General features: G+C 39.5%; 1 protein-coding gene across 1 annotated transcript; it reads right to left on the bottom strand.

Annotated features, from left to right (window-relative positions):
• Window positions 1-23,633: 23,633 nt before the first annotated feature.
• On the bottom strand, window positions 23,634-68,562 carry GRXCR1 (glutaredoxin and cysteine rich domain containing 1). Its single transcript, XM_075150548.1, has 5 exons — window positions 68,167-68,562; window positions 65,536-65,538; window positions 36,210-36,449; window positions 28,551-28,616; window positions 23,634-23,813 (listed from the first exon to the last, which is right to left on the bottom strand). The coding sequence occupies exons 1-5, from the start codon at window positions 68,560-68,562 to the stop codon at window positions 23,634-23,636; spliced, it is 885 nt and encodes a 294-aa protein (XP_075006649.1).
• Window positions 68,563-72,089: the final 3,527 nt, after the last annotated feature.

Below are 72,089 nucleotides of genomic sequence, written 5' to 3'. Positions count from 1 at the left end.
TGAAATGTTTGTTATTCTGTGAAGACAAAGTCTAGAAGAAACTTTTTACAGATATTGACTTCACCATCTCTGGGAATACGTGTATACTTGTCACACCCCGGCTGTTAATCTGGTGGAAAATCTAGGGCATTCAATTACACAGTTACTTAGCATATTTTACTTAGCCATTGCTCTAATTCTAATACCAAGGAAGCTGCATCTGACGTTGTAGTGAAGCTTCTCAGTAACTTCTGGGTGTTTCCTTTCATTAATATCTCCTATTTAAGGTAGAACATGATTCCACACAGCAGGAGAGACAGCCTCTCCTGAAAACACAATACAGGTCCCTCGGGCTGCACTGGAGGGAAGGGGACAGAAAGAAAAAGGAAATGAAAAGGACAAAAAAAGAAGTATCAACCAGACATCAAAAAAGAATATAGTATAGTAAGTGCTTTAAATATTCCTTCTACAACTACAGTTTTTAAGGTTCACATAGGAAGTCCAAAGTCTGCCCCATCTTTCATGACTGCAAAGGTGACAACAATCCCACAGCATTACCAAAGGGACTGATTTCACCCCAGAAATGGGTTCTGCACTTTCAGGTGTTGCAAAAGGACAATGAACTTACCCTGCCATAATCCACAGACTGCAGAGGCTGTATTCAACCCACAGACCAACACAACAGCAAGCTGAGAGATGAGAAAGCAGCTTTATTCTTGTACCACTTACGGGAAGATAGACGTGGGTTTAGCAGCTCTCAGCAACACAGCCCTTCTCCTGGGGGAATGACCTTTCTTTGCCAGACTGTGAGTAGGTACCTAATGAGTTAAATCAGCTTTTAGGCTTGGCAGTATCCCAGCTGGGAAGTAACGGGCTGCAGCTGAAAACCTTTTTTTGGGATACACATTCAAAAGAGGAAAAAAAAACAAAAAGAAAAAAAAAAAGGGTGGGGAGGGAGAGGGATTAGAGCATTAGGTAGGCTCTGTTAAGACAGAGGAGTGATTTATTTTGCTTTTGCTTCTGCTTGTTTTCAATAGTGTTCAAGCTATATGTAGGTTACCAGGCTGTAACTGGTTTGTTTTGTCTGCTTATTTAAGTAGAACAAGCTTTTAGTCAGGTAAAAATAAACCTGTCCAAGTAGTGTGGTCTAGTTGTTCATTTTGTAGTTTACCTTGAGCTTTCTTTTATGCTTCTCTATTGTGCACGTTTATATCCGAGGCCTTGCCAGGCATTTGTGTGGCCTTTATACTCTTGAAGATTTTTTGTAGAACTTCTGCAGTAATAATCTAAAGATACAGCTTTTTAAAGAAGGACAGGCAAACTCCAATCAGTCTGTCTCCCAAAACTGATGAAAATTGTGACTTAGACAAAAAAGTGAGAATTCTGCAGAAAAAAATATTATTACCTTTTTCCTAGAATGTTGTTAAAAAGCCATAAAAAATGGGCCTGTTTTGAGAATTACATTTCCAAGACAGAGGAAATTCTTATTTAGAAGACTACTTGGATCAACACTGAGGTCAAGGCAGCAGTTCGGATGGGGTGGGAAAGCAGTACCTGGCAAATGCATGTGGAAGGGGGAAATAAACATGGAATCAATATAGCTTATGAGCAATCAATTTGCTGTGAATAAATAAACAAAGCTAAAGATCTCAATGAAAAAAATCTATCTTTATCCCAAAGAGAACTAAGGTTTATAAAAAGGAGTTTAAAATTATGCTAAGAACTAAAAAAAATGCTGGAAACATAAGAAAAAGACAGCACAGCCAGGTGCAGTCAGGACGTGGGAAGTGCAAACATGTTCACGAGTAATCTGGTTTTGTTTCTTTAATGTTTTCATTTTTTTCCTGTGATAGTATTTTGTGCTTCTCCTCCAAGCATCACAGAGTGCTTTTGACAATTAACAATCGGAGAAAGTGTTAAAAATATTTATCCATAGTGAATAGAATAGATAAGGAAAACTATGGGGAGCACAGGGACAATGACAGAAGAGCTGAACAGATTAGCAGGATGAGTGAACTACATCAGTATTTGAGTGATCGTTCAAATAAAACATCTATGGAAGGTTTTAATGCTAGAAACCAAGTGCAGGCTTCAAAGGAATAAAAGACTTAGTATCATATTCCTAATAAAAAAACAATTCCACATAAGCTCCCATATGATGCAGCAGTAAAAAGGGCTGGCAGTCACGTGATACTTAAATTAGTAATAGGTGTATAAGAAAAGAAATCAATTTATTTTTAGCTATGCCAAGACTGACACTAATATTATGAAACTGTGTACAGTTTAAGTGTCTGCATAGTAAAAAGGTAGCTAGGAAATCTCTAGATGAAAGCCACATGAACAATTAAAGGCTGGAGAAATTGCCTTGCAGTGAAAGTTTGAGAACCCAACCTGTTCAGCCCAAAAACAGGTGGTTTGATTACTGCTTGCAAGTGCCTTCACAGCAATAAATTATGTATTAAGGGGATATTTAATATAATAGAGCCATAATAAGAACATATGGACAGAAATTAATGCCAGACATTTCTGGCATAACATTTTTCCAACAGTGAAGATGATTAATCATTATAGGGAAATCCTAAGGGAAATGGTGAATTTGTAATTGTTTCATGTCTTTGTATCAAGATTAAATGTCTCTCCTGGAGGTATACATTTGTTAAATGCAACCTGTTTGGTGTTAACTAGGTGAAAGAAAATGATTCAAGATCCCTTAATATCCATGAATCCTGCAGATCTATACCAGGACAAGACCCGTGCAATGTCTTTAAGGCACAGAGAAGAGTCCTTTATGCATTGCAAAAGTAACTGTTTTCTCCCCTGAACCTATTAACCTACATGGAAGGACACACATGGCTATACTCCTGCTTCTTTGGGGATGTCTGAGAACACCTATGCTAAAAATTCACATATGTAGACAGTGCCAATGTCAGACCTTATGTTAGAATGAAGTCCCCTTCCCCATTTGTAAGCCTCCAACTCTCACTGCTTATCATAATAGACCACTTTTTGTAAGTTAATATGTAACAAACTTTCAATTTGGAGGTTTAGTAAGCTTTGAACCTCAACAGATAGAGATGGATCATCAAAAATAAAATGTTTTCTTTGCTGTTTATGTGAATTTTATGAAAAGTTAACAACTCTCTCTTATAACTTTCATTTTTAAGTGTGTGCAGTTTTTGTGTGTGCATTGTCTTCTGTTTCACAGTGGAGCCTTGCTCTAGGATTACTGAAAAGACCAGGAACAATTCTGCTCTCTTAAGACCTCTGGATTCCACAGATCAAGAAGTTGGTGCTATTCATATGCATTTTCAAGTCATCCAAAACTCCTCTTGATGTGGACTGTGTGTTGATAATCAGTTGTTCAAATGCTGATCTTCACATCTTGTTACCAGAAAATAATACGGATCCTGTGCTAATGGACAGGATTCTCAAAAACACTCCAGTCACTCAGCCTATCTCCTCTACCAAGGGTGAATGAAAAGTATGTTTGTGGTATCTTTGACAGTGCACAAGGCTTACACAGAAAATAAATGCTGATGGCTGGACTAAATATGATGTAGCTGATACAATGATACAAATGAGAACAACCACCTTCTTTCAGACCACTATTAGCAAGAAATTCAACTGCACAGCTTGTCTTAGAGAAAGGTAGGAGAAAACTAGGAGGCAATTCTCTGACAATAAGAGGAAGAATCTAAATCTTCTAGTGTCAGACTTGTTCTTTAATAGATGCAGTGTTCAACACATTTCTATCTATGTGAAAGAGGTAGAATACACAGACGGGCTTGCATAGGGCAGAGCACCTCTGGTGCTTTCCCTGAACTCTTTAAAGAATTGAAAGGGTGCTGTATATGCACAGTTGGCTGTAGTACAGCTGGGTTTGGTAGATATAAGGGGAGTAGGGGAACCCACAGAAGAAAAGTAAGCAGAATCACCTAGATGAGAGGTTTAAGGTCCTGAAGAGAGTGATCATAGAGCTGTACAGCTAAAGAAACAGTGTGTTTTGGAAATGGCTTGGGAGGGGTTGAGTCAGATATAAAGGTATGTGCTGCCCAGCAAAAGGGGCAAAAAATCCTGTCTGTGTCATTTTGAAAAGAAAGCATCAGAGTGTACTGGAGATATAAGACACTGTGAATATACAGAATAGCCTCTTTTTAAAGCCTTGCTAGTATAAAGTGCTGGTGCTCTGGTTCAGTTAACAGAAAAAGACAACTTCTTATTTTTTCCTTGCACGCAGAAAACAAGGAAGTAGCTGCCCCAGGGAAAACCAGTGCATTCCTAGTTCTACTTGCTGCAAGCAAAGCTTAGCTGGTTAATTGGGCTTCTGAGGATGTGAAACACACCAGTGGGAAATTACACTATGACAATCACGTTGCAGGAGCACAGCCAGCCCTGCAACATCTGTCTCTTCCCACATTTTGCCGAAGCCAATTAAATTCCCTCATAACCAGCTGGTCCCAATGTGACCACACACTGACTCAGTCAATGCAAGCTGCGCTTTCCGCGCTGGGGCAAGGCAGCTTTCATTTCCACCTCTCTTGCACAACTTGCGCACGGCAGCCTCAGTCTTGCGCCCATGGGCTTCCTTCACCAAACTGCCATTGCCCTCAGGGTAAGGCCAAAGCCGTCCTCAAAATGTCTTCAGTCTGCCTTTGTGCTTTAATATGTGATCCAGATAACCTAATGTACACAGCCAAAAATACCTGGTTCTTCCTGTGTTGCAATTACGGTTGTCATGATGTCGGCGCCCTCCAGTAAATGCCATACGGTAAGTGCCTTCCCAGTGTTCAGAGCCTGAAAAGCCTTATTTTTCAAAGCAGTCCCTGGCATATGAACCCTCCTACTCATGAGAGCAAGGGCTGGACTGACTGACCAACCCCAGCCCAAATGACATGTTTCACTTCAGGTGCCTTTCTAAGATATCTTTGTAGATTTGTGCTGATTAAGGTCACTCGCCCTTTGGCTTACTGTCTTTTCAAAGGCATGTAAAAATCATTTGCAGAGGTGCTGCCTGTCATTTTATTTCCTAGCAGAGAGTTATTGAGAGCAGAGGGCAAAATAATATGGTATCATGGTTCTGTTGTCTTTCTGCTCCTGTGTATCAATCAATTAAGATCACACAGTAAAGAAAGTTTTATAGTACAGTAATTTTCATGAAAGTCATAGTCATACATTGATGAGGTTGTTGACAGAAATGTAAGTGAATTATAGCCTGGCAAGAGATGAAGCTATTAAAGGCAAAATGTCCTCCAAGTCATCCCTAAGGATCAGCAGGTTTTATACCCGACAGCTTTTCTTTACTTAATGGTGTTTCAGTGGGAATTACAGGAGCCCAGTATGCCTTACAGTACTTTTTATCTCACATTTGAAGTGCTGTGCCTAGTCAGTGCGCGGCTGGGGATGGAGGAAGGAAAGAAAAGGAACATGAGAAACAACATTGGTTTGAAATTAGGAACTGAAGCTGCTTTTTTCCTCCATATAACCAGCCTAAAATCTTTATATACCTGAAGCTGAGTAATTATTATTAAAACATTTATCTGATATGAATTTATCATCATTGCCAAATGAAAACTGTAATAGCAGGATTTGTTGTTACAGGGGAAAAATATAAATTACTGTAATTTTTTTTTATTTCGTATGAGCACATTTTATTTTACCTTTTCATCTTAAATTCGTAATATCATCAGTCATCAATATATTTTCGTGCTTTCTCTGTGTGACAAGAATTGTTTTATATATAGAGACAGCTTTACCTGATAACTTCCTACATGAACTCATCAACTTCTTTATAATCTGCCATCTCTTGCCAGAATGCAGAAATGCCCTGTAAAGATGATGTTTTAGTTACGTTCTGTTTCAGAGCTGAGTCTGGAGGGAAAATAATCTCTGTCTTACTAAATCATGATCAGTCTTGTTTACTGAACTCTGAGAGGTGCTGGAAGACCTCAGAAAAATTATAAACTCATATAAAAATAATATTATTTGTAAATATTCTTCTTATTTATTACATTTTTCCCAAATAAATATATTTCACAGAAGCATAAGGGCTGATTCAGTGTCCTGAAAAGCAGGCACTCTAAATACGAGCACGATGAATAGTCGATGATACATATCAAAGCATGAAAGGGAAGGCTTAAACAGGCCCATATGGTTGCTCATGGTTCAAACATTATTGTTTATATATGTGTGTATACATACAGATGCTGTACCAATAGTATACACATTATATATATACACACATATATGTACTTAAGATATTTTGAGGCATGGTTTCATTTGGGAGGAGATAATCTGCATATATTTACAGTTGTCCAAAGAGTATGGATCCACTCTCACGTTTTCAAACCTGTTTATGTCATCCAAATAATCACGAGCATTTTAAAAATGCATTTTAATGTATTTTTACTAGCTTAAATGCAGTAGTATTTGCATGGGTCAGAAGGGAAAACATCACAGCAACAATCTTTTGTTGTTCCTGTGGGCTGGAAAAGACTGACTTGCTGAAGAAGAGAGTTTTTTTGAAGAAGATTCTTTTAAGCCATGGTTTAGAGACATTAGAGCAAAATAAGTAGCTTCCTTTTGTGTTAGTTCATTATTTGTCCTTTTAATCTTGGCCTGGGGTCCCTCTCTTTCTGTGGTGTAATCGCTTATGAATGAAGGTCCTCAGCTTCTGCTTATACTCACCAGACATCTCCTTGTCCACAGGAGTGTGGTTTGCATTGTCTCTGTGCAATGTATTTCCTACGAATAATAGCAGCCCTTTTCCACAGGCAACTAATTATTCTCATGATAACATAAACCCACTGTTCCAGAGCTGGAGGCTTTGTCCTCCACTTTTAACCTTACGCTGTCCTGAAGATTTCGGGAACTATAGTGATTCTGTTTCTTATTCAAACAGAAATTGTTTCTCTCATATTACTGTGCCTTTTTCTTACGATTCATTTTTGATCAAAGAGACACAAGCTTTCTGAGCAACAGAATAGGGAAACAGGGAACTGTGCTGCTAGTGGAGAAAACAGCAGGCAAGTAAACAAATCTTTCCCTCTTACACCGTGGTACACAGCGTTAGCTTTGAGCCCTCAAGAAGCAAGAGCAGCTCTGGAAAAAGCAGTGACGCTTTTGCCATCTGGTAAAAGAGAGCTTGAGGCTGAGCTTGCAGAGCTGCATTGCCTGGGACAGCAAAAACTCTGACTGCAGAAAACACTCCCAAACAACCAGCATGGGGCTTTTTTTGTTCTTGTGCATTTTTTTATTATCAGAAAAGGTAACAATATGACAAAAGTGTATTGTAACACTGTGTAATGACATGTCCATGGTATCTCTAGTTGTCTCAGTGTGACTACAAATTTTGCCCAACATGTGAACAATATGGTCATTAAGGAGCTTCGTAACCATTTTGAATTACTTTTGGTATCTTGTAAAACTGCTGACAATAAAATGCTTTCAGGACAAAAGTTCACTGATAATATACAGCATATCCCACATGAACTTCTACCTACTCTGCCGGGTTCTCATATACAACAATATCAGGAAGAACATTTTTCTCTGCTGCACTCCAGATGCTGTTTCCATCGTTCTCATCAAAGTTGTGATATCACTGTTTTCTTGTATATTGTTGGCGATATTTCTTCTGATCCCTGCAGTTCATTGCTGATATTACAAACAGTGTATTTCATACTTCCAGAAATAGCTGTCATCGTGATGTGAAAGTTCAGAGCACAAGCCATACATAGCAGGTTTTAGCTGTAATTCCACCTACACACGACTGCATCCCTTCTCAGTGAGGAACACCAAGCATGCGGCACTCATAAGGAACGGTGCAGATCTAAAGGAGGCATTAGGCTCCATCCTGCCAAAAGCCAGTTCTTTCCTATCTTTTGCCCACCTTCATCATGATTCAGTTCAGCGGTAGGAAAGCAAAGGAAAGCACTTCAGCTCTCTTACACCCCCACTTAGGACCTCTTCTGGGAGGTGCTTCAGGAGATCCTTCAAGAGATACTCAAGCTAAAGGCACTCAGCAGCTCTGCCAGTAGGTCTGGATTTGTCAAACGAAATGAAAGAAATGAGAAAGAAATAGCAGCCTGAGCTCTGGGTGTTTGGAGTTTCTTAGGTTTTTTTTTTGTTTTCCACTTTCTTCAAGCCTATTAACTAATGCAGTGTATTGCAAAGTATTATTTTAATTCCAAAATGAAATCTGATCTTTTGGAATTAGTGACAGAATATATATGCTCTCTGTTTTCCCGTGAGCAACCACTCTCTTGTATTCCCCTATTAATAAATACATATCTATTTGTTTATTATTATTCCTCTGTTGGGAAGAATTAGACTTTACTTTGAAAACCTGGTTCTTTCACAATTTTTCAAGGATTTAGCAATAGACAAATTATTTATCTTCATTCCCTGATTGGTATCATCTTATCTCTGAGGATGGAAAACTGGCCAAATCCCCAATATATTCTAAAACGTCCTTGTTGACTTCCAGGTCTATAATAAATGTGTGCCAAAGTTCTCAAGATACCTTCTGAGCTGAAACCAGCATCAGCATTTTTTTTTTGACAGTCAATATTTTATTCACCTTCCACAGAGATCATGAGTTGCTTAGATAATTGTTCCAATGTGTGTCATATTGCAGAGGTTACATAGTTCCCTTGTGTCAAATTTCAGATTGATATACTGGGTAACATAATAGGCCAGGGCCTGTTGTCAGGGCAGATATTATGGCCACGTGTGACATTAGGTGTGAAAGATCTAAGCAGAAAGTATTTTCTTCCAAGAAAATTATACAGATTTAAGGCCACATGATGTTAAGAAATATTTGCACAACTTTGGCATCTGAGCTATTGCACTGGGTCACCAGGAACCCTACAAAGGGGATTTCTTCCACAACATCATTAAAATTCAGCCAACTCATCTAAGTGATCTCTTGTGATATATGATATGCACTTAAGCCATGGGCGTAGAGCAACTTAAATTAGAGTGAGTAAACCCCTGGAGTAAGAGAAGTACATTAACAACCAGCATCTGCTTTTCAGCAGGAACCTAAAATCCAAAGGAAATCAGCATCTCATTCAAAACAGGAATGGTTTCACTGCCTGTTCAGTGCTGCTCACCACACTTCTCATTTAGAACAATCTCCATCTTATTTACATCATTTATATAGATATATCATTAAGCAAGGTTAGAGAGAAGCAATGACATCTCTTGGCTGCTCTTTGTTTCTCAAAGGTACTTTCCCTAGTATTAAATAACACTTCTTCCCCTCTAATACCAATTTTGTTAGGATTGCTCTAAAAGTCCTTCAACATCCCTTTTGCTGTGCCACAATTTCTGTTGCATTCAGTCAGGAAGATATGCCCCCTTTGCATGATTACTATGGGCAGTCTGCCATTTTCCAGCAATATTTTTCAGGATTTCATGACCTTTCCCAATGAAGTAAAAATAGAACCACAAATGACTATCTCCAGATCAAATAACTTCGAACACATCTAGGCAACATTTCTACCTAGTCTCTGTCTTATCCACAGCTATTACTGTGTACAATCTGAAATCCTTTCTTTTTTCAAAGAAATCAGTACTGCCAAAAATCTACCCTAAAAATGCATTTACAAGTTCAATTGCTGTAGAGGATCTCCTTCGGTAATACAAAGAAGAGTTTGCAGAGGAAGGTACAGTGCTAAAAATCCTAAACTAGTTAGAAGCTGCATAAAAGACCACACGGCATAAGCAAAAGAAACTACAGTATTATGTATCATTACTTTTTCCCGTAACAGGTCCCACAGCCTCACTGTCTACTCCGGTTTGCCTAACAGACTACTGGGTTAGGGCTATTCTGCTCAGTCCTTTTGCTCCCCAGAAATAAAATTGATGTATAAATTATGTTATATTAAGAAGAAAGGACTTCTAGTGTAACTATTATGAATTTCTTTGTACTGAATGGTGATTTGTTCCAAAATCATAGGATAGAAAAAAAAAATTTAAAAAGAGGACCATAATAATTTCACAGCAAGGACATTCACAGTTAATGCTAGAGTGCAAGTCAACTCATTCTTTCTTTATTACAGGCAACATGAGACCACAGTGTCATCAGAGATCTATCTGACTTCTTTCGTGAAGTTACATCAGGACTACTTAAACACCATTTTTGGGATTGCTATTAGTTTCAATGTGCATTTAATATGATCATTGACTTTGGACTGAGACAGCAATTTCCATTTGTTATAAGGTTCTGATATATTTAATCAGGTTAATTTTCCCTATTAAAAAAAAATCAATTAATTCTAAAGGAAGGAAAAAATCCCTCCTCACTTACACTAGGAGACTGTGATTCCAGTAATGCTTTGTACCAAAATACCTTTTCACTATTTCTAATCATTAGGAATTTAACTGTTGCATAATATAACTTTTATACTAGACACACAAATTTTGCTTATTTAATTACCTTAGCTGGATTACTGACACGGTAGAAATTAGAGAGGAATCAAGGATACCTAAAAGGAACTGGCGAGGAAGCCAAGGGATAAGATTTAACTTTCATAGTCTACTCAAGAGGGAAACTGCCCAGAGTAACAAGACAAGCAGTTGCCTGCCAGAACATGAAAATGTCCAGCAAACAAGAAATTAGATGTGATCTCAAAACTTCATGTAATTCCCTACCCAAGGAGTAATGAGTCTGTGTGAAGTTATTCTCCCCTGGCTCAGTCCAGGAAGGTAGCCGTTTCTTTTTATTTTCTTCTGATAAGGGAAAACCCAGATCTCTGTGAACAACTCAAGGTTCTTTGGTATAAAGGAAAGCAAATTACTGAAGACTTTCCATAATAGAAAGAAATTTAGCAGTCACAGTAAAATGTAGCGAAGAGCCTTCCAGGGCTGCAGAGAGGTTGTGCCTCTGAGAACACACTGGAAGAGAAAACAGTTTGCAAATTCCCCTTGTCCTTGAGATGAGATAAATATGGGCAGAAAAGAATTAAAACGGTGAAGAATCTGTTCTTTGTGCAGTGACTGAAAGGCTGCAAAGCATCCAGCCAAATATTTGGGAAATATTTGGAACAGCATGATTTTAGGACAATAATTTATTGGTTCTTTCAAACTTGCCTTGGATGTAGCAAAAATCTAAAATTAAATGACTGATGTGAACATATGCATTTGCGGAGGGATTTTTATTTGTGGTTTTTAAAGATATCAACTGAACACACAGCTGCTGCTTGCTATAGGCAAGCACTGTTTCCTGTTAAAATTTTACTTGACATGCTAAATTTCACTAATTTAAGTGCTGAATTGGTATAATCTTTCTCATGTGTAAAAATTGGCATTAAGACCATTATTAGGTGGAGTGTTATTGGAGAGCACTAGGGATGAGTAAGTGGCTGAACATGGGACCTTGTAGGAAGGATTGTCCTACAACTTCCGTGAATGCGTACGGTCCAGGATAAATCACCCTGACTGTGCTTGCTGAATTCAAGCACTGCAAGAATACAAGTTTTCCAGTTTACCTCCTTGCTTTTTAAGACAAAAAGAAAAGCTAATCAATTCAATTGCAACGGAGAGTGAGTTGTATCCTGATCCTCAAGAAAAATCTGTAAAATACCTTACAAAGAAAAACTTGTAATTTAAAATTCATAACTCTACTGGACACCAAAACTATCAAGTCAAAAGTAATACTGTTTTCATGCCACATTGTATTATCCCTTGTTCCTGCCTCTGTCCATAGCAGGCTATGTGCTACTGGTCTCTCTCTCGTCCCTGAGAGATAACTACCTTTATCATCTCACCCTTTCCTATTACCACTCCTTCACCTCCTGATACTGCCTCCACTCCTCAGAAACCAGACACCTCTGCCCTAACTGATGCATATCTAAATAAACCTGAATGAATTGGTTTCAGCTCATATTTAGCTCTGAAATCAGTTGCTTTTTTTTTTTCAAATCTAAAGAAGGAGCTGCTTGTTGAAAACCTGCCTCTTTTTATAAGATACAAGTTATGTAAAAAATGCAAACTCTCCCTCCAGGCTTCTGTTCCTTATATCTTCAGACTATATAGCAGAACATGTGTTCATTACACTGAAGCTATACTGAAAACAAGCATGTGTCAGGCATATGACAAACCATGTCTTAGAGGGCAGTCCCCACCCCTGCATGGTGGATCGATGGGCCGAGGCCAACTGTATGAGGTTCAACAAGGCCAAGTGCCAGGTCCTGCACTTCGGCCACAACAACCCCAGGCAACGCTACAGGCTTGGGGAAGAGTGGCTGGAAAGCTGCCCAGAGGAAAAGGACCTGGGGGTGCTGATTGACTGCCGGCTGAACATGAGCCGGCAGTGTGCTCAGGTGGCCAAGAAGGCCAACGGCATCCTGGCCTGTATTAGGAATAGTGTGGCCAGCAGGAGTAGGGAGGTGATCGTGCCCCTGTACTCGGCACTGGTGAGGCTGCACCTCCAACACTGTGTTCAGTTTTGGGCCCCTCACTCCAAGAAGGACATGGAGGTGCTGGAGCGTGTCCAGAGAAGGGCAACGAAGCTGCTGAAGGGTCTGGAGCACAAGCCTGATGAGGAGCGGCTGAGGGAACAGGGGTTGTTTAGCCTGGAGAAGAGGAGGCTGAGGGGAGACCTCATCGTGCTCTACAACTACCTGAAAGGAGGTTGTAGCGAGGTGGGTGTTGGTCTCTTCTCCCAAGTAACTAGCGATAGGACAAGAGGAAATGGCCTCAAGTTGCGCCAAGGGAGGTTTAGATTGGACATTAGGAGAAATTTCTTTACTGAGAGAGTGATCAGGCCTTGGAACAGGCTGCCCAGGGAAGTGGTGGAGTCACCACCCCTGGAAGTATTTAAAAGACGTGTAGATGAGGCGCTTAGGGACATGGTTTAGTGGACATGGTGTGTTGGGTTGATGGTTGGACACGATGATCTTAGAGGTCTTTTCCAACCTGTATGATTCTATGATTCTATGATTCTATGGTGTCACGCTTTCAGACCACTGTCAGGGCAAACCTTGCATCTGGTGTTGAGGGCAGCTTTGGAGAGATCCCCAGAAGTCAGGCTGGACATGCTGATAATGTTCTGCCACGCTCATCTTTGCTGAAGAGATGATGAGGAGGCACTCAGCATCTTTCAGTAAGTAAATCAGTCATTAAAAATCAGCACTCCCTGAACAGTTGTCAGCATAGGAGAACAAAAGAATAAGAAAATCTGAGTTTTATCCAGCTGCCCTACTGGGATCTGGGGTCTGAAGTAGAAAGGAGTTTTCAAATTCAGGTGTTATTTCTGGGTAGTATCTAAAATTGTTGAAGCAGGAGTCAGAGAAGAACATAAATGTTATTTTAATAAAATTAAAGATAGAGATATATATATGCACACATTTCTATAGAGGTATGAATACTAGATTATATTCTATACTAAATGACCTAAGTTAATAGAATTAATTTATCTGCACTAGCTATGCTATTGATTGTTTAGGTATTAGAATATCTTAAACAAGTTCACCTTAGCTTTTTTTATTTCACATTGAACTATACTGACAGACTTCTCTCTCCAGCATATGTCATTACTAGACAACTGTTAATTACTAAATATAAACACTTCTACTGATTAAATCTATATTTTATATAGACAATAATGTTCTTCTGCACAGTTTTTTCTGAAATGAAGAAGTTGTTACCAAGAAAATGTAACTGAAGACATGGTCTCTCATTCTAAACAGAATGCTTAAGAAAGCTTTTAGATTTCCTTTGTATTTTTAGGTGTGAACAGAAATGCTTGTATCTATCTTATTTGAAATATTTTGTATTAGCTGTAGGTCTATACACACTTACCAGTAAGAATTTCTAAGCTTAAAACAGATCATATGAAGTAAAATTCTAAAAGAAGTTGTTCAAAACTGTAACAAAAAATCATGGTAACCATGTTTGGGTTGAGTAACATGACAGGTAGTCAAGTTTATTTTGTGAAATACAGAAGCATTATCTCAGATCTGATGTGTTTTCCTAGTTATGGCACAGATTTTGGCCAATTCATGGAGGTATGTTAGGAGTGGTCGCAACAGGTGCTACAGCATCCAAGACACTCACTCGCTGGGTCATCCCGCAAGTGAGCTGGAGAAGGCATGGTTGTACGTGGGGCATAACACAATATCCAAAGCCTCTGCTGAAGCACTGCAGTCTTTCACCATGTCTCATGCAGGACTCAAAGTGCTAACAAAGAATGCGAACTGATCTGGTCCGGTAAAGTCTAGAGCAAGTTGTAAGTATTGTGCCAGGAAAGGGTCCTTCCAAACACAGCTTTGGGCCCCCCTCTGAGAATTTTGCAATAAAAATAAGAATGCCACATGGCACCATGAGACTAGCAAAGCTGAGGACAATGGGACAAGGGTTTGTGTTATTTTCTTCAGAAACAAAGGAAAATGGGGCTTTATTATTCCGAGTTTTGTTTTTAGCTATGTGGTTTTTTAGCCAATAACTGATGTCACTCATGGTAAATAATACTTCTGTTTTTTCATAATCTCCTTTCAAACGAAAGAAAACACTCTGAACAGATTGCACACATATCAAGCTATAGAACAAAAGTGTACGAGAGTAGGAAGGTAAAATGTAGTTAGTTAATAATCTTAATTTGGTTGATTTCATTTAATAGCAAACCATAGAAACTATTTCATCCATGAAGGGTGGTTGTTATTTTTCCTTCAATTAGATGAAGTATCCAGCTAATGCATGTGTCATCATTAAGCTCTTTCTCTTGCAATTAAGGTAGTAGTGATCCTTCATGGATAAGACATTTTCCAGTATTTGGGCAATAGAAACAGCACTTAAAAATTCTTACATCTCTGTGTGAAATGACAAAATATTTGCAGCCAGTTTCAACTGCAGCTTACAGGAGAAAAAAGTGTCACTAAGTGCAAATGCTCAAAACTGAAAAAGTTTTCCAAAAACTTGTGACAACCTCTCTTAGTATGAAACTGCTGCTCAGTTTTAGGTAGCAAATTTACAACAGAAAGCTCAAATTTTTAATTTACTTTACAACATATCTGATTTTTATACACAATCAGATTTCAAAAGTTAAAACAGAAATGTTATAGCTATGTTAACAATTTAATTATTTCTAGGCATCTAATAACATCAACTGAGGAAGAAAAGAAGGAAAGTCAGAAATTGCTAGTTTTTCAGATATAAAGCTTTTGGAAAAAATTTATACTTAAAAAAGGGGGAAATACTTCAAAGAAATTTTGTTAGGGGAAAAGACTTAGTGTATTCCAATTTCTGCCTGATAACACCTACATGAATCTGGGCATCAGCAAACATTGTCTGGAGTTTCAGATTAATTTTCTCTCCCTCAGTGCCTCTGAGGCAAGCAGGGATGTTAAAAAGGGATGTTAAATCTGACTTACCATTCAGAATTGCTGTCCTGATCTTCGCTGTTTATGAAATACTTTCAGATTCACAGCCAGGAAGTCCTTTATCAGTTTGTAATTATTACTGTTATTATCAATGTTGGGGAAAAAGTGCTTTGGGGATTTAGTAAAAAAAAAACTCACCATGAAGTTAAACCAAAAAAAAACCAAAAATAAAGATATTAACTGCTTTGGCTTTATGCTGTTTCTCTGCAGGTGTATATTGGATGAAGGCAGTTGGTTACAGGAGGTTAATAGCCTCACTCAGGGTGGCTGCCAGGAGAAGTGGAGGACACAGGCTGACACTCACTGAGGATTTAGGAGAACAGGGTGGTATAAACTACCTCTATTAAGCAGGACAGATAAACTGTTTGAAGGAGAGAAGATGAAATGAGTGAATCTGGGATCAAATTCTAAAACCAAGTTATGGTATAGCAAGGTATTCTGGACCATAAGTTATAGTACAGCAAAGACAGATGGTAGGGAAGCTCCAAGACAGGACAATAGGATTTGTGACTAGGCCCTGAGGCTATAAATCTTACAATAAGTAGATATACCAAGTTGGCTGAAGGTAAGCGTAATGTGCGGCATGACATATTTGGCGTTATTGAGCATTAGATGCTCTGCAAGAAGTATAGGCTGCAATAGGAAAGACTTATTGCCATCATAGACCTGATAAAGTAGTGGAGAATAAATGCGGAAAAATATTATAGGGTTTTTCAAACCATACTGCTCATGAAGTATGTCCTGGAAGATCAGATATGGTGGCTATAAAAAGAGGAGAGGATTTTATTGTTAACTTTTCTTTGATACAGGATGTGAACATTTGGTTGAGAATGTGAGAAAAGACTGACAAATTTAGGATTATTATGTTCCAAACTGGTAAAAGAATGTCGGACATGAAAAAAAGGCAGCGCAGCACAAGTTGTCTCAGTGCACTGTGTGCACTGCCGAGGGTATCGTAAGAATACGACATCAAACAGCAAGGACCCCAGTTGTGAGACTCTGCATCCTGCAGAAAGCATGTTAATGGGTCTCTCCAAAACACTGAGGAAGAGGATTGCAGACTGAACTTTCTGATATGTTATTCTTGCTTCTCCTGAGATGTTAAGTGATGGAGGGAATAATAATAGTAATATTCTACATATGTTTAAAAGTACAGTTCTGTTGTTTGACAGTATTCTAGTAAATTTTATTCTGTGATTATGATGAAAGGGAAAACTTACCACCATCAGCTATTACCATCAAGCTGTAATGAAAGGCAGCATGATTTTCCTATAAAACTAAAAAGCAATGATTACAGTATCTCAAATATATGAGTAATGATGATGACTGTTTATTAGTTTTGTGCTTATATTTAACAAAAAAAAATTACAAGTTTTTACTGAGTTCTTTAATTTTTCACACTGAGGTATTGATCTTACAACCTGTCTGTCTGATTAGATTCCTGAGGCAGTATAAAGCACTCATTGCCAGAGCAGCTCTATTAATGCATAAGGTTTAATATAAACATATCATCCCACATGTCTGGAGGCTTTTTGTTGGAGTACAACATCTCTGTCCTACTCTGTGCTATTCCCACTTGTCATACGATGGAGAAAATTAATGTGTAAATGAACTTTGGGGGTAAGACAGAGTCTAGATGTTCTTCAAAGTCTCAGACGTTGGCCCAAATCAGGGGCAGAGCCCCAAACAGAAGTAGCAGTATGAAGTTGGTACTGGGAGTTAGCTCAGAGGGTACTCAGCTTTAGATGATGCTTCGTAGATTTGTCGTCCTCACTCATTTATGATTTACCTGACTTGAGATCAGGAATTAATTTCTCCTGTATCTGACAGACAAGAATGCATCCACTACATTTAATACTACAAAGTAAAACAGCCACATTTAAGTGGTCATTTGATGAGTTTCTATTGATCACTATTTGCCTACTTTGAACAGATCATGATCAATAATAAAAATAATAACTTTTCAGTTGTCAACCTTTCTGACTGGTCATATAACCCTTGCTTGTTTTGTGTAGTCACAACAATTTTTTTTCTCCAGATCAAAATATAACTCTCTGTCAGCTACCAGAGGGCATTACCCTGCAGCATATTTCTTTCATATACTTTCAAATTTCAGGTCACTAAAGGATAATGATTTTTGTTGTATTTAATGTCTGATTGTTGTTTTTTCCTCTTTTAAATAAACCTTTGATTTGAATAAGATGATCCTTCCATCAGTGGAAAAAATATGAGGCCTCAAAGAGAGACAGTGTATGTCTTATTGCAGTGTGGCTTTTCTTGAGTGGGAAATTTGTTGGATTTCATAAACCTTTTAACTCATTTGAAACCAATTTTTCAAAGTAGAGCTGATAACCTAGAAGAAGCTTAAACTGCAAGGTTGTTTTCACAGCCATTTCCTTCTAATGTAATTATGTCCTGATTCATCACCCCTAAGCAAATTAATGTAAGAGGAAAGAAAAATAGGATTAAACATAAAGATTTATTTCTAATAATTTTTACTTTCCAAATTGTTGTTGGATTACAATATCCTTTATTATCATCTCTAAATTATTTAAAGTAAGATAAGCAATCTAAATTCTGCTCCTTACTAAATAATTTAGGGCATAAATTTTTCCTGTTGAATGCTTTTGTGGTTAAATAATGTATCTCAGGCTAAGTGAATAAAATTAATTTTAATGTAATAATACCAAGGCAATAACTAGGAAAAGTACCTGAAGTGTCTATTTACTTACAAAAACTGTAAAACTCATCTCAAAAATTCATTTCTTATTTTCATTAATAAATGAAATATAATTTCATTAATAAAAACCCAAAACTCTCAAGAATTTGTGGTTATTTTTTTCACATGACACTGAAGTGAAAAGTAGCAAGTTTTCTTCCAATACATGTTTACTTACAGCAGGAGTCACTTCTCTTGTTTCAAGACCTACCAGGTTCTTTTCATTCATAATTATAGTTCCCAGGTGTGGCAAATTAACTCACAGAGTGAGTGAACTTCTTGGAAGGCCTCGAGACATGCCGCATTCCTATTTTAAAAGATGCATTTATACTATATACTACATAACATTAATTAGGTAACTGTATTTCACAGTATTTCACTTGTAAAGGGAAGAACCAATCAAACAAGCATTTAAATCACTAGAAGGATTCTCATTGACTTGAAAGGTCTGTGTTTGAGATCAGCAAACTTTAGAATCAGGTATGGAGGTCAGTAAGCTCTATGTCTGATATAGTTTTTAGATATGAATGAAAAGGCAAACTTGTCTATGCAGCATTACCTGCAGAAACTCTCCTGATTCCAAATTAATATAAAATATTTTATTACAGTAGGCTGCTGACAGGTAGGACAGTCTGTTTGTTTTTATGTGTCTTTAGAAATAGTACACCAAGGAAACAACAGAGATTGAATAGAAATCAACTCCCAGGTGCACTATTTCTTATTAAAAATGTCTGGATTTTTCCCACAGAAAAGATGCCCATTGGTGAGTTAAAAAAGTAAGCTGCTCCCCAACATAGCAAAACCAAAAATGTTTATTAAATAGTGTAATATTAAATAAAGTTCATAATCTCTAGGCTCTTAACAGTGCAAGTGAGAAATGCATTACTCTGAAACACTCCAATGTTATTACAAAGAAAACAAAGTGAGGGAGGATGAAAACCCTGCCTAAAGGGGTCCTCTTTATTTAGAGTAACAAATTTACTTACACTCTTATGAACAGTAAAAACCTCTATGGAGAAGACCAGTCATAAGCTCAGATTCTATCCTGAGACTACGTAAAATGAAAGTACATGTAGGTTTCAATGTGTGACCTTCTGTTGAAATTTAAAATATTATTATTTTATTCAGTATGACATGTTTTTTTACTTGGAAAAAAGTGCCAAATGCTTTAAGGACATTCATCCCTTTCTTAAAATTCATCAGATCAATATTAATAACAGGAAGAGAAGAAGAAGGTTTTAGGTCAAAACTTGAGAGGAAAACCTGCTATTGGAGCCTTGAAGCCAAACTTCAGGCAAGCAGGGAGAAAAGAAGGCTCAAAAGAAGCTCCTAATCACCATCTGGTCACTGAAAATTCACATACACAACTTCTCAGAGTACTTGTTCATCTCAGATGGGTCTGAACTCACATGAGTGAATGCATGTAGATGCTGAGCAGGCGTCTGATTTCTGCAGAGATCTCGTGCCAGGTGTGAATTCAGTTGCTAGTCCCTACCACATTGGCGTTTGATTTTGTTTTAGAAAGTACTCACATACTTCCTTCTCTGCCTCACAATGGGCAGTTGTTTCCTTTCAAAAAATTAGCCAGAAAATGTTATCCGTAGCAGTTTTCTGTCTCACTCTGCTTTATGTTCCCTCTGTTCTAAACACTTTTTTTACTTCTTTTGAAGTTTCTCTAGTTAGGCAAAGTTAGTTCAAAAGTTTTCTCCTTTCAAAATTGTCATGAGGTCACCAAAGCAGGTCATTATATACTGCAACATCCTATTTGTCTAGCCAGTTATTTAGAGTGATATATACAATCCCCAGAGCAACAGTCACAAAGTCTTTGTTGCTTATACCTGAAACGATACCTTTATTTGTCAGTCAGTAGGAGCCTTTGCCATGGGACGGCCTGCATTTATCCATGAAGTTTCAAGTACGGGAGACCTCGGATGGCCCTGATATGTAAGCCAGTTCCCCGCAGCATTTCAGTTTCTACTTTTCAGTTCTTCTTCATGAAAGTAACCAGCTGCTAGAGCCCATGAAAAAAGGAAATGAAAAATTAAATTTACAGAAAAATCAAATTTACAGAAAAATCAGAGAACAAGTTGCATCATGTCGTGTCCTAGGACGTGAATCCGGGTAAAGCCAAGCCAGCTGATGGCTGTAGCATATCAGTATGAGGGGCATGTAGCCCACTGGAAAGCATGCTGAGAGCTACAGGACTGAGAACTCCAAACCATTCTCTTTCTCAGGATCAAAAAGATTATTTTGCAAAGCAGACAGCCTAAGGATTACCTCACTCTCTGATACTTGCTCTGCAGACAGCCTAAGGATTACCTTGCTCTCTGATACTTACTCTCATATATGTTAATATGCTGAGCTGTCAGCCAGAGTACATCTACTTGGATCTTTACCTCAGAGGGGCAACGAGGGCCAGAAACAAGAGGAGCAGAGCTTGATGCATTGAGAAATAGAAAATTTCCTGCACAAAGATGCAGCTGAATGAGTCTTATTTGTCATATCAGAGGAGGTAGCTGCTAACTCCTTGAAAGTAAAGATGCAATCTGGTGTAAATCAGAACAGAGCTGCATTCCATGTCTGGTCTCAGACTGGCTTAAAAGTTGTATTACTAGCTGCCTGATACATTTATGATACCAGAAAGCGTCATACCACTGAACTGGCTCCTGGGTTTGCCTTAGTAATGTTGTCATTCTGTCTCGGTGCTTCTAGGATGGTTGGAGCGAGCTGAGAAGCCAGACCCAAAACCCAGCAAAGATGGTAAACGATGCAATAAAAACATCTTCTTGCAAAAAAGTTTGGGTTTGGTTTTGTTTTTCATGTAGGCTACTACAAGGAAAATATAGCTGGAGAGAAAAACCTGGTAATTCAGTCGATGACAGAAGAAAAAATAACTTTTCTAGTACTGGAAATTTGTCATAGGTTTCTTGAAAATACATAGTGCCTGAAGAATGCTCTATTTGTGAGCATTATGTGTCCTGTGTTTTATTTTATTGTCTTCTAATCTCCCCTAAAAATCCTCAAAAAAAAAGATTCTACAAAACATGACCTTTTGCTTTCATCATTTCTCCTTCTAAAAAGAAAACTAAGGAGGTTTTGCCTCATCTTTGCTTGTAGGAGTTAAGTGCCTCTGTTAGAAGGGTTGTGCCTGGGTTGGGACAGTCTCTCTAGGTTTCTTGCATGGCCCCTGGAGGTAAATCAGGAAAGAAACTCTATTTAGTGTATTTGTCTCACTCTGAAGAGAAGTCATTTTCTGATGGCCTGAGAGGTGGGAAAACCAGCTTCAAACCCTTATTCCAGATCAATGAAGGATTCAGTTTCACTGAAAATGTTTAACATACTTTGACGAGTTATAGTAATTTAGCCACGTAGTGCTTCAGTGGAAGAATGGTGATATGGACTATTTCATCAAGCAAAATGTCTTCTCCAGGTTGAAGACTGTGGAATTACAGTATCACAAATACACTGACATTTTCTTCAATAGTAATTTCCCTCAAGGGCAAGTTTGCTTATGCCATCTTAAGTGCAGTATTCACTACTGTGAACGAGCTCACTCCCTAGATCCACAGTTAACAACGAAAAAAAGTAAGTTTTCATGCATCAGAAATTATGACATTCTAAGCATCAGTATTCTGCTTTATGCTAGATTTCATTCCCTATCACACCAATCTAGACTGCAATATTAACCAGAAATGGAGGTTACATGACAGTATTAAATAAAAGCAGGGAACTGTATTTTCTTTCTTTTCTTCTTACCCATGCAGTAATAAGTTAAGCACATCTGCAATTCACAGTTTTATAGCTTGGGTGCTGCTAAGCATTGTGGGCTGCCTCTGTAGAAAATTTAATCTCTCTCATGTTATGCAGAAGATCCAGACACTCCCTCTGAGCCTCACTGTAGAAGCTGTAGGAGCAGCAGGGTCTTACAGCCACGTTCAAGCCTGCACATTCGATAGATCATAGAATATGCATAAGTCCTTTAGATTCAAATGTTCAAAAAGATAAGTTAGCCCAACTTGTCTAACTCTTCAGCACCAGCTACCACCTCTAGATATAGCAAGTGGAATGGAGGGGGAGGAAAGGTTGTTTTCTGTTGATTTAGGAGAGGGAAATAAGGCATCAGGAAACACAAATGTTATCAGAAGAGGGTTTTTTACAAGCCACGCTTTATGCAGCTGTAGCTATCCTGCTTTATACCACAGCTGTGTTGTGCCCAAAACACTGAAAGGAAAGCTGAGTTTCCCATCACAGACAAATTAAGCAAGGTTGTATGGGAAGAGGGAAGGGAAATGACGTTCTCCCACCAGAGTAAAGCCAGCTGCACTTACCCAAACCCCAGCCAGCACAGCTTTACAAGGAATGAGGCAACAAGCAAAAAGTGACATGGCTTAACATTTGCTAAAGCAGTTTGGGCAGGATGAGATGCCTACCGTGGAAGCTTTTTCTAGCCAATACCAATTTCTACATGCTGCTAAACCTCTGTATTACTTGTGCCAGTACAGACTGACAGCTGCAACAGGAGGAAGATGTGCAATGTCAATGTAAGCAGAAGAAGGTGGCCCACTAAAGTATCCTGTTAAAAAGTACTCTGTGGAAGTGCATGAATGCTAATGCATTTTCAAACTGGAATATAACCAATGTGGAGAGCCCACAGTCCATTCAGACTAACCACTGACTAATTCTCTTGCGCTTGTGTTGGGGAAACCCACCAAAAATGACAAAGTGCTGGAGTTGTCTGGGCATAGAGCAGTGGCCCTAAAGCGCTCGTGCCAGGCTAGCCCTTGAACCATAATGGTTACTAAGCTGAAAAAGAAGAAATCTCATCCACAATGACTTTCGATGTAATTTATAAAGCTATTTGGTGTTCTCACTTGATCACTGTGGGATCTACTGTGATATGGAGGATCATAAAGCTCTGAGTACAACAATGGTTATCAATATCTATGATGTTAAATGTTCATGTAACTTTGTCTAACAACATTAATTTAGTACTGAACATGAAGCAGTACTAAAAGAGAAAGCTGATTCATGGGACTTCTAAGAAATATTTCTGTTCCTCTGTTGCCACTTAGAATTCAGGCCGTAATTTGGCCACTATGACTTTTCAGGGAAGTGGCATGGTCTTGGGCTGGTCCACATTACAAAATCTTTATTCTCACTGATTTTTTTAAACTGCAGCTACTCAATAACCTGAAGGTTGAGTTTCATTTTGCTGTAATCTTAGGGGCATGACTCAGAACTCTGTGAGCAGGAACACATACTATTGCTGATGATCCCACCACAGAAAAAGGGAAGACTTCACATCCAAAGTGCTGCTAATACGCTAAGTGTTGCAGACTACAAATCTCTCTATAAAGAATGTAGAAAATATATTTCAGAGTTCACGTTATGGTCAGTGACCTAAGTCTAAATGGCTCCAATGATCAAACCAGCAGAAGTATACTACAAATGGATTTTTATTGACTGAATTGGATAAACAGATTAATTTTAAAAAAATCATATTACAAACTGGTGGAGTACCATAAAATCAGTTTGTACATGTGGAGATGCCATTCTTAGCCTGCACAGCTCCTGCAGCGCTGTAGCCCGTTTTCATTGCAAGCGGTACATTTGAGGGCTTTGAAAGAGTCCGTAAAGCAGTTCCGAAACACAGACATCTTGCTCCCATGGCACGCTGAGCACGGCAGGAAACCAAAGCCCCCGCAAGAGGGGCACTCATGAGGATGCTGGACTCTCTGCTCAAAGAAGAAAGTGAAAAAGACAAAAATGTTACCTCATCAAGCACCATAAGCTCTAGGACAATGAAGGCTCCAGGGCAGCTGAGAATACACATTCTGGTTCCCATCTTGAGCAATACCCACTTCCCCATCCCAAGGTATACCACCATGGAAGACCAGTACATCTGCCTTTTCCTTTGGCCAGATCCACATGCAATGGTCAGAGAGGCTCACTGCAGGTTCATCAGTCATGTTATATCTTAGCAGCCTGTGTTTATACTTGCCGAAATAGCTAGTTGAAGGGTAGCTTGCATACATTAGTCTGATGTAGCTTTAGGTCTAGATCAATTCTAGGAGGTATTGCATTTGATTGAATCTAAACTCCAGGCAGTTTATGTTGGCATTATATTTTCTATGCTGTATGTTAAGATATTATGACTTTTAGCATTTGCATGCTTGTGCTGAACATGTTCCTATTACAGTTGGAGTTGATCATATCAAAAAGCAATTCATAGCTTCTGACAAGTAGTGCTTGAGGAAATAAGTGGTGTATTCAAATTTAAGGACGTAGACTGCTGAAGCTTTAAGTGTAAAAGAGAAAGATCATCAATATTCAACAGTTATACCTGGAGAAAATTGCCTCAAGCAAGGCTTGGGCTCCCTCAATTGCCCTAATTCTGGAGTAAAACAATAATTTTACTCTATTTTGTTTTGGATTAAAGACAATGGAGAACACAGGAAGAGATTTCAAAGACATTTTTAAGTTTCACTTGCTGAAGATATTGCTAGTTAGTTTAGTGATTGCCTTAAAGTTCTATATCAGAGAAATGAAAGAAACACCACGTTGGGTACTTACCAAAGCACAGGTATATGGCTTTAATGTTGCACTGTTGAGTAAACACTTTACAGATTTATTTACAAAGGAAGAACAGTAATCCATACAATTTCTACGAGTGTTAGTCTGAGGAATTATGCACCACTAAAAAATTAATCACAAATTATTACCAGAGTATACTAAAATATGTACAGATAATGTAGTCCTTCTTGTAGCTTCATCAAGAAAACTGAAGACATTTCTGCAAAACCATTAATAATAGCATTCACCTATTGACAACTCAGACGAACATGCAAAAAAGGCACTTTTCTTTCTCTCCTGTAGCTCATAAACTTGCAGTTGTTCTTCACTGGGCAAACAACTCCTATGGCTATGAACTTCTCCAGGCACAATATTTGGAAGTGTGTAATGTAAAATTAGCATTGTTTTTATCTCAGGAGTGCCCATATCTTTTATAATTTATGATGGTGGTTCACTTCATTGGAAATTATTGCAAATAATCTCAAAATTTTAAGAGAATAATATTTTTAATCTTTACATTCATTATTGCTTGTTAGGCTTGTAAATAACTACCTTTCCATGTAGTTAAGAGAACTAAAAAAAAAACAAATGCAAAATTGCTTTAGCTCAGTTCCTTAACAATGGCCATTTCCTTCTTGAACAGATGACGTTTTGTGTTACCATTTTCTGTGCATGCACTAATGAAAAAAATTGGCTGCCCCTTGCAATTGTAGCAAAGCCATTTTTGCAATTAAAAAAAAACAGGCAACAATGTGTTTAAAGCAGTGTTTGTATTCAGTCAGCAGTTAATCATAGTCTGCTGTAGTCTGGCATTGTTTGTCTTTTAGATGTACTTTCTGCCCCAAGATTAGAATCATAGAATCATAGAATCGCTTAGGTTGGAAAAGATCTTTAAGATCATCAGGTCCAACCGTTAACCTAACACTGCCAAGTCCACCACTAAACCATGTCCCTAAGCACCACATCTACACGTTTTTTAAATACCTCCAGGGATGGTGACTCAATCACTTCCCTGGGCAGCCTGTTCCAAGGCTTGGCAAACATTTCAGTGAAGAAATTTTTCCTAATATTCAATCTAAACCTCCCCTGGAGCAACTTGAGGCCATTTCCTTTTGTCCTATTGCTTGTTACTTGGGAGAAGGGACCAACACCCACCTCACTACAACCTCCTTTCAGGTAGTTGTAGAGCGTGATGAGGTCTCCCCTCAGTCTCCTCTTCTCCAGACTAAACAACCCCTGTTCCCTCAGCCGCTCCTCATAAGACTTGTGCTCCAGGCCCTTCACCAGCTTCGTTGCCCTTCTCTGGACACGCTCCAGCACCTCCATGTCCTTCTTGGAGTGAGGGGCCCAAAACTGAACACAGTGTTCGAGGTGCGGCCTCACCAGTGCCGAGTACAGGGGCACGATCACCTCCCTACTCCTGCTGGCCACACTATTTCTGATACAGGCCAGGATGCCGTTGGCCTTCTTGGCCACCTGAGCACACTGCCGGTTCATGTTCAGCTGGCTGTCAATCAGCACCCCCAGGTCCTTTTCCTCTGGGCAGCTTTCCAGCCACTCTTCCCCAAGCCTGTAGCGTTGCATGGGGTTGTTGCGGCCAAAGTGCAGGACCCGGCACTTGGCCTTGTTGAACCTCATACAGTTGGCCTCAGCCCATCGATCCAGCCTGTCCCAGTCCCTCTGCAGAGCCTTCCTACCCTCCAGCAGATCAACACTCCCGCCCAGCTTGGTGTCGTCTGCAAACTTACTGAGGGAGCACTCGATCCCCTCGTCCAGATCATTGATAAAGATATTGAACAGGACCGGCCCCAAAACTGAGCCCTGGGGAACACCACTCATGACCGGCCACCAACTGGATTTAACTCCGTTCACCACAACTCTCTGGGCTCGGCCGTCCAGCCAGTTTTTACCCAGCAAAGAGTGCACCTGTCTAAGCCATGAGCAGCCAGTTTCTCCAGGAGAATGCTGTGGGAAACGGTGTCAAAGGCTTTACTAAAGTCTAGGTAAACAACATCTACAGCCTTTCCCTCGTTCACTAAGCAGGTCACCTTGTCATAGAAGGAGATCAGGTTAGTCAAGCAGGACCTGCCTTTCATGAACCCCTGCTGACCGGGCCTGATCCCCTGGTTGTCCTGTACGTGCCGTGTGATGGCACTCAGGATGATCTGCTCCATAACCTTCCCCGGCACTGAGGTCAGGCTGACAGGCCTGTAGTTCCCTGCATCCTCCTTATGGCCCTTCTTGTGGATGGGCATCCCATTTGCTAGCTTCCAGTGAACTGGGACCTCCCTGGTTAGCAGGACTGCTGATAAATGATTGAAAGTGGCTTGGTGAGCACTTCCGTCAGGTCCCTCAGTACCCCTAGGACACACGTTGGGCTAGGTAATAATGTCATAGGCTCCCCAAAGCAGGACCTGGGGACATTTCATTCCAAAGTAATGAAAAATGTTGTATATTAGCTAACCTTTCTAGTCAGACAACAAGAATGCTGCATGCTTTAATCATATGTATATATTTGTTGAATAGTTTTTGGTTAGCTATTCAATATGGTTTAATATGGCCAGCAGGTTCTTCTGCATTTTATACAGAAATACGTACACTGAGTCGTGAGGCAAGGAAAGTTTTGCTGAGTCAAGGAACAGGCCAGACAAATGCAGAAAGTACCACCTGCACCACAAAGGGACAAGGCAGTTTACGATTTACTGCATAGTGTTAAATGTACCTCCTGAATAAGAGGTGAACAACCCTTGGACTCAGCCTGACTGGAACTTTTGGAGGAGTTCAGGAAGGAGACCGGCCTGTAAGAAACCAACATGCTTCACAGAGATACACATTTTGTGATAAACTCAAAGATGTATGGTATACAAAGAGTTACTGAAAGCATGTTAGGAAAACATATGCTGTAGTTTGGCTAAATGCAGGGGAAGAAAAACTTTGGGGCTAAATCAACTAGATGTAGCTTTTGCTCTTTCGTCAGTATCTTTTACAAATATCGTATCCTCATTATCTACTTTTAATGTTGATGTTACATACTCCTGAAGTTTATGTGTTATCTTAATTTGGTTAGGGGTGATTTCAAAATAACAAGATAATTGATAGCAATACATTCCTTTTCTAAGGACAGAGCTATCCATATAATTGAGACATTATGACACACATCTCCCCAAAACATTCTTTGTTGCAGGTTGTCCAAAGGGAAATAGAGAACGCCTTGAGCAGCCAATAGCACAAGACCAGCAGAAAAATGATGACCAGCAGAGATCCTAGCTTACAGCAAAGCTGTGGGAGCAGACCCACACTTCAGGTGTCTTCAGGGAGCGTGCATCAACTGTTCATAATAAAAGGCAAACTTGCTCCAGAGAACTTCAATGGACAGGGCAACTAAGAGCTGGAGAAAGGCATGATAACCTGTAATTTGAAATTTGTGCAAATCGGTATAATTGGAAACTTCCAGCATTTGCCCAGATTTTGTAGATGTCGAGCTTTAGGTCTAGCCGGAATGCAGATGTGCAGGTTCCCAGTGTGTTCACTGCAGTACACAGAGAAGCGGTGCAGCATCCACACAAGAGGCCTGACTGCTCCAGGGCATGGTGAAGGTTAAATACCAAAAATTATGTCAAAAGTTATTATGGGAAAGGGAAAATGACTTGCCTTTCCTGCTGTGGCAAAACCAAGAGAAAAGAGAGATGGACGTTTTGGTTTGACGTTACCATTATTCACATTTTCTCAAACTTAATGGGCTGTGATATTATGCTATCATTCATTCAAAGAGAAAAACAAAAAAAAAAAACATTGGGGATCATCAGTTTGTAACAGAAAAGGAACTGGTAAAAAAAAATCTTCTCAATTACAAATATTCAATGTATATTCCTTATATTTATTTGCAGAAATACAATTACCTCAATTTTGGTTAAGAGATCCTGCAGTTCCCCAGATTCATTCATTAGCAAAATTTTCTCAGCACCCTATGAGTAAGAACATGAAGAAAAAGGTCAGCCAGTTGAGCATGAAAAAACCAGACATGATCAGGAGATGTGGTCTTGAAAATTTAAACAGGCTGAGAACAAATTTGTCTCACATTAAGTATTTTATAATTAGGTCAACCTTAGGAAAGTTAGAAGGAGAGGAGAATCTAATCGCAGTTCTGACAGAAGTGCCTGCAGTTCGTACCAGGTGTCGTATCGCATTGCCTTTTTGTAAAAGGTGACACAGCTTTGAAATTCTTGTGTTCACTTTATTTTACAGGGTATGATTTCTGGCAGAATAAAAAATACGTCTAGTTACCATGTCAAAATTTACAATTATATATATATACAACACATCAGAGAATGCAGCAAAATGAGAGGAGGAAATTGTATTTCAAATATTCTGGCAGTTGAGCATTGAATTAAGACATAATATGCCTAATGTACAATACAAGGAGGAAAAGGGTAATGAAAATACCATAACAACATTAAAGTCAGACACAACAATGAATAATAATAATTTAGTCTGAGTACATTAGGCCTCTGAGGGGTTCTGTGATCTGAACCAAGGCAGAACTGAAGTATTTTTTCTTTTTTCTTTCTGAAAGTAAATGCTAAGAGATTATTGCAGACAAAATGAAAGAGTCAAAGATGACGTAAAACTTTTTTTCCCTTTTCTTCTAATTAGAGGGCCACATTTGAATGCTTACATTTCACTTATGTAACCAAATTCACTGAATACTAAACATTACCAAACACTTACGGACACTTTTAATCAGTGGATCACAAGAAACCAACAAAAGGTGAGGAAATTGAGGCACAGATGCTAAGGATGATTGGCCACATCCAGACCGGGTGGCGGGTTCATGCCATCGCAATGCCCCAGTTTGCTTGTCCCTGCGTGCCCAGACCATTAAATTTCAGCTTTGGGTTTCCTTCCGCCATGAGCTGAGAGGTGCGGTGGGAGGCTGGCACAGGGCTGAGGTGCGGTGGGATGCTGGCACAGGGCTGAGACTGGCCATTACTTTGAGCTGCCCACCGTCAGCCACAGGGGCTCTCAGCCCCAGCTCCCCACCAGCACCGCTGGTTACTGTTACTGGGAGGTACAGGAAAGGCTTCTGTGGAGCACAGGGAACACATATGGACCAGTAATGTACATGCTAGTGTCCAACCATTCATAGTGCCTCACTGGGGACTGCAGAGGTTACAAGTGTGTAGTCCAAAAGCCAACTAAGGGCTACCAAAACATTGCAAAAGATTTTGTATGTCACCCTACTAAGGTTAGTTTCCCTGTGCAAAATCTTTTTGCTCTGGCTTTGTACAAAAAAGAAGCACTTTTGACTCTGTTTGATGATTTTCATTTCAGTTGAAAAGCAAAATATTAACATTTTAGTGGATGTGAGTGTCACTTTTGCAGTGAACACTACTCTTACAGCGCTACACTTTCAAAGAGATTGTTTTTAAAAGAAGTATCTACAAAGTGATTAGTTGTGGTTAATTAGTCACAGCAGATGACAGGAGACTCAGATTAGCTAGCCTTGCTTGTGCTGACTCTTCTACTGAAATCTGTGATAGATCATGGGCACAGAGTGTACCAGCTTCGACATATGCATTAGGGCTCTCTGTGTCCCCAGCAGAGCAGCTTTTAGCAGTCGTCAGCCCCTTTCACGCTTGCCCTCTAATCTTTCTCTGCTTTCACACAGAACGGGCAGTAGGAGTGATTGGCACAACAAAGCGAGGGCTTGCCAAGGTGGCCCACAGAGTATTAGCTCAGGGTCCGAATACTCTACAGCGGCTTAAGACAAAGCTTGCGCTGCCCATCGGATGTGAAGACATTAAGGATTTGCAGCTTTATTGATGTAATTGCAGGACTGCAAATTCCCTAAGCCAGACAAGCCCTGATTTGCCCTCATTTAGGAAAGGATCTCTTCTCTGCGGCAACAGTTGGCAGAAGCGTTCCTGACTTCTGCTCTGTGTTACAGTGATGCTGTATGATAACGCTGACTGGCTTTTGCAGCAGTATAATTAAAAGTCTGACAGGTTTCCCATTATAGATTCATATTTTAAAGGATTTATATTTCAGGTGACGTTCAGTCAGCCAGCTGTGTTACTTTCAAAGTGGAAAGCCTCATTACTGTGGTTTTTAAATTAAAAACCAAATGTCCAAATGGCTATCAATGTTTTTAAGTGTTTCAGCACTTTTCTGATTAACGGCTGCCTCAAGTGAAATTTGAATAAAAGATACTTTGCAGAGGTTAACCTTCCCTCTGGATCTGTGAATCTTAACACACAGAGTCTGTAATTAATAGAGTAATTAAAGCAGCTGTTAAAGTCCAATAGCTGCTTTCTGACCAGAAAGTGATGCTTTTCTTTTTCTTCCTAAATTGTACTCAGTCCACAGTTAGCCACAAAGGGATGTGAAACAGTAAAGAGTCTGTCTCACCTAAGACTCACCTAAGGAGCACGAGGGAAAGTGGCCGTAACGTTTAGAGAAGTAGCAGGGAGAAGTGAGTTTTCAGTTTTGTTAACCAGTTAAATTTCAAAGCACCAGCCTGTGAATCCTTTATCTACTGACTTCAGTAGCTCTCTACCATGGGGAGCCCAGGGGTTGCGGTCAGGTCTTTGCCCTTCTTTTGGCAAGGAAATGCCACAGACTTGGCTAAATCACTCAACAGGTTTTCGAGACCATTTTTATTCTTCAAAATATTCTCCCAATTTTCTCTTGAGAACGTCCAGAAACTAGCATCATATTTCAGGTACAGTCCCACTAATTGCAGAACTAGGATAAATCCAAGGTCCATTAAATCTCTTACTGCCCCAGCTTTGTCCTGTCACTAAACCAGTCTGTTGCTCACCTGTCTTGGATGTAGCCCATTACCATTTTCATGATGTAATTCTTCATCAAGGAATTCACATAGGAATACACGTATGTATACACATACACAGATCTGCATCTGGCTGTACTAGAATACCTGCTGATTTTGGGAAGCCCCCTCTCTTCCACACGCTTCCATGTATACAGAGAAAAATTAGCAGGGTACTGCAACACCTCTCCTGTGGACACATTGTTGCCACCCTTACCTCCCTAAAAACAAACTTCTGCTGAGTTTACGGGCGAGGCCTCTTGCTAAGGCAGCAGAATGCGATCACATGCCTTACCCTTACTGGACCTACCATGTTTTAGCAAGGAGACAGACTGTGTATACCTCTGTCTTTGCCCAAAGCTCACACACTCTTCAGCCTACAACACCACACCTCTCACAACCAGGTGCCCCTGGGCAGCAGGCATGCATGCAGTATTATTAAATGCCTGGAAATCTGCCCAGAAATGGAGAAAATTGACACTGCGGTATAGTACCAACACCAGAAATGTTGGATTTGATATGCAAAGAACTGAAAGATTGATATACAAAGAGCTATCAGATTAATTAAACCCTACTGTTCCTGAAATGTCAAACTGTAAAATGGAAGAAGCAAGTGGGAAAATGCTAGGTGACTCGATGCAGTGATTACACCACAGTTTTACTGCCACAGAGCCATTCATACCCACCCCATCAAGTGAACGCCAGGAGAATGTATTTAACAAAACATTAAGGCAATTGAGAGCTACTAATCATATATGGCCACTGGAAAGCAGCAAAAAGGGAACTGTTACTACTTGCATAACAACAAATATGTTACACAGATATTTTCTAAAAGTCAATTACAAAAGTAACCTCATCTTTCTTAGGAAATAATCATAACCAATGAGTCAAATAAACTAATTTTACTGTAAATCTCATGTTGTGGATTCATTACAGCTGGGAAAACTAAATAGGAAACAGTTTCTTCAGGAAAAGAAATACTAAATTCACATATTTAAAAAAGATTCAAGTAGGTTTATATGGCAGGTGAACACTGAATTCATATTTGAAGTGAAAAATAAAATAAATGTATTTTAAAATTATTATGCAGTGAGCTAACATGTACACTAAAGATGACTTTATTTGCCTTTTTTATGTGCCTCCCTTTTCTAGCACAGTGGGTCTTTACATAACATGAACCTCCAACAGTCTTGGGTGCCTTTGTAAAAGAGTAAATTAATGTTCCCTTTTTTTTTTTTCTTTGTTGGTTTCTGGTTTTTGGAAGTCATTTTTTATTCTGCTTTGGTGTCCCAGCAGATGGCATAATTCCATTTCAGATGGAGGCAGCCTCCGGTGAAAAGGAGGGATTAGATCAGCTGGTAAAGAGCATGCTGCAGAAAGAACCTGCAATTTCCTGACAGACTGATGTTTAGACAGTGTGTGTCAAGAAATACAATTATTCAATCCTGAAATAGTGAGAAGATTAAAAAACGTGCTGTACTGCAGCACGCAGGACTTTGCTTGACAGGAGCTAAATATGATTTTTCTATTGCTTCTGCCCGAGCCGCTGGTTTGTTTTGTTCCCCCTGTGCAGGCAATGATAAATTCCACAGCGCTGTGAAGATTCATCCACACAGCCTGCAGTGCTCTGTCAACCGTGTCCCTGCTTCTGAACGGCTTGGATACCGTATACTCTATCAGATGCACATATGCTGGGTTCTGCTGCTTTTGTTACATTTATCTCATTAAAAATAATCTTGTCCCCTTTCAAAACTGTTCATATTTTAATTAGGGGTTGTTTTTTTTTCTCCTTATGACTCATTGAAAGGTGCCTGGCTCAATATAAATTCCCCTTTGTATTGCTACATGCAATCTCCTTCAGGGAGGGATTTGCCAGGAAATAAATATTCAAAATTTTAAAGAGAGAGACCGAAAAAGAGAGAGAGAGAGAAAATATTGCGTGATTAATTTACTGACACACCAGGCTTCTGGATCTCTGTGTTGTATTTGCATATCAGAAGATAGTTATCATAAAAGGCATTACAGAAATGTCCACTGTTACCTACGAGACCAAATTCTGTGATTAGTTCTCAATCGCATTTTAGTGAAACAGAAGCCCAGCACAGGTTCCAGCCAATTTACTGCCTTTGGAGTCACTGGTGCATTGTCGTCTTAAGGTGCCACATCCACCAGGCATTGACATAGCTGGGGGGCGATTACTTCATTGCCAGACCTTCTCAATATGCAAAGTGCCCCCCCTTATTTCTCTTCCTAAGTCAATGAATGCCAACATCTCTTATGAAGCCATATTAAGATAAAGAAATAAAAACTGCCATAAAATAATGGGGATTTGCCACATTTACCAAAGAATGTGTGGACACAGGTCCCTTGCCAGCGTGAGTGACCCGTTCACCCTTCCCACCGCCCTGCCAGTGCGGTGCTCCCGTGGGCAGCCACGGTGGGCTGCCCGAGTCAGCTCTGCTCATGCTGAGCTTGGTTCTCCTGTCCTGGTTCATCTCAACTAAAGCACATTACAGAGTGGTGCTGTAGCAACAGATCCAAAGCAGCAGTGCTCCCTGGTATGATGATAATTAGTGGAGAGCAGTGGAGGGCAGAAACCTCGTCTGTGAGCAGAGATGAGGGGCACCCACATTGGCAGAGCAAGGGGCTGCCACCGTCCTGGCTGTCCGTGGTGCTCCCTGTGAGCAGAGCAAGCGTCTCCGGGACTGCTCCCTGCCTGCAAAACAGGTTCTCCACAAATAATATCGTTGTTGTGTGGAATAACCTTAATCCTCTCCTGGAGCTAAAGTGTGCTCCATTTAACCACAGTGTGCCTCATCAATTTAATCAAAAAAAGAAAAAGAAGAAAGAAAACACCCCCCAAGTCTGATTTTGTTCTGGTTTTTAGCAGATCAATACCTTTTTTTTTTCCTTGTGTTAAACGATGTCAGTGGAATTGCCGTACTGTAATAAATGTCTGCAGACCAGAACACCAAATTCTTTCTTCGTTTTTTACTTACAGGAGGTAAAACCTGCTGAGTACCTGTCAGCAGGCAGTTGGACAGCTACATTTGTCTCTCCCACAGACAGCTAGCTTCCTAATTCACTTACCTTCCTTTCTATACCTCTCAAAAATATCTCATACAATACTTAAATAGTTTTAATGAGATTGTATTGCTTGTTACACTGTTGCTCCTCTGTTAAAAGACGAGTTTCCCATGATCTTTAAAAAAAAAAAGCAGCAGTGAGTTAATGGGCCATCCATCATATCAAAATGACTGTAACCAGGCTTCACCTAGAGCTGAGCAAATAATTTATTCAATCCATTTCAGTATTTTAACTGAATTCTTTTGACAAATTAATCACACACGTACTGAGAATTTCTTGGACTTGGTCATAACTTACTACTTTTATTTTTAACATGATAATTAGGTGAGCAAATCTTAGTCTGAATCCTGTTGAATTTTAAGCTGCTTTTGAATGAAGCACTTCTGTTCCTGGCTGGCTGGAGAACTCTCCGACTCAGGTTTTTGATAAAAGCATCCTCTACCAGGAAGTAAAAATCACTGTCTGCTAATATTCTGCACACAGGCGATTTTGCAGTTGCTGCAGTGGTCTGGTGAGCCCTGTGCCAGCAAACACATTTGTTAGAGTGCCGGGGGAAGCCCGCCTCGAGCAGAGCACACCGAGAGCTAGGAAGGAGACAGGGAGAAAGGGAAGAAAGGGTATTCAAGTGTTTATACAGGCCCAATATCAATTATGCCTCATTGTTGATTACATTTCATTTCACTACTTAAGTCTTTTGTGAAAATGAAAGTGTTAAGCGATACAAACACAATAACCCCGCTGTGTGTAAATATAGTTTGCCTTCACAAATCACAGTCTCGCTGTTGGTGCTAATTGCTAGTTCTTCACTGCTTGAGACAAATACCTTCTCTCAGCTCTCCAGCTGTTTTCTTTGTGCTACTTTCCAGAATCTTTTTCTTTTAAACTCTGATTTTTTCAGTTTCTGAGAAATATATTTCAAAAGTACAGGCTGGCCTTAATGAAAATGTGATTTCAAATATCCACAGGCTTTTAGACCCAGAGTACCAGAATACAAATTTGGATTCTAGTTTTCCATTTGGAGTTTATGTCTTGCAACAGGCAGACTTGGGCTGTTTTTCTCTATCTTTTACTAACAGACTTTTCTAAACTTAAGTATTAACCAATTCTGTACAATGTTCAGTTGATTACAGATGTTGATTACAGTTGATTACAGATGCCTGATACAGATTACATCATATAAAATTCAATGCATGTTTAAGGTCTGACACCCCAAGCTGTTAGTTTCAACTAACAACTATTCAACACAGATATTACTAAATGACAGGTTTATGCTATGTGTGTTCATCTTCCTGGGTCAATCATACCTACAGATTCCCATGAGGAAAAAAATCCATTTCTCTAGATTTTCATGGTTTCAACTACAAAGATAAGCTATTTTTTAAGAAATACGGTATAGCTTAGATTACATTACTGCATCTTATTCCCCTCTTGATAGCCTCTCCCCGGTTATCTTTTGCATCTTCAGATCAAACCAATCAGTGTGGATCTGTGCAGCACGTACCGCAAGGGGATCTCTGCCTTTAATTGTTCCCATCATTCCAGCATTGCAAACAATTTTCTAAAAACCCTGCTTCTCATTCATCAAGATTTTCATCTGTTCTTACAGACTGCAGAATAAAACACAGGCTCATGCTTTACTTACCCCAAGATAATGGCCATCGATAAACACAACAGGGAGTGAGGGAACTTCACAGACCCTCCTGCATCTTTCCTCTAGTTCTTTTCCATAATCACTGTTCAGAGCAATGTTTTTTTCTTCAAATTTAACTCTGTGATTTTGAAAGATCTTTCTAACCAGTTCGCATCTTTCAAAAGTGGTTCTCACCACACGAAGACTGGTAGTATAAATTACTATGCGGCCAAACTCTAGCACTGTTGATACCTGGAAAAAAAATAGTTCCCATTACATTAAATAAGGTGTTAATAGCTTCCAAGTATTGAGTAATTTCATTTAAAATACTATTTAAGCAAAAAAAAAAGCATCTTGAAAACACAATCCAACATTCTACTTTTTCAAATGTAAAGATGGAAGGGGAGGAATTAAGTTCTTGCAATCACCAACTTAAGGCAATTTAAGCTGTTTATCTAAGTAAGGTGCAACTTTACTTTTTTTTGAAAGCTTTGGAGATGGTGTATCAAGCCCGACATTTTCAAGAAACAGATATATTTTAGATGCTGGTGGACTTCCAATGTAAATAAATCATCACCCATTTGCTGTTGTCCTGTACACAGAGTCACCCGTTCTTCCCCAAGCAGTAAAATACAACGTCGTGAGTTAATCCCCTCTCATCTATTAAAGCACAAATTCTTCAAAGCTTCCATAGTAACATGAATGTAGGATTTCCCCGACCCCGCCGTTTTTAGAGATGTCTGATTCTGTTATAACAGTGACTCATGTTTTTTTGCACAAACACAGTCTGGTAGTACCCAGACTAAGTCTAAACTTGCTAGCTCAAGAGTTGTTGACAGCCTCCTTTAAGCAAGGACGAGAGCCTAAGCTAAACTCCATCACGCCCATGAGCCAACACTAGCTTGGACTCTGCACGCTGAACTAGATTATGACTGCAGAGGGGACAGAAGTGTCTATAATTTTTAGTGAGTAAAATTTAGTCAAATTACTCTAACATCCAACCAACAATAAAAAAGTACGTTTTGTGTGTATTCAGTGCCTGATTCAAAGCCCACTGAGTGAGGGGAGGCAGTTCCTTGGCTGAGATAAGTTTCATGCTACAATTCAGATTTGACTTTTTACCCCACTTCTTCATATGTGAAAGTTTATGCTGCATCTTTCCTTTCTGGGATTAAAACTATTAGGGAGGGTAAATACCACAGGGATTACTTTGTCCAAGAGACAGTGGTGCATTTTCAAAAAGCCTGAGAATCATTGTTCTAAACAAAGATAGTATGTTCAGAAAAATAGCTAAAATCCTAGTTTTTTTAAAAGGTAGTAAGACTTTTCCAAGCTTTTCATATTATCCATTATATTCAGCAAATTATATTTAATTATTTCAGCAGTATTCCAGGAGTAAAACCAAAGTTAGAAAATAATAAGCGAAGATACCTGTAACGCACTGTAGCAACCTGTGGAAAATGAACCTTGACAGGTGAATAGATAATTTTTTAACTACATAATGTTATAACTGTAAGCACAAAGTTGTAAAATTGGGTAGATGCCATTGCAGATTTTGCCAAATAACGAAGTCATGATTTATCTTACTATGTAAATACAAAAAAAAAGTCATTGCGAAAAGCATATTCTGCTTAGAAAGGTGTTTACAAGATTCGAAGTACAGTGAAGAGTTCTCAGGAAAAAACTTTGGTTCTACAGATCACTTCTAGATCACTGGAAGTGTAATTGCAAACATATGTAATTTATCATTTTTCAGTCTCCCGTTCTGGGAAGGAAACATGTTGTGATGGGTCAATATTTACTTCTCTTTGAATGGATGTCAGAAATTCAATTTTAGGAATGAATGTTATAAAAAGTAGGCTACTTTTCTCCAGCCTGTTTTCTAGGTTGAAAATCTGTTATACCGCTACTGCAGCATTGACTCTTCTCCAGCGTATTGTTCACACATTCCAAGTGTGAGGATTAGCTCGTCCTCTAATTAAAAGACAAGTACTCTACATAAACACTGCCAAATATTTTAGTAACCATGCATGGGTTGCTGGAAGGAAGAGGAGTTCCAATCTTTTCAGAAGTAACCAAAAGGAGTTCTTAAAATATTCCTTCAAAAGGTAATTTCACATACTCATTCTTTTCTCCTCTTTGGAGTGAAAATACATTTTGAAGTGGAAAACTATTCAACAGGATGGAAATTCTTGTTCCTTCATAGCTCTAATCTCTAATGCTGTTTGTTCCCAGACACCAGAGGCTGGCGGCATAGATACAGACAGTCATTATCTAGTGAAGCATCAGGACTGTGGTGTCCCTACAGCATACAAATAAGCAGCTGAAGACACGGAAAAATGGAAAGTTGTAAAGTGATCTGGAAAGATATCAAGTGGAAGGTGTGTATGCAGAGTGACTTTTATGTTTATTCCTTTATTTTTTCCTAATGTGGCAATGAAGAAATACCCTTGTTTGCCCTGCAAAGAACTATCAAGGGCATTGACTAAATCATTCTTTAGGGAAATTTTAGTAAACACCTTGTTTTCTGTGCTACAGACGCACAGGACTTGTCCTTGGCAGGACTTTATCATACCAGGGAAAATCCTTCCTGTCACCTGTCTTGAACCACACTGGTAATTAAAAATAGGAGTCAAGACAGTTAGAGAGATTTACAGAGTTTTCCTTAATAAGAATCTATGCTAATTCCTATTTCGCTACCCAATTCAATGGCTGCAGCCTGTAATATTTAGTGACTAGAATGTGCTCTTGAAATAAATCAGCAGAATAAGGGTTGAAAACTCTGCATTTCCTTCCTAGGTTTGAATTGTGGCAAAAACATAATAAATAACAAGCAAAGTAAAAAAATGAATAGAAAGACACTTTAGAAAATGAACTTCTACAATTTTGCATAACAAACCTCAAATTAGAATCATCTTGTATAACTCACAAATGCACATAAAATTTTAGCTGAAGTTAAAGAGAAAGTAACTCTCTGGTTAATGGGCATGACAAAACTTTACTCGGGCTGTGGAAGTTGGACAGATGAACAAACCAAAAGATTTGGAGCAACTTACATTGACCACTTTGTCTCACTTCCTGTAAGTGGGATTCTCATTGAAACCTGAAGCTTATGGAAATTATTTGGCCTGAGGTGGCAACGTTTGTGTCAGATTCAGAAAGCCCCATGCACATGGACCAAGAGTGTGCTTCAGAGAAGTTGTCCATGTAGAAAGACTGCCAAGGAACGGATTTAAGGTTTCAGAGGGAAATAAAGTTGCTTCAGTAATGATCCTCTACATCATTTACAGGTTTTAGTTTAACAGCACAGTGCTATCATTCCTCAAAGAGGCCAAAAGGTCCAAAAATTTTACTACATCTGCATGAAGAGCTTGCATTTTTCTTGGGAGCTTCAAGTAGGCAGCACCAGCAGTAACATGACCTGCATCACTTCATGGCACAGACGCCACTCCCAGTGACTTGGGAACAGCTGCCCTTTTTTTCTCAATCTAGACAGAAAAAGCAATTGTTGCACCAGTTCAATCCTGTTCATGGTTGAATATGAGAAAATCAAAAGAACTTTCTTGTTTTGCACGTGACTCAGACTTTTCCCAGGCTTCTCTACCAGGTGGATCTGGGCTTTCACAAATAAGGAGTTATTTACACTTTGCTGTACAACTGGGGAAAACCTATCCCTCTGCCATCCCACCAGCATCTATCTGACATGGTTGCAACTAAATGTAATCATTAACTGAGCAAGTCTTCTGCAAACTGCATGAGGGATGTCATCCCATGAGACTAAATATGTGAGCTTAGCATCAAGAGAGACCACAGAACAGAGGAAGAAATTGTTGATGAAAAAGAGAAGGCTTAATAGAGCAAGCAGATGAGCAACAATACGGAGGGATGCAGGGGACAGGAAAAGGGCTGAAAAGAGAGAAATATCCAAAAATAGATAATAAACCAAAAACCAAAATGTCAGAATACTGACGAAGGAAGAGTAGTACAAACTAAATGTAGAAAGAAAAACACGAAACATACGACAAAAAGGAGACAGAGAGGGAAACAAAACAAAGTAAATGATAAAACCGAGAGAAGGTCACTGAAATACAACATCCTGAACCTCTTACAAAAGAAATCCTGGTAGCCAGTGTAAGTGTACAACAACAAATATATTACAGAATATGTGAATCTCCAAATTGTTTCAATATTTTGGGGTTTTTTTTAAAAAACTTTGTGTATTACTGGAGCTGCAGAAATATTAAATATTTGGGAATGATACTCCTAAACCATGTGTTTGAGAATTTACCTTTTCTGTATAACAGCTGCTGTGACAATAATAACAGACTTCTCAATAGCTCTGAAAATATTGTATAACTGTCAGGTGTTTCCATGGTGCTTCTGAAAGCCAATTAAATATGTACACCATAAAACTCCCATGGACTTCTCTGGGTTCAGACCTTCCTCACTGTATCTTATCCCTGGCTTCTGGATCCAGTCGCAACTGAAGTAGCAGCAAAAAGAGCCCGTGTTTCTCTACTGGTCCCACAGCTACCCTGGTCCTGAGCAGTCCCCCCAGTCTGAGCAGATATCACTCATGCTCCTGTTTGTGAGGGGAATTTATAAAATGAATTATTGAATAATAATACTAGATTATTTCTTCAGCATATTTGTCATGAATTGCTTTCCCAAGTCTATAGATTTTCTTTAATACCTTTTATGACATTTTTATGTCTGCCTTGCTGACTTTGAGTGGCTCTTTATCTTTGGAACAAAACTCATAACGTGGATTTTTTTGCGGCACAGCTAAGAGCTGGCCAAATCCAGAGCAGAGGGAGTGGTCCAAGCCAATGCATTTCTACTTGTGGTGTAAGGACCAATGATGGACCTTTGGGCATAAAGCAATTGTTCCTAAAACGGTGGTAACATTTTCTTTTTGAAAACCTTTGTATACAACCCTGTCTACAAGCAAGTAAACAGAGAAGCCCAGCAGTAAGAGGAATATTCATGGTGTTAACCTCATTTTTATTTGGTTGCAAATGAAAACTATGACAGTAACACTACAAAAGTAGTCACGGGATTTTTTTTTAATCCTCTCTCTGGATAGAATGCATAAACATGTGTTTTAACCTCATTGGTGTGAAAAGTATAGCTATTTACATTCATATCCATATATATTTTATTTCAATGGTGGTGTCACCCACAAATTTACATTTGACTCTTTTAAAGTACAGAGTAACAAATGCAAAAAGAATCCCACCAAACCCACTCTATACTTTGCATTATATGCATTATAAGAGCAACTGTATTCTAGCAAAAGAATATTTTTCTGCTAAGATTAATGGGCTGGTATAGTACTTTGGCAAAAGCTGAAATGTTAATGCCAACCTTTATCACATATGAGATTTTTAAAGGTTTTTACTATGTTTGAATATAACATTCAACTAATGTTGTTCACGCGGTAGTGAATTGCTTCTGTGACCTAAATCAATGGCTGATATGCCCTTCTCTCTCTCAGAATATCATCTTTCAACATCTCAGCGTGTTCTACTGAAATATGCACCCCTTGGCTTTGTAATTAGATACTATCAGACTGGCAGAAGTATCTACTGTCCCCTAAGTTGGCTGAGGCAGGAATCTAGAGCACATTACAAACCCTGCGCCAGAGATGCTTCAGTGAGTAAATGCAGCATTCATGATCTAAAGAAAATGTTCAGCAAGAGAAAATGAGTGTGTGTGTATATATATGTATGTATGCATATATGTGCATATATATATATTTCTATGTATGCTTGCATATCTAGAAGCTTTAAATTAAGCTGCTCAATTCATGATTGGTATTGCATAGCTTATGGCTTAAATTAGTATCAATAACTAAGTGGCAAGAAGAATTATGGTCTAACACTAATTTTCTGACCACAATCTGTTTTGGACTTTTTGTTTTTATTTTCCACTCAGAAACAGAAGGGAAGAAAACAGCTATGACTTTCTTGTTGAAGAAGTTCTGCAGAAAGAAACCCCCATCAATTTAAACATTTTATTTCTGCAAGATTGAAAAGCTTTTATGAGCTTTTGAGTTTTAAAAGGCTTTCAAAATGTATACTAAAAGTAATGAATACTTTCTGAAAGTAAAAAGCTATCACTAAAATGTTTCAATTTTTTTCTATATGACACTTCATCAGAACATACATGTTTTCCAAAATGTATAGGATTTAATAAAAAGCACAGTTTTCATTCTGTCACTGTTTAGCTGAAAATGTGCAACATTCTTTGAATAAGATGGCTGGAGACTGAAGGGCTGTGTTGTAGTGAAAACTACAATATTTGCCATCACAACAACATAGTACAATGCTAATGGAGTTGTGAACCAGTCCCTGGTTCAAATTAAAGGTTTAATGGGCATTTTTCAGGAAGAATTGATTCACTGGCCAGAAGACCTCTTCCAACAAACAGACCTCATCGACCGAAGTAAAATGTTTTTCTTTGGCAGGTAAGATCTATTTACGCACACAGGAGGGATTGTGAGCAGTCCCCAGTTGCGGTGTGCACTCTCGGTACAAAATTACATTCCCTTCCACTTCACTGTTTGCAGTTCCAACCCTCCATGGGCTCTTAGACAGCAAAGCACAGCGCGCATTTTAAATTTAAGCATTCTCTTAAGTGCTTTATTTCGTTAAGGCTGTAGTCCTGTTTGCATTGTCTTCAAGGACCTGGCACTATATCAATATTTAGGAAAATTCAGAACTTGAACTTTATTAAATTCAGAAAACTGTGCATTTTAGTAGAGCTCAGTGGAATAAAGACTAAATTTCTGCAGTAGTGCAAATCATATACTCAAGTCAAAACACGTACTCACCTTCCCTTAAATACATCGCTTCGAAAATACTACACTTTTTCTTATTCAGTTTTGGTAATTACAGGAACCATAACTGTAGGACTTGGAGGCTGTGACCCTGTGTCGTTGGGACAGCAAAATGCTATCACCAGTTATCATGCTCATAACCGTCAGCAAGCTGGGAAGGTCTATCGATACCAATTTACAAGTGAGGGCATCGAGAGCTGCCCTCCTAAACAAAGTAGCCAGAGGGTCTGGGACACTCCCAAGTATAGGTACTGGTTTTGCTTTCCCAAAGAAAGTGGTCAGGTCCCTGTTTCTCTCAGCTTTCAAAATAGCACAAATACTTGTGTGCCTTTTGTCTGCCTGTATTCTGGCACTCGCCTCCCCCACAAACAGCAGCCCTAGGAATACATTCATTTCCAAAAGCTGTACAGGAGCACAGGCTCCTCTGCCAGATTAAATGTCCCCACATAGGGCATGAAATATTTCAGTTTCAAATCTGAGGAGCTGGTCACAGTTATAGAGAAGGGCTGTGATCCAGCAAGAACCTGAATTCTTTGATCTTCTAACTCCTGGGCGACTGTCATCTCTCTTATCTACACACCCACCACATACTGCTGATTGTAAAATAACACAGTTTTACCTCCGTCAGGTTGGCATCCTCAAAGCTGTTCAACAACTGCAGCGTAAAATAGATATTATACCTAAGACATTGGTATAGTATATTTATATATGTCTGTAATTCATTTGTATTTTTCAGGACATATATCAATTTTGGGGATGTCAGTGAAAATAACGAAAGTAATAATAATATTGCATGTGGTATTTATACTGTTCCTTTCACCCTAAAATCACTTGACTAAATACTAAAAAAAACAAAAGGAGGGCTTTCCATCCTCTAACACCATGTCTATGATGTGAGTTGTGACCCTTTCTGTTCTTCAAATAACACATTATAATATCATCCCTTTTTTCCTGCCACTGCAGGCTTTCCCATATATCTTCTGGCACAAAACGCTGTTCAGGGGATGTCAAAGTGTTTTCATTTCAAAGTAGAAAAAATACTTACAATACCACAGCAAAGGACTGCAGGGCATGACCCTGCCTCTCCCTGCTCTTTGCAATGCTTCAGCTATCGGCAGGTTTAGAAGGTACAAAGACTACGACTGAGCTCACCTCCCAATGTCCTTATTACCGTTCATCCAGCACATACCCATACAACCAGGCTACAGCCTGCTCTCAGGTGACCCGAGCTCAGATAAGAGAACAGGATATCTCCCTAGGGTTCATGGTCTCTGCTAGACCCTGATGCCTCTGCTTGTATAGACTTTCTAAAGTCAAAGTGCCTGCTACAGGTGTGGCACTGACTCTGGGGAAAAAAAGTGGCTCCTGTTCAACAAAGCACAGCAATGCGGTGGAAGTCAGCCAGGGCAATATTTATTACGGTGTTCAAATTAGTCGAAAGAAGGTCCGTATCTGTCCATGCCTAATTGGATTTTATTTATCAAGCGTTGGAAGGTCTATCAGTATTTGCTTATTAGTTCATTTATGCCATTCTGCATATGATAGCAATAAATGAAACCTTTGAAAATCAGAAGCAAAAGATAATCCTGTGAGTAATTCTAACCTAGCCTGCAATTCTCCCAGGAAGAAAGAACACTGTGATATAATGCTTGTTTCTCTCTTTTGCTTGCTCTTGATACTTATTTCTCTCTCTTGATACTTACCAGTTCAACATCTCCAAGAAATTCTTCTCTGAGAAAAAGAGAGAGAGTCTCTGGGAAGACACTTGGCAATGTTACACGTTTGTAAGAAAGGAGAAGCATTTCTTTGTTGCACAAGGACACTGCCCACAAAGACGGAGGGGAAGAAGCAAGAGCTACTGAAAATAGTTTTGTCCTCAGCAGTTTATGTGAGGCTTTAGAAGTTGTTTTAAAAAGGAGTGTCCAAAAATTTCCTTTCATATCGTGCAGTTCTTTGAACTATTCCTGTATTCAACAAAGAGACCTGAAGCCAGACAAGTTGTACCTAGACTGTCTTGTAACATTGCTGAAGCTACTTTTAGGTAGTCTGGCATATAGGACGTAAGTTAAGACAGGTAACAGCTGAGTTGTTTACACTAGTTGAGTGTTTCTGTCTTCTGCACCTTATAGTCCTCATCAAATTAGCAGACGTCATCTTTCTTTTTCTTTCCAAAACAAATATAGTGACTTAAAAGAAATGGTAGGGTATTTTTGATCCCTGAAGTATTTTATGCTACATAGTCAGCACAGTAATGTGTTTTATAGCTGATAAAATGTAAGCATTTAGAGGATCAAACCACATCTCAGCAAAGTATACTCTCTCATATCCCTTTTGTTGGAGCAGCCAATTGCATATATTCATGGAGAGTAATAGAAGAAATTATTACAACAAGGTGTAATAATGGCCAAAATATTGTCTTTGAAACAACAGATATCAAGAAATTGCCAAAATGCGGTTTCTCTTTTTCAATTTCCATGCAAAGCCTTCAAACATAATCCTGGTGTGTTGTGAGAAACCTTTACATGATACACTCCCCATCAAATACTGTTTATATATCTATTAATGTAACTGCCTAAAATGTTGCTTATAAGTAAAATATAATTACAGTGTTAATTGACAAAACGTTGTTACACTGTCTTTAAAATGCAGTTTAAAAATCTTTATCAGATAATCTAGTGATGGTTCTAAGAACCAAATTGAGGATATCTCTTACTTAACTGACTTTATTTCATTGTTTTCCATTATTTAAAAACCCTTCATTGTTGCAGAGATCTCTGTGATTCAATTTGCTAACATTCTCCTCCCCTCTCATCATCCTTATAAAGATACCAAGAAAAATACAATGTTAGAAAGCACAAGGCAAATAGCAATAAAATATTAGAGCCAGACAAATGGTCCCACAGGTAATCTTTTTAAAGTTGGCTGTATAGACTTTGGACTGCCGATAACTTTGAAACTTCCACTACCAGTACAAAGAAAATCTTTATGACTCAACCCATATCAGAAAAATCTGACACATAATAATTCAGGACAGTGCAATTTTCTTAACAGCACTAGCCAGAGAAACTGATTTCAGAAAATTTTCATCAGCCAGCGCAATCACCATGCAAAACTAATATGCAATTATTTTTTAGGGCAGACAGATTCAGTTCTTTGCCATTTACAGCAGGAAACTCCCAGTGCAATTTTAAGACAGCAGCCAGGAGCCTTAGCTTAACCAAGTTTCAGAAAGCCACTTGATAACTTTCCCCTTCATTTGCAAAATGGATAGTTGAAATAGTTGAAATAGATAGCTGAAATCTGATATACTATCTTTCAGCCTTATTATGATCTCACCTACAAAATATGTCTCCGGAGCCAAATGTTTTCTGGATTAAGTAGCACTTAAAATCAGGATTTGGGTGTTGTCCCATTGGTTTAGTTTCTTTGAGTACATCAATCATTATAAGTCACAGAAAGCATTATTCTAGGATGATTATTTTATATCAATTAGTTTGACTAATGATACAGATACATTTGGAGTTTTTTAGCCAGTCAAAATCCAAGATTCAGCCCTGTAAAAGTAAACGTGATGGAGAGAATGCTCTGCCATTCATAAGACATACACTATATAAAGTGAACGAAACTGCAATATTTCCTAGAATATGTTATGTAAAAGGAAAATATTTGTCACTAAGAAGGTTGAATGGAAGTAAATTTCATAGAGTGATTTTCTTTCATTTCATAGATGATTTCTTGAGCACACATCAGTGAAGATTCACCTGGTAAAGTTCCATGAGAGTTTCTCAGTGTATGCATTCTACCAAATACAGTGTTTGCTTGTTGGGTGAGCAAAGTGGCCCCAAACCACATGGAAAGTACACTTGCTTGTTCTGATATTGATCTTTGTCTTCACTGAGAGCTTGATTGCTTCTCAGCCTTCAGTGGCAGGGCCATGGCACAATCCAGTCTTGTTCTTTCATCTGTTAGTTCGATAAGGCTAATGTCAGCTCTGAAAAGAACTGATCAGGAAAGGGGAGAGTAAAGAAAGTTAAAAATTGCTCTGGTGCTGCTCATGAAACAGCCTGTTCATCTATTACCCTCCTCTTCCCTTATCAATTCATTTCAGTCTAACAAGACTTCCTATAGAAGAGGAAAGGTGCTGGGGTTACTTTACTTATAAACACAGTATTTGCAAAATGGTTCTTTTGAGACAATGAACAACACTACCTATAAGACTTTTTCTTTCCAGCAAAACAAACTCAGTTTTTCAGTGGGGAAATGCTGCTGTTTCTGATAAGTAGTTTTCACTTTTCATTGCTATTTTGCAGTATATTTAATATGAACACGCTTAATGCTTACCTTAACCTATACAGAACACATCATGCAAACTTCAGCTAGCACCTGCCCTAACAAAGATTTTTCTTTGGCAATGGGTTATTCCATATTTCCCCTCTGTGCCTACTCTGTGTTGAAAGACTGATTGTAGTGTGCTGTAACCTGGCATCCAACCAGGGAAACAATTGTTTTCTACAGGTGCAGTGTTAGTAGGAGAGTTATAAGCTAGTTTTGCTAATGTTTGATCATATGCTATGTTTGATAAATGGCTTTCAGCTGAACAATCTGAGTAGTGATATAAACAATTTTTCTTTGTTTGATGTAATCGCTGGATCAGGAAATTGAAACCTATACTTCTGCAAAATTGTGTTACAGGAGATATAAGCTGTCTGATTTGCTTCTTGGGTCTTTGTCTGCATAAAATAAATGCTAATTAGAAATGCTTATTAAATTTTAATACCAATTCTTAAGAAGTAGGCTGTGCCAGTCAGATACAGATGAGGAGCTAAGTTCAGGAAAATTCAATGGTAAAAACTGCAAAAATTTTTCAAAACCTCAAATTCCCTTGTGGTCAGGACAGAAGTTCTGTTGGAAAATTGTGCTAGAATTGTTCTTCTGGCTAAAACAAAGTTAGAAAGAAAATAATTGGTTAAAATATAGGTATTTTTAAGTTGTAATCAAAAGAAGGAGCAAAAGGATTATTCTTAATGTTGGTCACCAACAGGTGTTGTTGCAGTACAGTGTAAATAACAACCTATGTCCTCCCATTCATCTGGCTTTGCCAAACCTTCTGAATTCAAGCTATAATTGAACACTCATGTTTCCCTTGGGCTTTTTTCTTTCTCTTTACTTCAGAGAACTGACCAGATTGCAGACTAAGCTTCCCTTCCCCTCCAGAAAGCCTGATTGCCCTTTATCTCTCTTCCAGGTCAAAGTCATCTCTCAGGACTTTAACACCCAGTTTTCCCCAGGCCTCCAGGAGAGATTTTTACTTCCCCCAACACTGTCAGCATGAGAAAGCCTTTCGTCTCCTGTCTCTCACTTTCTGTTTTATTCTCTCAAGACAGAGTACTTCGCTGCCACACTTGACATTTCTGACAGCTATTGAGGGACTGATTGAAGTGCAGCCCTTTTCATAAGATTTACATAAAGTTAAAATTACAAGCCTGTGCTGCAGGCAGGCTGCAAGAATGGCTGGGAGCTAGAGATTTCCATTGTGCCAGCTCAGAAGTAGCCGGTGCCTCCTTATTACGTTTCAGTAGGGCTGAGCATATAATGAATCAGCCAAAATGGGACAGAAGCCCACCAGAGGACTCACACCACTAAGCAGATAGACCTCCCCAAATCAAACCTAGGAGCATTTGTGGTGAATGCAGTTTCCAGATTTCTGGACATGTGTTACTCACTGAAAGTGTCACACATATCTTATCCTTTCACATGAAGATCGTCATGCATTGCCATGGAGCACGTATAATGCCACCATTTCAGATGCACTCTGTCTTTCTGGTGCAAAATAGTGCCACAAGCTAAGCCAGGAAGAGACTGAGCCAAAATCTTCAAAGCTTTGTTCAAAGCTTTGTATTGGTTGCAGTTTATGCCTGAAATGTGATGAATTCAAAGCATCGCTTGCCTCTCTGGTAGGTTCGTTGAGGAATTCTGTGAATCCAAGAGAAGACATTTACTTAATCATCTTAACAAACACTGAAAATACAGGGTACTTAAAATCATTTCAGAGCGTCTCCACAGCCATCACACCAGATTTTCAGGCTCCCAAACAACATTCCAAACACTGACAATCACAGATCTTCCATTTCCCTCCAAGATGTCTCTGTGAACCCAGACAGCAGAAAGCTTTCTCCAGCATCCCATGTATAAACTCAGTTTTTCTCCACAAGTATTCGATTTATCTCCTGAATTCCCTCTATAGTATCAGTAGAGTATTTTACTCCTCTCCAGCCTATCCCGTATATTCACAGTCACAGACCTTGCATAGCTACCACTTGAGATTTTCTGCAAACTAGGTACTTTATCTCAGTATCTACAACCCGGCCAGTCTCATTCGCTATGATCTTGGTTTCCGCTAGTTCTTCTGGCTCTTGGTTAGCTTCATCTTTTCAAATACCTCTGCAGAATAACTTGACAAGGATGCTACATAATTTCATCCTATCAACTTTACTCAGAGAGGTTTCTCCAAAGACACTTCAGTTACCTTTATCATCCCGGAGAAGAGAAGGACCTTTGCTTCCCCCTCTTGTGTTTTACCCACTTACTCCCAGCATCCACTCAACATGGTTTTCTGTCTCGCCTCCTGCATTGCTTGATGTAAGTTGAATTCCTTTAAAAATCATCAGATACAAAGTATTTACTAAAGTAATACGGATTTTGGCTATGTGTAAATAATTTGCACTAAAATTCACACCCGGTCCAGAGAAAACATGGCAGCTATGAAGCATGGTGGCATATCAGTGGTCAAACTGAAACTTCCCACTACTGCAAGAAGAATATTATTTCTAGCAGATATGGCTTGTGTTGTGACAGGCCTGAATACAGTTGTGATGTCTACAAAAATGTACAACATTATGTTGTTGCATGAATCATGTGACCATTTGGAGGTCTTTTAATTTAGATCTAAATTTTGGCCTGAACTTTCATTGCGTATTAGACTCATTTTGGCTCCAGCAGCATGTCTGATCTATGCAAAACTAAGGGGGCATAGCTTTCAAATTATCCCAGTGAGGGCTTATGGTTGTGTTACATCAACGACAAAGGAAAGGAAAAGAGTTGAATTTCTACTTTGGCTGTTTGCAGCTGTTTACCTGGAGAGAGTTTTCTGAAGACTCTGCTCACAGAACAGCAGCATAATAGTTTATGCAATGTGCCTTCGACATGAAAAAGATATAGGCATTTTAAAATGTCTGGAAAATTAGGAAGTCAAACAAAATGTGAAAATAAAAACGGTAGATTCACAATTTATCATTCCTACCAATTTTCTGTGCCTACTAACAGACAACATGAGATTAGAAAACAGGCAAATTGGAAGGTCACTGTTACTACTCCAAAGTACCTTGCAAACAGAAACTAATTAATGTAAAAGAGAAAAAAAGTCTACTGCATGTCACCTAAAGAAATGCTGCCATCAGTAAATTAAAAATGTATGGCTTGAGCTGCATAGCATCTGCCTGCCTAAAGCTATGTCTGTAAATAGTGTGGAAGACCAGAGAACTGAAACAATGGATCACAGATGGGTTATGAAAAGGATGCTAATACTAATTATACAAATTTAAACAATGTGCAAGCCCTGGAAATCTGAGAATAAGCCTCTGTTCTTAGAAGATTTGTCCTAGATTACACCATTTAATTTCCTTGCTTAACATTATGAGTTACTACTTGGTGATAAAAGTTATATGTAGGAATATCGAAAATAATTATTATTCAACATTTGTTCAGTGCTTATTTCACCTCTATCTTTTTATCACTAGCATCAGGGAGAAACAGACTGAGTAAAATAGGAATTGGACTTCAATAAAATGGAACTTTTTCTCAAGTTTAAAAAAGATTGTTCAACTTTTTCACTTATTTTTTCTGGGCCTTTCTGTTTTCTGGTTCTAGTCAAAACAAGAAAAAGAGTTGGAAATAAAAGAAAAGAGCATATAGGTCAACTTGAAAGAGTTCTGACTAGCACTTAGTGTTTTGTCACTTGCCCAAAAAGGACTTTTAAACATAGACTTGCCTATATTTGGTTATTTGTATGAAATACTTGAATAAATGACTAGTTATTTTTCTTGCATAGTTATTTTCCTTACTGTCAGTTCACATTTTCAAGTACTTTGGGGCTTGCTTTTTAATAATATGAGTAGGATTTTTCAAATAAATTTAATTGTCTTGAGTGGGAATGTTTTGTCCTGCTATTTATTCAGACTTTGGTGGTAATTCTACCATTTACTTATGTACCATTTCCCATTATGTCACCCTGAATTATTAAAAAAAAAACACAATATATTTTTCTTAAACAGCACCCATAGTTGTTGGGCTCAAGTCCTATTTTGTCTTGTCATAAGCAGCTTTTTCTTTTGCTTTTTATTTATCACACTGTTCAAGGTGTTTGAATCTTTAGTTGCCTGTCTGTGGAGGATCATTGGGCAGCTTGTGTCCTGTTTGAGAATATTTTGTAAGTAAGGATAGCTTTAGCCAGAAGTGAACTAGAGCAGGACTTGCTGTGGGCTGGCAGATAAAGATGAAGGTGTTTGATATCTCAAATCTTGTGGAAAAGTTAGCAAACAGCATGGCTCCGAGGGAGTCCTGGTTTGAGCACGCTGGTCCCATCTGTCTGTAATCACTGCTGCTTCACTATATTTCATACTGAAGAGAAACAGAGTTGTGTTGATCAGCAGCAAATGGCTGTCATGAAAATTACTATGTCTACTCTGGCCCATTTCTTTTTAACTTGGCAGCATCTTTGGAAAACCCTGTTTACTGTTCTCTGGCAGACAGACGAAGTTTAAAAAAAAAAAAGATGTTGCTATCCCTTCCCTCTTTCTCTTTTCTTCTCTCTTCCCTTACTCATCCTTTCTAAAATATTCCCTGTGTATCCTTAGATTGCTAGAGAGATGCTAATAATAATGTAATAATACATACATACATACATACATGGATCTCTGACTCAGTCATTTTATATTTAAACATAGCCAGGTGCAGTTTACTCATGCAGTGATCCCCTTTATAGTTCCCAAATGTCAATTACAGTGAGGTTAATTAAAAGGCATTAGTGATCTATGAAATGAATTCTAGTCTGTTGAGCTTCTTACAAATGTGATTCATCATATTTCTGACTGTAGAATAAAACAGTTAGCTGGTGAGATCCTGCTCGTAATGTTACATAGCTCTTCCTTCTTTGCCAGGATATGCTTTGTGTAGTGAATGGATCTGTTTTTCTAAGACTTACCTTCAATATACCAGAATATCATAGGAAACAGCACAATAGTCCATAACTTCTTTCTTATTTGCACCAGTGCTCCAACTGGTGATTCTCCTAGTGTTAAAGACAATCAGCAAGTAAAAACCAGTATTCAGGAAAACACTTATCAGTAAGACTTAGCTCAGATGAAAATTTACTGCATTTTCATTGGCAGATGTTTCAGCCTTTCATCATGGATTAATTACACCTAGGGTCAGTCTGTCTTATACAACAGAACTACTTCTGCTCACTCAGAAAACAACTAAAGAAGGTAATAGCATAAATGAAATAAGGTGTCACTCTGAACTGCCAGTAGCAGAGAAAATTCAAAATTACTATCCATTCTTCACAATTTACCTTCCTAAGCAATAAAATCAGAGGAAAAGTTAAATGAAATCTGGCTTTGATTTGGGATACACCCTGGAGATTTCATGTTTGGCAGATAATGAGCTTTCTGCCAAAAGTTATATTATCTGTATTCCTGTGAATGGAAGCTGGAATAAGATCCTGAAATTCCCAAGGAGTGTTGAACAAAACTGGGAAACCGTCACCCTCCCAGTATGCTTAGTTTTCATTTCCAAACATCTGTCAAATTATGTACTTTTTTCTTTCCTGTTGATCTATACAATTTAAATTCTACCTGAAAATGTTACTCATGTGGGCTGAGATAAAACCAGGCTATTCTGTAAAAAGTTGAAGTTGTCATTTGTACTGCACAGTTAAGGAAAACTCCAACCATTTTCCAGGTGGACACAGGGCATTCTCTTGCATAGGGTCACAAAGCACCCTGCAACCAGTAATGAATCTTGCACAGATCTTTGAATGAGGCAAAGAGCAAAGTTGAGCTATGCTTAGTGCAACAAAGAGCTGATGAAGTGCTGATTCAGTCCTTACTCCTCAATGAGAGACAGCCTTATCACTCAATATATGGAAGTGATGAAAAGGAATCTCGTGAAGTTATAGCACTACTTCGTTCTGTACTAACACTGAGTGATGAAGGGCCTTGTTTCCCTACTATATTACTTAACCTAATTGGAACTACGGTCTCAGTTATCTCATTACTCAATAATACCTATAACTGGTACCTTCATCTTCAAACTCTGAGTAGTTAGTTACTAGTCATACACTCAATCTCCATTTCTTTAAATTAAAGATCCATCTGCATTGCACACATACGGTGCTTCATTCCTTTTCTTATGCAATAGATTCCAAAACCAAAGGCAGAGATCTTGAGATTTTCATGCAGATATAGAGGATGCAACTCTTTGACAGCATACATAAACCAGCTCTGCCCTAGAATAGCCTATACTGCAGCTGCTAGCCTTAGAATCCTAGAATCATAGAATCATTTAGGTTGGAAAAGACCTTTAAGGTCATCAGGTCCAACCGTTAACCTAACACTGCCAAGTCCACCACTAAACCATGTCCCTAAGCACCACATCTACACGTCTTTTAAATACCTCCAGGGATGGTGACTCCACCACTTCCCTGGGCAGCCTGTTCCAAGGCTTGGCAAACATTTCAGTGAAGAAATTTTTCCTAATATTCAATCTAAACCTCCCCTGGAGCAACTTGAGGCCATTTCCTCTTGTCCTATCATTTGTTACTTGGGAGAAGAGACCAACACCCACCTCACTACAACCTCCTTTCAGGTAGTTGTAGAGAGTGATAAGGTCTCCCCTCAGCCTCCTTTTCTCCAGGCTAAACGGTCCCAGTTCCCTCAGCCACTCCTCATAAGACTTGTTCTTCTTCACCAGCTTCGTTGTCCTTCTCTGGACACGCTCCAGCACCTCAATGTCCTTCTTGGAGTGAGGGGCCCAAAACTGAACACAGTATTCGAGGTGCGGCCTCACCAGTGCCGAGTACAGGGGCACGATCACCTCCCTACTCCTGCTGGCCACACTAGTTCCGATACAGGCCAGGATGCTGTTGGCCTTCTTGGCCACCTGGGCACACTGCCGGCTCATGTTCAGCTGGCTGTTGACCAACACCCCAAGATCCTTTTCTGCTGGGCAGCTCTCCAGCCACTCTTCCCCAAGCCTGGAGCGTTGCATGGGGTTGTTGTGGCCAAAGAGCAGGACCCGGCACTTGGCCTTGTTGAACCTCATGCAGTTGGCCTCGGCCCATCAATCCAGCCTGTCCAGGTCCCTCTGCAGAGCCTTCCTACTCTCGAGCAGATCAACTCCCGTCCAACTTGGTGTCATCTTCAAACTTACTGAGGGAGCACTCAATCCCCTCATCCAGATTATTGATAAAGATATTAAACAGAATTGGCCCCAATACTGAGTCCTGGGGAACACCACTTGTGACCGATCGCCAACTGGATTTAACTCCGTTCACCACAAATCTTTGGGCCTGGCCATCCACCCAGCAAAGGGTACGCCCGTTCAAGCCATGAGCAGCCAGTTTCTCCAGGAGAATGCTGTGGGAAACAGTGTCAAAGACTTTACTAAAGTCTAGGTAAACAACATCTACAGCCTTTCCCTCATCCACTAAGCAGGTCACCTTGTCATAGAAGGAGATCAGGTTAGTCAAGCAGGATCTGCCTTTCATAAACCCGTGATGACTGGGCCTGATCACCTGGTTGTCCTGTACGTGCCGTATGATGGCACTCAAGATGATCTGCTCCATAATCTTCCCTGGCAATGAGGTCAGGCTGACAGGACCGTAGTTTCCCGGATCCTCCTTCTGGCCATTCTTGTAGATGGGCGTCACATTTGCTATGTTCCAATCAACTGGGACCTCCCTGGTTAGCAGGTTTGCTGATAAATGATTGAAAGTGGCGTGGTGAGCACTTCCGCCAGCTTCCTCAGTACCCTTGGGTGGATCTCAACTGGTCCCATACACTTGTGTGTGTCTAAGTGGTGTAGCAGGTTGCTAACCGTTTACCCTTGGATTATGGGGGCTTCATTTTGCTCCCCATCCCTGTCTTCCAGCTCAGGGGGCTGGGTACCCCGAGAACAACTGGTCTTACTATTAAAGACTGAGGCAAAGAAGGCATTAAGTACCTCAGCCTTTTCCTCATCCTTTGTCACTATGTTTTCCTCCCGCATCCAATAAAGGATGGAGATTCTCCTTAGCCCTCCTTTTGTTGCTAATGTATTTATAGAAACATTTTTTATTGTCTTTTACGGCAGTAGCCAGATTAAGTTCTAGTTGGGCTTTGACCCTTCTAATTTTCTCCCTGCATAACCTCACAACATCTTTGTAGTCCACTTGAATTGTCTGCCCCTTCTTCCAAAGGTCATAAACTCTCCTTTTTTTCATGAGTCCCAGCCAAAGCTCTCTGTTCAGCCAGGCCGGTCTTCTTCCCTGCCCAGGCTCGTCTTTCAGCACATGGGGACGGCCTGCTCCTGCAACTTTAAGATTTCCTTCTTGAAGAATGTCCAGCCTTCAGGACTGGACTCCTGGACTCCTTTGCTCTTCAGGATTGCCTCCCAAGGGACTCTGTCAACCAGTCTCCTAAATAGGCCAAAGTCTGCCCTTCAGAAGTCCAAGGCAGCAGTTCCGCTGACCCCCCTCCTTACTTCTCCAAGAATCGAAAACTCTATCATTTCGTGATCGCTATGCCCAAGACAGCCTCCAACCATCACATCACCCACAAGTCCTTCTCTGTTTGAAAACAACAGGTCCAGTGGGGCACCTTCTCTAGTTGGCTTCCTCACCACCTGTGTCAGGAAGTTCTCTTCCACACACTCCAGGAACCTCCTGGACTGTTTCCTCTCTGCTGTATTGTATTTCCAGCAGACATCCAGTAAGTTGAAGTCCCCTTGATGTACAAAAGGGAACAGACTACTCATCCACCATTTCTGTGTGAGCAAAATAGAATGCCTCTCCATGGAGAAGAGTTACAGACTTTGTTGCTGAAAAAATCTAAGGTGTAAGCTTTTTTGTGGCTTTTTTAACCAAATAGGTAAAAGGTCTGAAAATCAGAATGTAGCAGGTTGTATGCTTTTTACCAGCTCCTAAACCTGTTAGTCAAAATAGCTGCCAAGTTACTTATTCCATATATATCATATGTGCAGTTGGAGTAATTTTTTAGCAAGGTCAGTGTGAGCCACTTTATGCTCTAGTCTGAGTCAGGATTTGGCCCAGAGATGTATATTTTTAAAATAAAAGATAAATTGTTATTATTATAATCATACTTTTCATATAATAATGTTCTTACAACAGGGCTAGAATCTATATCATGTCATAGAGTTAAATGTGTTCTGGTTAAGGAATATGACTACAAATGCAGATGCTGAGATGAGTAAATTGGCTATCTGCTTTTCTTTTGGAGCAACATTTCAATGGCTCCTTTGCATGGATATCATTTAATCCCCTGCAGCAAGAAAAATCAATAACAACATTTATTCTAATATCATGCCTTCAACCAATGCAGAAACCCCAAACTGATTACATTTCTGCCAGTTGCATAACCTGCTACTAAAATGAGAATTGAGACAGGACGGAAGACAGGTCAGAAAGTTCACTAGACATCTCTCCTTTTTTGACAATTCTTGCCCTTATCTGTTGTGACTTCAAAATAGAATTGCTAGAGCAGCTGAGGATAAAACTACCTGGTTGAAGGAGCTAAATGGTTCAAGGCTGCTCCCAGTCAGTGGCAGCAGAAAAAAAGATAGTATTAGTCACTGGTATCCACCTGCAAATATTGACCTGTAAAAGTTCCCTTCTACCCCACAGTGTCTCACGTGAAGATCCACAAGAACATCATGCACCAAGCAGGTAGGTTTGCAAAAGGCCTGACCACGCAGCAGATACAAAAACAATAGCTGCCATGGCAAAATTTTGCAGACAGATTTAAATGAAGAGAATCTATTTCCTGAACAAGTCATTTAGAAACTGCTGTCTCTTTTAAATCTTCATGACAGCTTAAGTTTGGACTTGGAGGGCCTGAGTAGGTGGTTATATTTTTGGATCATGGTGGGACTTGGAAGAACAGCTGGACTTATCCACTGCATGTTTGGGAATCTAATCGAAAGCATCAGCCAACACCTGGAAAGGGAAGTTCTCAAGATGCAGCTTAAGACCTGCAATAGGTGGAAGGAACTCCAGCAATAATGGTCAAAGGTCTCATTTTTCACTGTATCTATCAGTCTGTCTCTTATGACATTCTCCACTTGAACAGCAATGAAATACTTCACAATTGCCTGTGGGGCTGGGAGGGAGAGTCCTTTGCATTTAGGTGTAGTAAACCAAGAGCAGGACATGTGCAGCTGGGCAGGAAAAAATCAGATTTTCTTCAAAAAGCTGTAACTTCAGTTGCAGGTTTAGAAACTGACTGCTTTCTGTCTTACAGAAGCTGCATGGGGAAATAGATTTTTCTTAAATAATAGTGTGTGACTGCTGTCAATTCTTACTATTTTTAAAACTTGTTAGATAATTAGCAATCAGCAGTGTTCCAAACAAGGCTACCAGGAGTAAAGAAAAATGTCTTTGCCTTTGTACTGGCATTGACTGATTTGTCGATGCAGGATATAACATTGCATGTTGTTATAAACTTGTGCAAATATTGGCCAGTAAGTTCTCCCATATTTCTTGGAAGTGGAGAAAGAATGAGTCTGCATGTGGTATTTCTGTGGTATAAAAGACATACTCCTCCGACATTATTGATGGATGGTGTCTCTAGATATAGTTCCAAAACAAAACTGTAGTAAGGTTGTTAAAATGCTTTTCACAATTCATACTAGCAATGAATGATGGTTTTTCTGTCTTCTTTCTTGCCATGTGTGAAATGAGTCTCTACCTCACTGACTCCAGCTGCACGTCTGTGACCATTTCTGTTGCTTTGTATGATGGAGGTTGTAAAGAGTTGTGCTGTGGCAGCCTCTCCACAACATAACTACCGTGTCAAGCAAAACCACAAGATTGCCTGCTTGGTTGGGAAGCTATATTTTTCCAACTCCTTTTCAAAATCAACAGGCTGGGGATGCTGTCCTAATTACTATTTATCTTACAAGTTTTGGAAAAATTCAGTGAGATTTGAATTTCATGCTTTGTACTACCTAGTACTGGATGTTGCAGCAGTGAGGAAGGTTTTCGTGCATGAAAGTCATATCCTTTTCTCTCTGGCTGCAAATTCCGTTCTGAAGCATATTTTGTAGCACTTAAGCTACAAACTTATGATGCTGCCGAACATTGCAGTCACAGGTTAAAGCTCCAGCCAAAAAAGCAGTATCTCTTTGACCATTTCTTTCTTTCAAGCTGTTAACCAGCTGTTAATCAACCTTGTGTTGGTGTAGTGTGTAATAAACTGTCAACACTAGTAGACAAATGTCAGAGCAGGTTGCTGACAGACCAGAGCAGTCTAGCAAGCGTTATCTGCAAATAAAACATGACTTCATTTCTTCTGTCTTAGGGAAGGAATTAGTCCTCAGTGACACCTACACGCCAATTAAACTGGCAGCAGGTGACTCCTGAAACGTGGTCTTGGTCAACTGCTAAAATGCAGTTTTCTTGGGTCGTTGTAACACAATACCAGTATGGCATGTGTACCTTGATATTTGTCTAGCTTGTGTTTGCAAAAATTACTGTAAGTGTTTGCAAATCCTAGTTGAGAACTGAAACAGTTCTGAGATCTGTAAACCAAGTGGAATTGCAATGTAATTAACTCATTAGAAAGTATTTTTGTTAATGTCTTCTATGGCATGAAATAAAAAACATTAGTACATGCCTGGAGAATCATACCACTAAGGTAAAGATAATTCCTCACTCTTTTGAACTTTTTTTTTTTTTAAATAAAGGAGCTGTGTTTCATCCTCATTATTACCATATTTTTGCAATTGCACAACTCCACAGCTGTGCAGTCTGGTGACAAAGTGGCCCAGCGTAGCCAAATATTTGCTTCCACATTTGTAAATGTAACTAAAACATACCTCACCTAAGACACTCAGGTGCAGTGAGGACCCTTAAATATTTGGTTGCAAAGTAATTTATTTGTACACAAAATTTAGGGGTCAATGACCAAGAATGGTGCTCGTAATTAAGCATATAGGACAGTTCATATTTGTAGGCAATTGATTTCAGCTTTATGTGTTCCACAAACTTTGTGTATGTTGTGTCAAAGGCATGCAGATATTCAGGATCAAGAGGACACAGCAAATGAGCTAGCAGGCAGCCTGTTGTACCATGTCAAAGAAAGGGGAATAGCGTCAACTTTTCTTGATAGTCCTACTTTTAAGAATATTTCAAAAGGTATTTTCTCATAATTGTCCTGCTGAGTTACTGAGTTGAGCTCCACAGCTAGGAAAAAAGTGAATGGTTATTGCTACTAATTAATGATTAAGACTAATCAGTTCATCTTTTTCATCTCTGTTGTAAGAGGCCAATTTAGAAAAAAAATATTTCCTACTGTTAGACTAAGTAGAAAAAAATTCTGCACTAGCATCCTAAGAATTATTTTTATAGGCCATTTACATAACATTACTTTTTTTCAAGTCAGTTGAAGAAAGATGAAGCATTTTCCATGTTAATTCAAAGGTTGAGCACCTTCTTGAGTAGTTCCACAAAAGGACATTATATAAGAATACAAGAGCAGTACATGGGTTCAGATCCAGTGTTCTTCTAGTATTCCAGGTCATCTACCAGACAGATAATTAAAAGTAAGAGCGTGGCAAGCATACATGATATTTTTTCCTAATACTCTCTCAGTTTATGACTATTTTCAACTCAGAGAATTTCCTGAGGCCGATATGATTTAGGAATCCCACTTAGTACAACCAGGAGGCATCTTTTTCCATTTGGCATTCACATTCATCGCCTGAGAACAGTACACTGTTTCTTTCTTTCAAAAAGAAAGCAAATGTCTTTTTAGATTTAAAGAGACAGGATGAAACAAGATGGCAGAACATGGTTGTCTGCAACCTGTCATGTCTTGGCTACCTGGATTCAGTCTCCTCTCTACCTCTTGCCCCTAACAAGCAAGTCACAGGCTATAAGCTTTTCCAGCTGAAGCAATGCCATCATTATAATGCTTAAGAGCAAGCAAGAAAGAAATGGAAGTCAAACATGATGCTGAAGCATAGTATTTGGGATGGCAAGTTGAGAATCAGCAAGCCTGTGTTCCCCTCCTGCTCTGGCAACTTATTCATCTGTCTTGTGACTGTCTAATTCGAAGTACAACTCCCACCACTGCCTCCTGCAGACACGATTTGTAACAAAGCAGCATCTGCTCATGTACAGTTTGTGTAGGATCTGATTCACTAGGCATGCTCAGAGGACACCTACTGCATCAAGCCCTGCAGGTGAGACAGGCAAAGGAATGCCTATTTTGTGGTTCCCATAGGACATGAGTAGGAGGTAACTGTCATGTCCTGTCAATACGGAGATGCTGAGGCACATGGCCAAGGCAGATCATTAGTCAAATCTTCATTAATAAAAGGCTTTTGCTGCCTTTGAGACAAGGTGGCACGAAAGAGAGGTTTGGAGGATCACAGTTTTGGAGCTGGATGTCTAAGTCCTTCTTCAGAAGCCTATGGGGTTTTTGAATCTATACCTAAAGTCTTGATTCACTCTAGTACTATATATTCTGTATATACATATTCACTGCAGTATTACCATAGCTTCTTTGCTATGCCCTTTGTCATGCAAAGGATAAGGCCAAGGGGTGAGGCTTATTAATAAATCACTGTTTGGGAAAGTAGCTACATGGCGTAGACTTCACAAAGAGAACAACTTAATTCTGTTCTCCCTCAGTCCAGGGCAGCAGCTCTGCTTTTTCCTACAGGCTGCACAATCTGCTTGCAACACAGGCACTTAGATCCTAGCTGGGGTAAGCCTGAGACAACTCTATTCAGTACCAGTCAGTTGTTAGAAGTTGTTTTCTATCAACAGAAGAGAGAAGGTGCTAATGAAGTGCCAAACGACCTTTTCCTCATTGCTGCTCTCATCCTGCATCTACCAGAGTTTGGTTATACTTCAGACTCCAGCGCGTTTCACAGACCCTTGCTAGGAAGTGTGCCAGTTCAGTCTCTGTCCCAGGGAAGGCTGGTGTGCACAGATTCAAAACCGCAGAGCTCATGCCACTAATGCCTGACCTCTAATGCAAAATGCGTAAAGGTTAGTTCTCAGCTCTCTTGCATTTCATGTAGTAATTACCTATGCTAAACAGATACAAATATTGCAGCCGGTGGGGAAATATTAAGTCAGTGTCATAACAATTTTCACTCACCTGCAGATGTAGGTGTGATTCAAGAAGCAGTCAAAGTACCTGCTTATTATATCCTCTGAAGCAGAAACGTATGTAAACACAGAACAGAAATGTTTATTGTCCCAGGGCTTGCCTCTGCTTAGCCCCATACAGTGCACCTGAGTGTCTCAAGAACAGTGTCCTCATTTATGGATCCTTTACAAGGATCAAGACACATCAGGGCAAGGATAATTTTGAGGCCATACGGTGCTCTGGAAGGTTGGACAGATATCCAGTACATGCTGATCAGACTGGCACAAAAGTTGATCAATTTTTTTTTTCTTCAATTATTGATTCAGTCTTGAAGAAGTGATAAATGTAACCATGGTTTTGTCGCTAAGCTTCCCAATGCTGAGTGTATTGAAAAGTCAAGACATCCCTTACCTACATTTTTAAAAAATGAGACAGCCAAGTCTTTTTTAACTTGAAGCTTGTATATCACTTTCAGAGGCTTAGATAGTTTAAAGTCTATTTACTGATCATTTCAAGTCTATGTCAAATATGTATTTCAAGTCCAATAGCAGCAAACCCTAAAATATCATGAACAGTCTAATAATAGGCTTGTCTGAGCTCAGTGCTTTACAGCTGATTTATACGAGAACATGAGAACAATAAATACCAATATCCTCAGTACTGACCAACCCTAGGGTCCAGTTAAAAGCTCACAGACCTGAACATCTTCCTTTTAAATCAGTGTGGCTATTCAGCCACCAGCTCTGGAAACTACCAGTTTCAACTGTGATTTAATCAGCTGAATCAGCTGAATCACTGTCCCATGCACTGTGGTCACAGACCAAAACACTTAGGAAGATACAAAGGAAATGGTGAAGGGACACTATGCCCGTTCCAGTGGTGATCCAGTTGTCCTTCTAACATTGAATTTTCTGTAACAAACAGAAACCTACTTTTCATAATCACTTGAACCTCTATGTCATTACAATTTTTCCTATTCAGTGGATTTCAGTGTGATGCTGTTCAATAATTAGTTTTCCAGACTTGCTAACACTAGGAGCACACACTGGAACTTTATCTCTCAGAGGAGGTACCTACAGCTCACTGGGATTTATCTCCATCCATATAAGTGGTATTACTACAGCAAATGCCACGGCTTTAGGTTATCAGCAGGTTTCCCTAACATTGCTACTAGTAGGTACAAGCAGCCTAGCATGTCTTTTCTTTTTGCAAGCTATGCCTATTTGGGAGCCACAGCGCAGTGTGTATGGATGAGAATATGAAGGGAAAGTTCAGGAGACCTTTTACAATCTTAGTCCCATGAGTCCTTTGGACTAAGACCTCCTAGGAGAGGTTTTTAAGTTCAAAGAGTCCAATGATGCTGGAGTGTCAGCACTGATCATCTGCCAAAGAAGTGAGGAGGACAACATCATGACTTCTCCAGTGAAAGTGCAGACCTCTCTCTCTCTCTTCTCCCCAGAGTTTGGGGGATTGTAGTGATATATGCTCCAGAGGCTGGAGTGGTATACAAGGAGCCACCCACCCTAAAACCTTTGCTTGTACTGTTACACCAGAAACTTTTCTTAACAGCAGTTCGCAGCATCCGCCTTCTTTGGAAGATAGTTGGTTTTGCTGCTGTCTTTCATTTTATTTTCTCTATGGTATTAGCTAGCCCTACTGGTTTGGAAGCTCTACATGTCCTGCTGTACATTCACTTTTCCAGGTCACCTACAAGAAAGATGAAAGTGAACCTAACCACTCCAGAAGCTCTCCTTCTCTTAACACCTGATCCTTAACTCTTTGCCACCTCTCTCTCTAAACATCAATAAGCTAATTCTTTATCGAGCTGAATATTGACTTGCACTTTGTAACCTTAAATGTTAGCTCTACCTGAGCCACCGTGCTGGAAAATATCGTAAAGACCAAGTTCTTTATGTCTGACTCTTATCCACTCTGACGCAATGTTCACAAAGGCATTAATCAGGTTTGTTAACCAGGCCTGTCCTTTCGTAATAGACGTCAGCAGGCCCTGCCTGAGAATGAGATCTGTAGCTGATTTAGCAGAAGGTGACCTTTCAGAGGAGGCTGGAAGGCCAGTGGAGTGTGTAAGTATAGAAACGGAGGAAAGGACCCATGCTGAAACCGTGGAAATGAGGGGAGACCTGTGTAAAAACTTTGGCTGAGCTCTATTACGTTGCACGTTGGAATGGAAACCTGGTCTGGCATGAAATGATCATTGCACTACTTAGTAATATACCAGACAAGCCAAGGATTTTTGCTTTCTGTCACCTGGAAGCCATCATAGGGATGCCCTAGTGATAAAAATTGGTTATGAAGAGAATTACATTTATTTCAAGGAAACAAGAACCATTTCTCTACTACGTTCTATGGGAAAATATAGGATATATTCACCCATTTGCATTTTAACAGTATTCTAAGTATTAGGAAAAAAAATTCTAGTAATGCACTGAAATAAGAGCACAATTACGTTGGATATGCAGAGAAGGGGCTTACGCTTCCGGTGCAATTAGCAGGTCACGTCCCCAGCTCCGGAGCTGCCGACACCATCAGTTTTAGCGTTTCAGCAGGAGATAATTTCACTTATACCAAGGAGGTGCACGAACAGGGAGACTGGGAGCTCCAGATCTTTTCTGTTATTCAGGCTTTTCAGTAGGGTACATTTCTCATGAATAAAATGTTCCCAACTGTTTGACCCCTGCATTGCCAACCCTGTGGGAGGCCGGCCCTCCGGTTCCGGGTTAAGTGCACGTGGAGGCCGGGTGGACACGTGTGACCATCCCTGCCCTCCACCAATGACCACCGACTGGCCTCCCCCCTTCCCTGCCAAGCAGGGGCTGGGGAGGTGTTGCCACAGCAACGCCCTCTCCCCCCGCCCTGGGATGCGGTTGCTATGCCAACGCTCTCCTTGTGGCATCCACCCCTGGGAGGGAAAGGCTGGAGAGGTTGCCATGGAAACCATGCTCCCCTGAAGCATCAATAGGGCTGGTCTCTTCCTCACCTTTCTGCCCCCAAATGTCCTGCCCTGAAGCTGAGATAATCCCCGGAGATGTCCTGCTCTGTCCCACCCTGTCCCCACGGCCGTGCCAGCCCCAGTTGCACATGGCTGCTCCCACCGGGCTCCCAGCAGCTTCACCAGCCCTGCAGGGCCAACCCGATGGGAGACATTTTACTGTCACAGCGCTGCAGCAGCTGACATCTGGGGACACAGACAGTCGTCGGACAGACTAATGCGGGGGACCTAATTTCTCTTCTCAAGGAACGGTGGAAATGGGAAGTCGCTGGCTGTGCTGGTGATGGAAGTGCTCGGTGCATGGGTGTGGGAAAATGTATCAGGGGATGCACGTCTCCTTGGCGGTAGATATACATTCTCAGGCCAGGCTTTTATCCTTGGCGGTAGATATACATTCTCAGGCCAGGCTTTTATCATACAACAACAAGAACCAAAAACACCTCTTCATCTAGAAATACTTCCTGTATTACATCACTCTTTTTAAATTCCCAAAAACTCCAGAAGGTATGATTTTTTTTCAGATGAGTCTGTTATCAGAAGGAACGGTCTGAACCAATTCTGTAGAAAGGCTGTAGTTAGAAAATGTGGAAAAAATATTCAAAACACCAAATATTCCATGGAATATCAAAATACATAGGAGTGCTTTTAGCACAGGTATTTGAACAGAAAACATCAAAGGCCTTGACTGCATGACTTAACAAAGCCCCGTTAATGAATCCGTGCTTATCCCTAGAATATCTGAGCAAAGTGATTTGTTTTAAAGGATCTCTCCTCTATCACAGGGAGCATCTCGGGATTTTGGTAATAACATAGAAGAGGAGTTTGCAGATATAGTCTGAAGAATCAGAATGCCGACACTGCAGAAAATCTCAAAAAAAATAGTTTCAGGGTCACAGGACACTCACATATAGTATTTGGCTTCTTGCATACACAGTTTAGTTAGTAAGTGATACATTAAATACTAAATAAGAAGTGTTTGCATTCAAGAATTTATCAGTGCTCAGGATTTAGGACTGTCAAGAGTTCATGTGCATACTCTGCAATTACAAATACCTGCTTTGACACTGACTCTGAGAAATGTATAATAAGGTCATCTACTGCTGAATCATCAAAGGGGCAGAGATGGGCTCTCCCCAGGGATGAGGAACTTCATATACATCTTAACTGTTGGTATGCATCTACTGTTGCCTATCTAAGAGAAGCGAAACATGTAACTGCAGATGACCTCACGTAATCAAGGGGGGAACTTACAAAAACGCCATATCGAGAGATTTTGAGTTGTATCTTCTAATAGAGGCATATTTCTATCTTAGTGTATCTTTGAATGAAAAACTCTTATTGTTCTCTAAGTGGTATTACTGCACAATTAATTGTCTGGAACATACTTACAGAAAATTAGAAATCATCCTCTAATCTCATCCTAAAGGTCATTACTTCATTTGTAATTGGACGGATTTTGATCATATTTCACATTGGGATCAAGCAATTCTGAATCAATCTCAAAGCCAACCTTTGTGATTTGCTCTCCTCTGTGTTCACCATGTGGCATAGAAAATTGCCTCACAGTATGACATAAAAGGTATGCAAACGATCATTCTTCTTCAGTAGACCTCAAACTTTATCTCTGGGGAAACTGGAACTTGTTTGTGTAGAAACCTCAAATGATGTTCTCTGTATTATTGAATATATGTCTTTGATCCTGTGGATGCTTCAGGTAAAAATATACAGTTATTCTGGAAATCAGTCATCTAGACCTGCCTAAGCAGAAGCTGTTCAGTTCCCCATATATTTTCCTCACCCGCTTTCAAAACCTGCCTATTCTTTTGGCTTTTACAATGCCTGCAGCAGAGTTCTTAAATTTAATTATGTGCTGTATGAAAAACTGTTTAGTTTGTTTTCACCTGATAATTTAATTTTTCCACTTTCTTCTGCTGTAAAATATTGTCAATACAAGATCCTTATCACCTTTTAAGCCTTTACAGATTTTAATTATGGACTTCTGGGGTAGGCTTGGCTACGTATCATTTTCTGAAGTTATCAGATGGATATGCCTCCTCTCAAGTCTTCCCTTCTTCCGCATAGAAATAGTCCGGGTCCTAGCTGTAACTCTGTTAGGAATAAAAGAAACTTCACTGCAATCAAAGTACATTGATTTCAGTCCCTGAACCTTTCCAGCCTAAAACTGGAGATAGAAACAGCAAGATGACAGGGCCACTAATTAAGGTACATACGTCTTCAGATGGGACCATTTATTTAGGTGATTCAAATTTCTTAGCTTGGTGTCACTGATGCAGTGGAAAGAAGCTTTTAGGAGGAAATGAGGCTAGTGAGGCTAAATGGTGTACTCCATGTAGTGAAACATGGAACGGTATTTGGAACCAAGGTTGGAGAAGAATCCAGACACGCCCCAGTTAACACTTCCTAACTCATATCTCTTTAGAAAAAGTGAGTTTGTTACAAATTTTATCAGAGTAGGGAACTCAAGGGCAAACTCTCCAGTGAGTGGCTTGAAAGAAAGCAAGATATTTGAGTCCTATGTGATATAAACAACAAAAATTAACAGCTAATTCATCTTTGAAATATCCATCTTCCACAGGAACATTGGTATTGACAAAAAGACTGTTAGAATTTAGGTACAGCATAGAAGATAAATTCATATTCAGAAGCAAGAGAATGTTAATCTATAGTCATTTCTAAACGTATTATGAAATGACTTAGCTTCAAAGTAAGAAAGAACTTGTAGAAGATTTCATTTCAATACACAACAACAGTCGTTACTAATATCAAATTCCCCAGGCTTTAAAATTGCATAAATGCTTTTAAAACAATGCATTGAAGACAATTACTGGTTAATTTAAGTGACCATCCAAATTCTGGATTATAACAACCTTCAGAAAGGGTTTGGTTGCATACCTGTTGCTCTTTGTTTGAATAGTAATGATTATAAGACTTGAATAGTGTATATAGATAAATTATATATATGAACTAAATTTCTTAGAACTTTTATCTTGGTTTTTCTGAGGCCTGTATTTCTCTGCCTAAGGCATCAGTGTGGCATATATTGTTTCAAATACAGATATTCTGCTCCTTCTACAAAATAAATGGAAAGCAGACATTAATAAAAGAGACCTCTGACTAAGATTTCATTCCTCTGAAATTTTCATATAGGAAAACCGTCATTGCTGCCATCCTGCATCTAATTTGAGCCTCTTTGCAGATTAAACACAATGGAATTTGCAAGTATACATATTTACATGTAGGGGACAGTAGATAACATCTTAAACTCATTAGATCTAATATAATAGGATTGGAAACATGACACATCTCTGTACGGTGGATCTGTACAGAACTCCAATAAAGTCCCAGTTAATTCCTCTGTTACATTTCTTTCCTGGTCCATGCATGGGAAGCACAACATACACATTTCTAGTCAGCAAACTTTAGGTCAATTTTGAAAGAAGAATTTCACAGTCAATTTGGAGTATTGTATATATACACCGGAGCCGGTGTATACCAGAAAGACTAAGCAAGAATAGCAAGTGGACAGCAATGGGAATGAGGCAGAATTGAATTCAGAGTTTGAGAAACAATAAATGAGAGAGGTTTGGACAAAGGGAAAGAATAATATTGGGAGTTAAAAGGGACAAACACAGGGTTTACAGCCAGCAGGACCGCATCACCTACCTGAAATACTTTTGCCAAATTGTCAAAGAGGGCTTGACCAGCACTGACTTTATGCTTGACGCCCCTGACTGTGCCGTTTTTGCTGAGGATGTTGACTCGCTTTGTACCAAACCCCCTCTCTTTAGTGGCTCTGACTAAAATGAGCAAGTCATCCTGCTCATTCTCATTTTCGTCGCACTCAGACCCTATGTGTCCATTCTGCTGCCCATCCACTTCGCTCAGCCGGCTGGTGTGGTCGGTCTCCGAGCTACTGGCATACTCGGAGTCCAGTGAGTCGGCAGCCTCCCCGTCGGCATACACCTCCTTCAGCACCCTCCCGCTGTGCGAGGAAGCCACGCGGAATCGAACCTTCCTCGACAGTCTCTCGCTATCCGCCTTCATCTCACTTTTAAACATCGCCTCTTCCATTGATATAAGCAGTTTGCATTGTTCCAGTGTGGTGCCCATTGCTTTTGCCAGTTTGTCACACTTAACAACAATATCAGCGCTGTTTTCTGTTGACAGGGGTTCTCATATTAAACGAAAGAAGGTTCCCAAGAAGCTACACTGCCCTTCTGCAGTTAATAATGGATGCGTTTGTGCTATGGTTACCTTTAAACTAAAACCCGTAAAATGATCTCATCAATTAAATATTAAAAAGCCATTGTGTACTTTTTAGCACTAAGGACGAAAGCAAGAAAGGGAGAAATTATATTCATCAATTAAAATAAAAACTCAAACCCACACATAATAAACACAATAACAGAAATTACACAAGTTTATATGAATGTAGATTTTGTTTGCCAAGAAAGGCAAAAAGGAAGAGTTTTTTACAAGATCTGCAGAGCCAAAACTGTTTATGTACATTACACCTCAGGTGGAAATCGTGAACTTCAGCACTGGAGTCAATGATGGGGAAGTTTCTTTCATCAAAACCCTTCCTTCCCCTACCAGACAGACCTCATTCACCGAAGTTTGCTTTTTATATAAGCTTACAGAGATTCGGCAGGCAGCTCTGACTTGGTGTTTTGTGATGTTGGCCTTCTCACAGACTGGCAGAGCAGTTGAGAAGCAATTAGTCACAACTTGTTGCACAGAATAATTTGGTGTTATTAAATAAAACCGAGCCACAGCTAACACCACACAGTAACCACAGCCTCTATTCTGTTTTGTCAATTATTCAAGGGACTGGGCCAAGGGAATCTGAACAAAAGAACAGGAGAAAGCTAATTAATTGGGGCAACAAGGATCAAACAAAGAAAAGTAGGGTAAGGTGGATTCAACCACAGGGCAAACAAATTCCCCTATCCCAAAAAAGCACAAGTAGAGGCTGGTGCGGTGTTAGGCACCTGACTCTAGATGTAAAAATAACAAACCCACATCTGAGGTTTCTGGCTCTGTCTGTTCAATATCATGTAGCAGCACCTTAGATCCCCAAGCTGGTTCTGAGCCTGCATGATGATCCCTACTTACAGTGCTATTTCTGTATTTTCTCCATTTAAAGTAAAACGCAAAGCATTCCTTAGGGCAGCATCGAGAACTCCATCCCCTTCTCACTTTCCTGGCAAACATTCCCTACGCACTCTCTACAGCTTCATTTTCTCTCTAGACTCATGAATACCGAATTGCTTCCTGAAGCCTGTGACCCCCCCGCCAGGTGTAGGCACGAAATGAGTCCCTGGATGCTCAGCCAACCCAGAATGGCAACGTCTGCGGTCACAAGCAGCTGCAGAGCTTCAAGCATCTGAGGAGGCTTTCTGGCCAAGATTTTGGAACTGCAGACTCAAGTCTTTCAGCAATTAGGTGGTGGTTATTGTGACTTTCTTTTGAACAAGAGGTGTGAAAATACTGCTCTTCAGCTGAAGTAAAATCACAATTCTTATGACTACACTCTAAAATACAGCCACTTGCCCATAGGAACTTTGTCAACAAATACAGTTCATTATTACTAAAGACTGACTTAGAACTAGGAACATTTTGTAGATGAATGAATATTTCAAAATATATTTTACGGAATTATCTAAACAGGGCTGCAAGATACCTAGAGAAATCACTTAACCTGTTGCCTACCCCAAAGTTTACTATATCATAGTGTTTCCATGATTATCTGAGTGATCTCCTCTCAGAAACCTGCAGTAATGAACTTTGTTCACATTCTTTTTTTTAATTAAATAATAAAACCCAAGTGCTTTGCAATGAATTGCCACAGATTAAGAAATCCGAGCTTCTATAACAAATATTTTGCACAACACTTTTATAATATTTTTACCTCCTCCAATTGATGCTGTATATTCTTTAATATAGAAACCATTTTACTCCTATTGCAGGCAATGGGAAAGCTTGTATTTTCTGTAGTGCAAAGGATTTGATGCTACCTGAGTGATTTAAAAAGTTAATGTAGCGTTGAATAAATGCAGAATTAATCAGTACCACATTTTAAAAACACTCCAGATATTGTTAGTGTTCTTGTTCTCTGTTAGTAGGAAATTAGCTCATCGTTTAGTTTCATGGCAATTCCATTATTCACTGGGAAATATTTTTATGTCTGGTTATGAGAAATGAGAAACTGTATGCACAGTTTTCTGTGCAGAAAAATAATTAAGCACAGTGGAGATACTCCCTTGAGAGAGGTGTTTACATGCATAAGGTTTCATCTCGATGTTCCAGCTGTGGACCTTCTGTGAGCAAACGTGACTTTTGGGGTAAGTGCACATAGCCAGCGGGAAACAGATTACAGACTCTAAACTGGTTGTATTCATGACATAAGACATTTGAGAGTTCAAAGACCAGAAATGCACATATTTGTACATCTGATGGGTGCATGTTCTCAACAAAGGCAGAAAGGATGGAACTTGACTAAGCATCTCTGTCCTTCCTGTAGAATAAAATTCGTAGTAAATGCTGACACTAACTCTACTTACCCAGTTTGATGCTGCACCCTGTCAGCTGTTAGATTTGTGTTTATCATTTTCTAACTTCTCTAGACAAACTTCTTTTCATTCAAAGGGTTGTTTCATTTAATGAGCAGTATCCATTAAAAAATAATGTGGCAGGATTTTGCAGTAATGAGATATTCCTTACCTGTAACTATGACTCTGCCTGAATCATTTGGCTATTGTTAGTTTTTGTTTCTGCTTAGTTGGTCCTAAGGTTCTACCATTGATTAATTCAAGACCAGAGGGTCCAGCAAGCATAAAGTCGAAGCACACAGAGAAAAAAGTTGTCACTACAGAGATCTCTCCTCAATAGAGAAGCACTCTATAAAAAAACACCTGGAAAGAAGATGTTACATCCATTGCCTCTTCTTTGACTCTGTCTCATCTCGCAAGGAACTGGACCAACTCATTACCTTGATATTGTGCTAAATAATACGGTTACCAGTAGAATCCTCACACTTTATTATGTTCAAATTTATCACTGAGTTGAAGGAACAAAGAAGATGATGTTTCTGCTAGTTGTTGACTTCTGATGCATCTTCATGACACAGTCAAGATAACAGCACTGGATGAAGCCCAGGGGACAGGTGCTGTACAGTGTAGCCTGAAAGACAAACATCTGCTCTGAGATAGACATCTGAGAATCTTCCACACTCCATGCAAGAAGGTGCCTGCAGAGGGCAATTCATCACATCTTTCTTCCATGACAGAGAAAGCAGAGGAAGTCTAACTAATTAGCTTAGTCTGAATATTTACCTTTTAAATGACTGAAATTAGGTCAGGTGAGCCAAACTCTTTAATACTTTTAAGATGAAAGCTTTGAACTAAGGTAAAGTAGCACTCACATTATGCCAAATGAGACCTTTACAGCTGTATCAGGAAGGAAAAAAAAGAGCAGAAGAGAATAGAAGGAAACTCTAGTCTCATTTATAATTCTGACACAATTTCTTTAATATGTAGGTGAGATCTAGCTATCAGAGTTCATCGTATATACACACATATATATGC

The sequence above is a fragment of the Calonectris borealis genome, chromosome 4 (assembly GCF_964195595.1).
Source record: "Calonectris borealis chromosome 4, bCalBor7.hap1.2, whole genome shotgun sequence".
Classification (NCBI taxonomy): Eukaryota; Metazoa; Chordata; class Aves; order Procellariiformes; family Procellariidae; genus Calonectris; species Calonectris borealis.
Note: the sequence above shows the minus strand (reverse complement) of the source record. Positions and strands in the feature narration are given on the sequence as shown.

What these genes read in the sequence shown, in the direction of transcription:
- GRXCR1 (XM_075150548.1), bottom strand. Translation starts at nt 68,562, where the DNA reads ATGTTTAAAAGTGAGATGAAGGCGGATAGCGAGAGACTGTCGAGGAAG. An exon ending in TCGATGGCCATTATCTTGGG is followed by an intron (nt 28,617 to 36,209) that starts GTAAGTAAAGCA and finishes TCTTACTCATAG; the next exon opens with GGTGCTGAGAAAATTTTGCT. An exon ending in ATCTCTTAACCAAAATTGAG is followed by an intron (nt 23,814 to 28,550) that starts GTAATTGTATTT and finishes TTCTTTGAGCAG; the next exon opens with AGAGTCCAGCATCCTCATGA.